The following is a 72089-nucleotide window of genomic DNA, read 5'->3' as shown; positions in this document are numbered from 1 at the left end:
GGGCCCCCAAGGGCTCCACGACTCCCCTTTCCGCCAGCCTTTTCATGGCGGTTCCTACCACCATGAAAAGGCTGGCGGGAGGGGGACTTGTAATCCCTGGGGGATCACAACTGCTGGGACCAATGTGGCGGGAAACCGCCAGTCCCGGCAGTGGGACCGCGGCGCTTCCACCATGGTCGTAATCACCGAGTTTGTACCGCTAGCCTGTTGCCGGTACAAACTCCAGAACAGCCCTGGCGGTCTTTGACCGCCAGGTTTGTAATGAGGGCCATAGTACTCTAACATAGCCAAAATTCAGAGTGTGGCTTGGTCCCAGTTATTGAATATTTCCTCTCTGATATTAAGCAGTGCTATCTCTGTGCCCTTGAGTCATCCGACACCCAACTGAAAGAACCTGAGAAGAATGATTGGTTCCAGGTATGATGGACATTGATAAATTACTACTGTTTTAAACACCTTTGAAATTCAGGATAAGTCTGAGATAGGTTGATTTTTGAAAGATTGTCTAGGTCCATCACAGATTTCTGTTCAATTCAATTTCATGTTTGAGGCTTGATCCAATAGAGAGGGAGGCAGTGTAAGGTAAGTGTCAAAGGTCCCAGATCAACTACTTTTACATTACAAACATCCCATGACAGTGAGGATTTTTTGAGAGACCTCAAGATTTTTCTGGTGTCGTCATTGCCAGGATAAGCTTCCAGATCAGGCAGGTCTGTTGACTAAAGTCCTAGAACTGGCTTATCACGCCAAAGATTCCCAATCTCCTGTGGATCCTGATATCTTGGTAGGCTGGGCACAGAGAGCTATCTGTGAACTTGGGAACACTAATTGTGCCATATCTACAGAGCAGAGGAGATCCATCCTTATGCGAATTGATCCTAAACTCAATGACCTAGCAACCTCGGAAGCTGCTCCAGTGGCCGAGGGTCCGTTATTTCAAGGACCTTTTGTTAAGGAACGACCCACTACCTTTCTAGTCCCATTTTTTCTCCTCTTTGAAGATTTCTTTAATTCCACTGGCAGGACCACTATATGGAATTCCTATTTCTCCCCTTTGGACTGTCCTCAGCCCCATGGTGTTTCACCAAATTGATGAAGCCAGTGGTAGAATCCCTCAGAGCAAGAGGAGTCCACCTGATTCTATACCTGGCAGATCTGCTCAAAATCTTCAGACTCTCCTATTTCACCTCTCTTTGACTATCCAACTTCTTCAGAGTTTGTGCTTCATAGTAAACTCCCTTTTGACTCTGTCACAACAACTAGAATTTCTGGGCTTCCAGATAGATTCAGTCCACACTCAGTTGATTTTAACCCCTCTCAAAAAATACACAACATCAAGAGAGAGTTAAGGTCTGTGTTATCCAAACAGACTGTGTCATTGAAATTGATTGCCAGGTTAGTGGGGCTTCTAGTATCCTCAATTAAGTGCATTTTCTCTGTGTCCTCTCCATTACAGGGCTCTTCAGAGACAAAAGATCCACCATCTCTGAAATGGCCTTTCTTACTCAGAACATGTTCCTCTATCAGTGGAAGCAGGAACGGAAATTCATTGGTTTGCTGATTCACATGGAGGCTTGGAAGTGCAAGACCATTTTCAGCAAGTCTCTGGAAATAGTGACAGAGTCTGATGACAGTCAGTGGGGCAAGATGTAGGTCTCTCTTCATGGGGGGACTGTGTTCAGAAGCAGAGCTAGGTCTCCATATCAATTGCTTGAAACTTCTGATGGGAACTTTTGCCATCCAAAATCCCAAACACCAAAAGAGCGGTTGTTGCCATATCCCAGAGTCCTATCACAACCTAGATGTCAGAAGTCAGAGATCATTCTTGTTGGACCTGGCTTTTTGACAGGGTCATCCCCAAACTTTTTTTTGCCTCCTATTTTCTTCTGACCTGTTGTTGTTGGCTTTTGACCTCTGGGCACTTTACCACTGCTAACCAGTGCTAAAGTGCATATGCTCTCTGTGTAAATTGTACTATTGATTGGTTTATCCATGATTGGCAATTTAATTTACTTATAAATCCCTAGTAGAGTGCACCATAGGTGCCTAGGGCCTGTAGATTAAATGCTACTAGTGGGCCTGCAGCACTGGTTGTGCCACCCACTTCAGTAGCCCCTTAACCTTGTCTCAGGCCTGCCATTGCAAGGCCTGTGTGTGCAGTTTCACTGCCACTTCGACTTGGCATTTAAAAATACTTGCCAAGACTAGAACTCCCCTTCTTCTACATAAAAGTCACCCCTAATGTGTGCCCTAGGTAACCCCTAGAGCAGGGTGCTGTGTGGGTAAAAGGCAGGACATGTACCTGTGTAGTTATATGTCCTGGTAGTGTAAAACTCCTAAATTTGTTTTTACACTACTGTGAGGCCTGCTCCCTTCATAGGCTAACATTGAGGCTGCCCCCATACATTGTTGAAGTGGCAGCTGCTGATCTGAAAGGAGCAGGAAGGTCATATTTAGTATGGCCAGAATGGTCATACAAAATCCTGCTGACTGGTGAAGTCGGATTTAATATTACTATTCTAGAAATGCCACTTTTAGAAAGTGGGCATTTCTTTGCACTTAAATCTTTCTGTGCCCTTCAATCCACGTCTGGCTAGGTTTAGTTGACAGCTCCTTGTGCATTCACTCAGACACACCCCAAACACAGGGTACTCAGCCTCATTTGCATACATCTGCATTTTGAATGGGTCTTCCTGGGCTGGGAGTGTGGAGGGCCTGCCCTCACACAAAGGACTGCCACACCCCCTACTGGGACCCTGGCAGACAGGATTGAACTGAAAGGGGACCTGGTGCATTTCTTAGACACTCTTTGAAGTCACCCCCACTTCAAAGGCACAATTAAGTATAAAACAGGGGCTCTGACCTACCTCATCAGACACTTACTGGAGAAGAAACCTGAACCAGAAACTACATCCTGCCAAGAAGAACTGCCTGGCAGCTCAAAGGACTCATATGTCTGCTTTCTCCAAAGGACTACTACCTTGCTGTTGGCCTGCTGCCTTGCTGAACTCTTGTCTGGCTGTAAAAGTGCTCTCCAAGGGCTTGGATAGAGCTTGCCTCCTGTTCCCTGAAGTCTCAGGACCAAAAAGACTTCTCTTTTTCATTTGGACTCTTTGTGTGACGAAAATTTCGACGCACAGCTTGTTCCGCAGCGAGAAAAACGCCGCACACCGACGCTGATCGACGCGACACCTTCGGGGCGACCGGAACTTCGACGCACGGCCTCGAAAGGACAACGCCACCCGACTTCCGGAGGGGAAGCGAAACTTCGACGCACAGCCCCGCGGAACGACGCGCAGCCGGAAAACAAGCAGGAGAATCCACGCACAGACCCCGGGACATCTGGTAATCCCCGCGACCCACAGAAAGAGACTGTCCGCGCGCCGGAAAATGACGCACGACTTCCCCTCGTGAAAAATAACGACGCAAGTCCGTGTGTGCTGGGGAGAAATCGACGCACACACCATTTTTCCACGTATCTCTTCTTCTGCGGCCCTTTGCGGAGATTTTCCTCTCCAAACCAGGTACTTTGTGCTTGAAAGAGGCTTTGTTTGCTTTTTAAAGACTTAAGACACTTTATATCACTTTTCAGTGATATCTTTACAAATTCATATTGCATCTTTGATCGTTTTGACCTGCAAATACCCAGATAAATATTATATATTTTTCTAAACACTGTGTGGTGTATTTTTGTGCTGCTATATTATGGTATTGTGTGATTTATTGCACAAATGCTTTACACATTGCCTTCTAAGTTAAGCCTGACTGCTCGTGCCAAGCTACCAGAGGGTGGGCACAGGCTAATTTTGGATTGTGTGTGACTTACCCTGACTAGAGTGAGGGTTCTTGCTTGGACAGAGGGTAACCTGACTGCCAACCAAAAACCCAATTTCTAACAATTCTTATACCACCAATCTGGCGAGCTCAACCATGGTTCCCAGTAGTGCTATTTCTGACCTGTGCTCCCCTGATCCTTTTTTCTGTCCGTCAACATCTCCTCCTGCATCTGGACGGCCTTCCTCATCCCCTGATCATCTCAGCTCAGCTTTGGTTGATGTCTTGGATGCTTTTAGGGAAAGACGGCATTCCCTGGGTATTTTGCAACAAGTTGCAACTTTCATCAGACAGGAATGGGCAGTTGGTACCCACAGACGCTATGGGGGTTATTACAACTTTGGAGGAGGTGTTAATCCGTCCCAAAAGTGACGGTAAAGTGACGGATATACCACCAGCCGTATTACGAGTCCATTATATCCTATGGAACTCGTAATACGGCTGGTGGTATATCCGTCACTTTACCGTCACTTTTGGGATGGATTAACACCTACTCCAAAGTTGTAATAACGCCCTAAGTCGCTGCTTGGAAGAGAAGGTGTAAAGAACTGAATGTTGATCTTATGGGATCACTCTTTTGTACGGTATCAATTTTTTATCAGAACTTTCTTCTTCATGCTTAGCCTATAGGACAGTGAATAATTTCAGTTCTGCAACTTTAGCTGGGCACCTTCCTATAGAGGATAAACCGGTGGGTGAGCAGACGCTGGTTTCTGAATTGATGAGGGGCATTCGTATGGCCAACCCTCCCAAACCTAAGTATTCTTTTCTTTGGGATGTTAATATTGTACTTACATTTTGGAAACAATGGCCAGCAAATAAATATGTATCCCACAAACAGATTTCTGCTAAATTGACAATGTTATTATGTCTAATCTCATGTAGAAGGGTGTAGGTGTACGTGCTTTAGATCTAGCAGGTAGAATGTATTCACCTGAAGGCGTGATATTCAACATTACTAGACGTACTGAAACTTATTCCACGTCAGTAACCTATCCAAATTTTCCAGACAATCTCCAATTGTGTGTGGTTCAATGTTTAAGGGATTATGAAGCAATTACGTGATCTAAGACAAGATTCAGTTGGTCAACTTCTTATTGCTTTACAAAAACCCTTTAGACCTGGATCTGCTGCTACCTTGCCAGATGGATGAAATGGTTATTATCTGAGGCTGGTATTGGTGTTTCAAATTTTGGAGCTCATTCCTCCAGATGAGCAGTGGAGTCAAAATAATTTATTTAGGCTCTCATTTAGAAAACATTTTGAGAGCTGCAGATTGGTCTTCAGAATCTAAATTTCGTAATTTCTATTATAAATCTTTTGTTGATGTGGCGTCTGTGGTGGTAAAGCAACTTTGAACAAGCATAATCCAAGCCTCCAGTCCTGACATAGAATAAAAAATGTTCTAGTTTACGCAACAAGAATTTTCAATTATATTAAGGACACAGAGGCGAGATTTATCCCACCCTAGATCATTATTGTTATCATATTTGTCAATACTTTGTTTATAGAATTGTGTGATTATCCTCCAAGCCATATTGGAATGTGTTATGCAATTTGTTTGGGACTATTTTTTTCTATAGATTTTACAATTCATTTTTCTTTCAGGTAACAACCAATAAAGTGGTTGAAAATGATGCTCCACCTTAATCTGAAGTTAAAAGGGAATGAAGTCCGGTTGGCTGATTCCTTCTAAGCCTCGAGAGCGCTCTTTGATGTCCTGTAGTGACCTGTTGACCCTGTTGGTCTTCCGTTGGAGGCAGTGTTTCAATATTTCAGATCCATGTTGGCGTCCATTGGAATTGTTGGTGACTATATTTTTCAGACTGGATTGTACAGCACTTATGAGACTTTATTTACAAACAAAGAGGACTCAATATGGTGGTTTGATACTCTTGGAAAGGTTATTCTCCTGTGATTGGGGCATGTGTCGTGCTTACTATGACTGATGGTCATTGTGCTTTGTTTTTACTTCAATGTGATTGACTGTTGAATTTTTCAACTAAAGAAAAGAGAAGCATAATCCTTGCCTCTGTGTCCTTAATAGAATTGAAAATTCTTGTTTAGTAAGCTAGATTTTTTTTTAATTTTGGAAGATAGTTCCTCTGCAGACAGAAGTTTGTTCTGGGAACATTCGGATCCACATCTGCTGGAACAGTGGTGTCTGCTTTATTTACACAAATTCTTATTCAGACACTGACTAGTGCCATCCCAGAATTTCAAAACATCATAAAACAGCTAATCTTTTTCTGAAGGACAGGTACTAGACCTAACACAAAGGTCGCCATATTGTCACTTGAATATTTTTTACCAATCTGGCCTCTACTTTTAAGTCCAGGCTTGTAAAAATATTGGGAAAAGTAGTGAAGACCACGATTGTTCCTTTCTAAAACATAAACCTTAAAAAAACACATTAAATGTCAATTAAAAAGTATATGAGAGTTGCCTTGTTTCCGAAACATTATTAGAGCAAACGTGGATTACTATTACTTGGAAATTCTGATAATTTTACGAGCTCCTATCCACCTACCAGTTCTCATTTTTTCAGAACAGCAAAATGTAAACAAATTGCCTGTATGTTTTTCTAAGTAAGGTGGCAAACCTACCTAGCACAAAAGATAAGTCGAGTTTTGGCACAGCAAGGTAGGTGTAGTCCGCACTATTTTACAAGAAGTGTATGAGCGTTGCCAGGCGGCAAATTTTGCCACTTTGAAATCCCGATGGTGGCAGATGACTTCCGCTTCCAAGCTACTCCCACCACCTGTATCCTAGTCTAGACACTCCCCCAACAGCCGGGAAACCCAACCCTGAGGGCTGAGGAATGGGCGCGTCTGGGTTCTCCATAACTGGGGGGTCCGATTAGTGCCCCACGTCACAGGCGCGTGGGAAGGAAGGGTGGAGAGGATCTAAGGCGGAGGGCGTGGCTCCATTCAGAAGGGCGTGGCCTAAACATCACAGTTACCTGGCTCGCGCCTGCTTCAGCCTCTCGATGAAAGGTTCCAAGGGCAGCTGCAGGCGGTACTTCTGTGCAGCTGCTCCCAGAAACTCAGGCAACAAGTAAGACAGCAGGCAGGGGTGAGAAGATCGTGTATCTACCAGGGGTGAGTTTATCTTTCATTTCATTCTGTGTGGTTCTTGTGCGTGTAGTATGAATGTGCAGCTGTATTTCTGTTTTATTCAGAATTGTATATGTACAGCTTGATCAGTGCAATCAGTGGTGCCATGTAGAAATGTACGCACGTGCACAACTATATAGTACTTTAACAACCATACGTGTATTTGTGAATGTGCACATTTGTGTGGGTGTGTTATGTGTACGTAGGTCGACAACCAGAAATATGTATAGGCTACAGTTCAGTGATATTAGCTGTCCATCTCAGTGTTACTATGCACGTCCATTCTTGGTTATAGTTGTCCTGTCCACTTACTGTTACCATATCTGTATCCAGCTCACTGTTACCATATCTTCCCTGCTCACTGTCACCGTATATGCCTGCTCACTGTCACCGTATATGCCCTGCTCCCTGTCAACACATCTGCCTGCTCACTGTAAACATATATGCTCTGGTCACGGTCATCTATGCCCTACTCACTGTCAGCCCTGCTCACTGTCCCCATATATGCACTGGTCACGGTCACCCTATATGCCCTGCTCACTGTCCCCATATATGCACTGGTCACGGTCACTCTATATGCCCTGCTCACTGTCCCCATATATGCACTGGTCACTGTCACCATATATGCCCAACACTGTCAGCCCTGCTCGCTGTCACCATATATGCCCTGCTCACTGTCCCCATATATGCCCTGCTCATAGGCACTGTCACCATATATGCCATGGTCACGATCACCATATATGCCCCGTTCACAGTCACCATATATGCCATGCTCCCTGTCACATTGATGCCCTGGTCACAGTCACCATATATGCTCTGCTTACTGTCCCCATATATGCCATGCTCCCTGTCACCATTGATGCCCTGCTCACGGTCACCACATATGCCCTGCTCATATGCACTGTCAGCATATATGCCATGGTCACGATTACCATATATGCCCTGCTCATGGTCACCATATATGCCATGCTCATATGCACTGTCACCATATATATGCCCTGCTTACTGTCACCATACCTACCTGGGTTCATTGCTGCCCTGCCTGCCCCTTCCCAGTGTTACCATGTGATATCTGCCCTCTCACTGTCACCATATATGCCCTGCTCACTGTTATCGTGTCAGCTCCTGCTGTCTTTTACCTTACCTTCCCTGCTCATTGCTGCCCTGCCTGGCCCTCCCCAGGGTTACCATATCTGCCCCATATCTGCCCTGCTCGCTGTTGCAATAACTGGGCCTTCTCGCTGTTACCATACCTTCCGCTGCTCATTGTTACCATATCTGCCCTGACATATCATATCATATCCGCAGCTGCTCATTGTTAGACTGCCTACATGCTCACAGTGTTGTTCTATCTGACCTTTTCCAGTGTTACTCTAGCTGCCCCTCCTCAGTGTTCCTGAATGGGCTCTTCTCTGAGTTGCTTTATCCACCTGCAAGTTGTTACTTCCTCTGCCAATTATTAGTGTTACTCTATCTGCCCCTTCTCTGCTACTCTCTCCACCCCTTCTCTATGTTACTCTGTCTGCCCTCTATCTGCCCCTTCTCTATTTTACTCCAACTGCCCCTTCTCTTGTTACCCTTACTGTCCCTTCTGTATGTCACTCTAGCTGCCCCTTCTCATTCTTACTCTATGTGCTTTTCTCGGTGTTGCCCTGTTACTGCCTCTGCTAACTATTAGAGTTACTCTGTCTGCCCCTTCTCTACGTTACTCTCGCTCTTTTTCTTTATGTTACTTTATCTTCCCCGTCTCTATGTTACTCTACCTACACCTTTTCTATGTTACTCTATCTACCTGTACTTTGTTACTCTACCTGCCCTTTCTCTATGTTACTCTTTCTGCCCCTTCTCATTGCTCCTCTATCTGCCCTTTCTCTATGTTACTCTTTCTGCCCCTTGATGTATATCTATGCCTTCTCAGATTTCTGTGTGAAGTGGACCTATTTGCATCACGGCTTAATCGACAAGAGTCCATGCTTTTCAGATGGCGTTCACTCAGAAGCCCTGGCAACGGATGCTTTCCTACAGGACTGGTCTCAGTTCTGGGGTTATGTTTTTCCCCTGTTCCTGATGATTCCCAGAGTCCTATCACAACCTAGATGTCAGAAGTCAGAGATCATTCTTATACCGCCATTCTGAAGAGCTCAACTGTGGTTTCCAGTAGTGCTATCTCTGACCTGTGCTCCCCTGATCCTTCTTTCTGTCCGTCAAGATCTCCACCTGAATCTGGACGGCCTTCCCCATCCCCTGATCATCTCGGGTCAGCTTTGGTTGATGTCTTGGATGGTTTCAGGGAAAGATGGCATTCCCCGGCCTCTTCTCTGTGTTACTCTCCCAGCCAATCTCAGTGCTACTCTACCTGCCTTTTCCCAGTGTTACTGTATTTTCTCTCCTCGTTGTTCCCTCCCTCGGTGCCCCTGGTGTACCTGGAGTGTACAATGTAGTGCCGATGGGTCCAGGTACATTCTGCTTGATAGCGCCCAAGGTTGAACATTAAAAGTTGCCCAAACGTTTAGCGCCCAAGGTTGAACATTAAAAGTTGCCCAAACGTTTGCTCACCTCGGTGCGAAGTGCCCCTTGGCATGTTTACTCCTTGCACAACGCACCTGGAACGTGGCCCAAAGAGAAGCCATGAACATATCTCTTTTCGAGGGTGTTGCTTCAAACAAGGCTGCCTGTCTCTACTGGCTTCTCCCGCCTATTTTCCCAAATACGATCCCATTGTTAGTGCAAAATCTTAGATGGGCGTTTCGGTGGCACCCCGACTGGATTATGTTTCAAGGCTATATAGCTGATGGGAAGTGATATACAATTGATTGTGTATATGATGGTAACATCATATCCCTAGTCTGACTGGCATGTCGTCTCGTGACTATTTTGGCACAGGGGCAGACGATTTCACATTTGTTGTGTTTGATGGGCATTTCATGGGACAATGTCTGATGAACAGACTTATCCTGGTAGAGTGTCAAACTGGCATTTCATAACCCACTTGTTTATTAGCACACATTGTCCCATCATCTGTGCCTGACATGGTGTTTGATGGTCAAATGTGAAATAACAGCTTTTTCATTAAGTATTTCATACTGCGCGCCTGCCGTTTCTAAGCACTACAAATAACATGTTACTTTTACTCAAGGTGCTGTTACTCAAAGCAACACCCCGGTGGGCATGTTATGACTCAGTCAGGCCCTCTTCAGGCGACCATGACCTAACCACACTTGACAGTGCAGCTGTTGCATGTATGACAGGGGCGCGCGCGCATTCCACTTGGAGTCCAGGATAATCCGCCCTGCGGCTGGGTTCCACGACGCAAGCTAGACAATGCTAAGCGCTTGAACCATGTTAGACATGACTCGCCCATTGTTTTGAAAATTAACAAATAGTTTTTCAAAGCATCTCCAAAATCTGCCTTTTTACCCACAGGAGTATGTGAGAAATGCTTCACCAGTGCGATAGATCTGTGCTGTGATCTTATCGGGGAAGCGCAGCTCCCCTTTTTTGACGTCACACTTGCGTGTGTAACTCCCTCCCAGGCTTCTATGCCAGCCTTAGGACCCGCCCCAGTTGATGTCGGTTGTCCTATTGGCACAGCGGCAGCTCAGTTGTTGCTGTGATATCTCAGACACCATCTCACGTTGTGATTTCGAGCACCACACACAGCTTCCCTATGTTGGCATTCCCGTGGAAAGGCCTATCACGTTCATCTCGTGTGAGGCTATTGTGCGCTCAGTTCCCCGTGTGTGATGTGAGGAGGGCAGCTCTACGTGTGAGGTGCCACACGACGGGGTGAGCCCGATGTTTGTGTCACTGCCATAAGAGCCTCTCCCCACTGTCAACTCTGTAAGGAAAGTAGCACCACCAGTGTGATGTCACTGCAATAAGTGCAGCTCCACTGTCTGACGTCACTTCTGCTCTCACGTGAGCTCTCGCCAAGCTTTCTGGTGACATCACGCTCAGAACAGTCCTTACTGCAGTGCAGTGACAGACAGGGATTGCCTTTGGGTGAGGGTGGTGAAACGTGGTTGCCAGTAAAACTACGAAACCCAAGAACGTCACAAAAACTGGAACACAAACAAAAATGCAAAAGAAAGTTGTCGTGGTTCGTGTACCTCATAGGATTTTTACAGTTCCTGCTTGTACAGTGGGTCGCTAGCATGACCCAAAGAACCTTTAGAGCATGATTTAAGTTTCAGCAAGTAATAGCTGGAGGTGTTTTGTAGTGTGATACATATTTTAGATGACGTGGGGGCGGGAGAGTGACACTGCAGGTAAGAAGGTGCAGTTAACAGCTTAATGTTACTGTTTTTATAGGGTGTAGACTTCAAGTACAGCTGCAGCACTCTCACTTTTTTTTCCTGCCAGGCCTCCACCCTCATTCCATTCAGTTTAGTTGCAGATGTCTGTTCTGTACTTTTTAATGACCTGTTCTTTTTGTCAATGCTGTGTCTTGCTTTGAGTGTTTTTTTTTTATTAAGGTTATCATAGCAACCGTTTGTTGTTTTTAGCTTGCACCATGCCTGTTACTCCTGGGGGCAATTCCATAGGCGCGGAGGATGTTCTGTTCTTGGAGCTTCTCGCTCATGTGTTCACCATGGGTTGATTCATTTACGTATCAGGGGTGACGTTAGGGAGACACCATAAAGATAATGACGATGTAGCCACATTAGAGCGAATCAGTTGTCCATATTTATATAGTGCTTCACTGTGAAACGAACTACCTCTGGGCACTGTTTGGTGGAAGATAAGTTCCATGTAGCTGACTGAGAAGGAGTATGAGACCATTTGTTTTCAGAATCCAGTGGATCCGCTCTTTCCACAATTTGATAGGAGTATGTCTTCAGTTTAGTATGTCTTTAAACTCAGGAAGACACACTCTTGCCTCACGTTAGAAGGAGTGCGACTAAAGTAATCTTTAGAACCAGCGAGCTCTAGTGTTGGCTCCACTTGGAGTATATCTTCGGTTGTATTTACAAACAGGAAGATCCACTCTTGCCTCATCTTAGAAGGTGTATGTCTTCTGTAGTCATTATAATCCAGCAGATTAGCTCTCGCCTAACATTAAAAAGGAGTTTGTCTTCTGTTGTTGTTTAGAACGTGGATGATCCACTTTTTCTTCACCTTAGTTTAATATGTTTTCAGTTGTCTTTAGAATGCAGATGATCCCCTTTTAGCTAAATTTGAAAGGAGTATGTCTTCAGTTGTCTTTAGAATGTGGATGATCCACTCTTGCCTCTCCTTGGAAGGAGTATGTCTTCAGTTGTCTTTGGAATGTGGATGATCCATTCTTGCCTCACCTTGGAAGAGGTATGGCTTCCGTTGTTTTTACAATCAGGAAGATCCGCTCACATAATCACTTCCGCTCATACAACAGAACACTCATCACCATGCTGTTACTCTGCAGACCATGGCATTGTGGCAGCCTGCTCATTGCGTTCCCAGGATATTCAGGTAGACCCAAAAAGGTCTTAACCTGTGCCTCCAGCAGCATCTTCAGCCTCGGAAGACCACACTCATTAGCTCACACAGGACCCAGGCTGGCTGGCTAACAGGTTCTCCATCCTGATTCAAAAATGGCAGTCATCACATTTCCTCATCAAACCTTTCACAAACCTCCTCCCATTCCACCAACCGCCTGTGCACTGAAGCCCAAAGCTGCCTTCCTAAAACAAAACCACTGGGCAAAGTTTTGGTTATGGAGTTCTGTCACCTGACTCTTATCCACTGAAACGCCCATCTCTGGATCTCTGAGGTCTCCTTCATGCACATCTTCTAATGCGCTGAAACCCACCTCCTACAATTTGAGCTGACCTTATAAAACTTTATTTTCCCTTCACTCCCTGTTTGAGAAAAATAAGCCATCAACATACTATTCTCTTGTGAAGTACTGTCTTAACGTATCCACCAGCTTCCTTCAATTCTAACACCCTCCCTGCTCGATGTCTACAATAACTGTGTTGGATGCTTCTGGACCATGACCCCACTAGGCCTTCTTCTCGGATGTTGATTATCAGAGAGGTTATTACAGATACGGGCCTAAGCCATGACTTGAAGACCTGGTCAGAAGTTCCAGAACCTGGGACCCTGGCATGAGAAGGTGCAGCCTCTTTTGTGACACAACCTAGATTAGGGCTACCCTAGAGGTCACCCCACAGCAAGTGCTGAGAGATTAACCATTTCAGGTCTCTTAAGAGAAATAGTTAAATGACAAACACAGTAGACTCAAGTAATTGTGGCATGATACCAAATGCAGCGCTGGGGACCAATTAGAGTGTACAGTGTTACAGCAATTTCTGCAAAACTGAGGAGCATATTTAAGAAAAGTGGTGCTGTGCAGCGCCACTTTTCTTGCGCCCTTTAGCGCTCCCCTACAGCCGCAATGTGTGTGCCGTATTTTAAATACATTACACCATGGCGTAGGGTAGGGGCAATAGCATCATTTGTTTTGTTCTATTGATGTACTCTGCAGGAGTGGTACCAAAACTTTGGCCGCTACTCCTGCAGAGTACATAGGGGCCCATTGTATTCAATGGCATTCCCCTTTTTAACAACTGCTCTGAGCAGGCGTTAAAATTGCAAAAAAAATGAAGCAAGGAAATCTGTTAGATTTGCTTGCATCTCCCCCCCCCCCCCCACCAGGGGAATGCCTCCCTTGCATACATTATGCCTAGCGCAGGCATAATGTAGCGCAAAGGTTTACAAAGTTGCGCCATTTTGAAAGTATGGTGCAGCATTTTTGGCCTTCTAACGCCACATTAGACAAAAAAAATTACACTATTGTGGCGTTCGAATGGTGCTAGGGGCTCTTAAATATGTCTCTGAGTCTGTAGCTGCTGCTGTTATCTGAGTAGCGTGCTGTGTTCCTACACCCTAAAGGGCTGCGCCTCGCCTCTTCTGCAGCTGTCGCCTCCAGCTCACAGAGAGCCACATCTTTCAGTACCCTTTAGTGAGGCCCATCCCACAGGTGTGTGAGTCAATCATTTCTAGACATGATTTAATTAACCAGCCCCACCCCAGTCTTTCACTCTCCCTTTCTCCACTCCGCTCCTTTGGATGTGCACGATGCCCATGTTAGAGTGGCGACCTTCCCTTCCTAGAGCAGACATCTCTCTAGCACCTCCTATGTGCATTGCCTGTTTCTAAGCACTGCTCATTGTTGGGAGTGGAACATTTTGACAGTAATAGTGTTCTATACAAGATCACTCAGTGTGGTAAAGTGGGGATTAGGACTCTTGTCGTTCAATCGAAAATCGATAGTTTATGCAACAGACCACACCTCGTTTTTGTTTGTGTATGAGTCACTGCTTGAAATGGAAATATAAAAGTGAAGGTACCCCTTGTTTCAGAGTACCTGCTTGCTAATGCGAAGCGCCGGTATTCTCCCATTAAAAGCATCGCACCTCTGCTAAAAAGTAATGGCACTTTCCCTTTCGAATGAAAGAAATGCTCTTAAACATTACCTGAGTATCCGCAAAATTAAAGCACTGGTGTGATTGTGTGTTTGGGCGGAGGCGCTTAGAAAGTGAAACATTTGCCGCTGAGATATGGAGTGATCCTGGCAAGCTGACGCTGCACTGGTGTTTTTTGTAAATCATTCATGTCCATGCACCCACTGAGCCAGTGCTTCTGTTCCTTAGAAATAACTAGGAGTGGGCGATAAATTCCGCTCAGCCAGTGGAGTTGCTGAAAGTTTGGCCTATCCACGTTATATGTGTAGCGCAGAGTTCGGCCAAATTCCACCAACTGCTGTGTCGCAGAGTTTTTTCTTGTGTGCGGCTCGCCAACAGGAAGTTGGTGAGTGGAAGTGAAAATTGGGGTCCCCCAATGCGATTTTTGGGTGCTACAAGGGCACAGTGGCGGTTCCTCCTTCAGGGCGGAGGAGCGTCGCCTCACTAAAAATGTCGTAGAGCTGAAAAATAAAATGCAATAAAGTTAATTTATTTTAATTTTAATTTTCTCTACTGCAGAGCCGAGTGTAAGAGTGGGATGGGGCCATTGCTACTGAGTGGCAGCAACAGGGTGGGGTGGTGGGCAGTTAAATTTAAAGTGCACATATTGCTTTGGCTGGTTGTTTTGCAACAGCCAGCCTGACATGCGCATTTTAATCCTCTCCAACCCAGCTGTCTTAGATAGCTAAGTGGAGAGCAGGCACAGACCTCCAGTACCTTAGAAAACATCGAGGCAGCCCACTCCAGCCAATTCTGGTGCTTCTCTCATGCTGGGTAATATTAGCAACAGCTTGAGAGCAGCATCAGGATTAGTTATGGGAGTGGCTCTGAAACTCCTCTGTCCCTTGAAGCCTCAGACCTGCAGCAGGACCGAAGAGAAACATAAGGACGAGGTAGTGGGTAAGTCTGCTATTTTATTTTTTATTAAAACTACTTTTATACCCACTTGCAGGCAATGTGAGAAACCTGCACTCTGTGCTTATTTCTCACAGTGCCTGTAAGTGGGTCAAAAGTTTTGCCTCACCATTTTAGAATGTAAGCGGCTGCTACTGGGAGGGCACCAGGTGAGATTTTCCCATCGTGGGCAGCTGGGACCCCAGCGAGAAAGCTGCTGCTCAAATAGAAAATCTACTTGAGATGCAGCCAAACCAATTCGAGAAGCAGTGCCCTCTGGGACACCGTATGGTGTTGTTTGCACTGATTTTTCAGTGCGGAACGAGCTCCCAGGCAGAGGTGATTCCTCCACTAGGGCGGAAGAGCGTCCCACCCCCCGCCAGCAGCAGGAGCTGCAAAACGTTTAAAGAAACAACATAATAAACTCACTTTATCATGTTGGTTCTATAAAAGTGGGTGGGGCCACGGGGTGTGACGTGGACAGAGGGGGGAGTGCAAAGCACTCCCCCTCAGTGCACAAGTATGTTTGGCCAGCTGTCTCGGGCTGGCCAAACATACATGTGCACTATGGTCTCTCCAGCCCAGCACTATGTTGCCAGGCTGGAGAGAGCAGGAACAGGCTCCCAGTCTGCGTGGGAGCACCCTGGCTGGGTGCTCCCAGCCAGTCTTAACACTGCTCTGAGCAGTGTCAGAATTAGATGCAGAGCAGGCTTGGGAGCCTGTGCCTGCAGCCTACAAAGATGGAGCAGAGCGGATGGAGCGGAAAAAAAGGTACGTTTTATTTACTCTTTTTTTTGGGTCGCTGTCCCCCCTTTTTCCTCACACGAGCCACGACTGCTCTCAGGGCTAAAAATCAGCATAAGCAGGTCAATGTACCGACCTCCACGCATTTGCGGAACTCCGCGGAATCACAACAGGGTTTTCATGCAATTTCACAGAGTTCCGTGGAGTGAAACTCCATGAGTTCCACCCACCCCTAGAAATAACATCAATCAGTAAACACATTCAGAGGATTAAAAATAATCAGTGCAAAGCCCCCAGGAGCATTAGACACAGTGGGTCAAATCTGAGATCATTTATTCTGTACCTTTCACTTAGTTGACAAATAGGGGCTTGTAAAAAAACAAACTTGAATTCTATGTATGGAATTTTACAGTCATTTAAGATGGCAGAAAAAAAACACCAATGATACATTTTTCACAAGTTTAACATGGTAAGACGCAAGAAGGGAGGACTCAGAGGCAGGGGCATAGCTTGGTCAGTGAGATTAGGGGAGGATGAACCTCAGATTTCCCAACAAAAAAGCAAGGCATGAGGGGGGCTTAAGGGGTAGCGCGTATTGTTAGACACGATATTTTTCAAACTAATCAACATTTTTTAAGACCTTCAAAACAGACGAGATAGTAAGAGCGTGAGTATGTAAAAATCTCAGGTGAAATCGGACAGACACCTCACTATATCTGACTGAATGCACTTGTACCCAACTATTCACAACAACATTTTTTTTTAAGTGGGTGTAACACCCCAAACCGCCGCTCCCCCCAAAGCCACAACCATGCTCACAGTCTCTGTTACAAAAAGTAGGTGCCCACGAACCTGATTTGGATACTGTCTTTGTTGATCATATCATGTTTTTCTCTAAAGTGAATGCATAGCACTGCCATGCAAGCCCATCGAATTCACACTTACTTCCGGTATCTGTAGCGCTCATTTCCTGTTTTGTTTTCAATCTGGGTTTCTGCACGTGTAATGGAAATGCATGTGGCTTGGAAATGTGTTCTCTGTCCAGGATGTCGAGTTCCCTGAAAGCAAAGGCTCAAAGGTTGTGTACTCAACACTGCTGATCCAGGGCGGCCTAGAGGTTAGGGGAAAGGTTCTTCCAGAGAAACAGGAGCTGTTTTTCACAAGAAGAAAAGCCGAGCCTTTGGCATTGCTGAGTGACTTAGGGGCAGATTTACGATTTTGTTGTTACACTCAGCTTGTGCAGTATTGCTCAAGGTGGAAAAATTAGTGTAGAGACATATTTATTAAAAATCGTCTGCTGCTGTCATCAGCTGCTCTGGCACACTATAAAGAATACTTGGTGCCAGACCCAATCCCCCATCCCATGGTACAGAGGTGTGTGCATGCTGGGCAAGAAAAGCATACCCTTCCAGTACAACATCCAATACCGAGATAGAGTCTGAAACATTCCACACATTGTGTGTGTGCTGTACATTGCACTTCAGTTGAAATGTGTGGAATGCTTGCAGAAATTATAACATTACTCTTTATTAGTGACTGCTTCAAGGAAGCGTGTCTTTTTGATGGAAAGACTGGTGTAACTTGTGCAGATCTGCCCCAGTAACACCCAAGCCATCCATCCTTGATGGAAAGTGGCGCAAACAAGCACAATAAACTAGTTGCACTGAGAAAAAGGATTTCTTTCAGCACAAATACTTTCTGCTTTGGAAAGTAAATATCCGTGCACGACTTTGAGTTGCTTTGCGTAACTGTGTCCCATTGCAAAGTCATTGTAAATCTGGGCCTTAATGTGTAAAGCATCACTTTTAATTCAATGTCTTCTGATCTTGTCTTTTGCAGAGCATCCTTCAGAAATCGATTGTTGACAGCAGTCAGTAGTTGAATCAATTGCCTGAAATCTCCACGTGGTCTACAGGAAAAAAATAAAATACACCACAAATACTACAAACTACTCTGACAAGGGACATAAACAATGTCCAGGGTTATACCAAATCATGTACTTCATGTTGGGCAGTCAATCCGCATCACATCTCAGGATGAACATGTGGGCGTACACCCGTCGGGATGCTCAAGCAACCTTTCGAGTTCTCCAAAATGCACATACTTCACAACAGAGAGATGGGTTGACCAGCCATTGAAGGGGCACCCCAATGGAACCAGCCATGTGACACAGCATGTAGGGCTGCGTAGTCCACGCACAACCCAACCCCCATCCAGTCCCAATGTGGTTTTCCAAGAAACTGGCAATTCGTCATATGTCCAAGAGAGCGGACACCCCTACTTGGCAATGGAGAAGATCAGGCTGTCCAGTCAGCCAGCCAAAAATCCCGAACCTGAAGCCAATCAGAGCACATCCCCTACGTTGGATATATCCATAGATTATTTGAATCAGTTGATTCGAGAACTGGATCCCACTTTTCAGCCATTACCTGTCAAGACCCACCAGGCAAATGCTTCTGGCTGGGCAGCCGAGCCAAGCAGACAAGCTCACGATGAAACAGGTGAGGGAAAAAAATCAATGATTCATTTTTTGTTTGTTGTTTTAGTCTTTGAGCAAATTAATATTGATAAGAATATTCCATTTTGGAAACATTTTGTCAATGTGAATGTGTATTTTGACAAAATGATGGGGTTATGATAGACTGACAGGAAGTAGAACTCATCACTGCTAATACAGCCTGATGGCCTGTAGTCACAAACTTGATCATGTTTTCCTCATTCCAAGGGTTATAAATAAGGCGCCCAGTTTTCTGTTTTTACTGATTTTCAAAGATAAATACCGAATGAAAACCATCCACGTTCCTGTCTGTATTTATGTTTAAACATGAATACACATGGAAATCAGTTTATTTTTCATTATCTTTTAATGCTGCTAGTTATGACTGAAAGTCCAGTATCTGTGTGAATTGCAGGATAAGGGAGTCAATCGAGAAAGTTTCTGAATAAGGCTTAAGCTGTAGTACATGTGTACAAGGTTGATACTAAACTATACATTTTCATACCAGGGTATCAATAATTTATTTAGCTTTGGTTTTTAATTGAAACCTTCATGAGTTCAAGTATGAGTTTGCATTTTTTGGTTAAAAACTATGGAAATATACTAATTTCAGCTTACACTTCTCATGAAGCCCAAAATAAATATGAATAAATACAGATGGAAATGTAAAAAAAATAAATACCATAAAACTGTAAGTCCTAGTTGTAAAATGAGCAACAAAAAGCTTTTTGACAGCGTCATTTTGGGCCCCTTTTAAAATGGTATTTGTGCTCGAAAGTTCAACATACATGTTTAAATGAACATGTTTGTGTAGAGAAGCACAGTATCCGGTGTTCACTTAGGTAGCTTATTTATTATGTTGTAAGGCACGGATGATGCCCCTCCAGGAGCTCAGCTGTCTCTTCAAGGAGATCTAACTCATCCACAAGAGAAAGGATGACGTGCAGGGCATTCTCTGTAGAACTGGCTACCATGATTACCTGTACCACATTGTCTTCACAGAGGGAATTAAACATCCTCTGAAGACAAGGCTCAACAAGCATTGGCAAAGCCAGTAGGTCTCCCTTTTGGGACATATTGACTTTGCCAATGGTTTTAACCATGCTGCGTAGCATATGAAATACAGAGTAGTGGTGCCAAAGTTTTTCAAAAAAAGATCTTGATGTGGGATGAGTATAACTTGATCCATCCACTGATTATCAGAACCAGGCTCTTCCCTAGACCCACTACGTAGCTGAGGTACCGTGTTTGCTATGTTAAGATTACACCATATACCATACAAAGACCCGTGTCTGCCTGGGACTATTCTGCTGATAACCACGCCTAACGATGGCCACCCTTACCAGCTTGCGCCTCTGTGTGGATTTATGTAAAACATAAATAATATTTTTTTTAAATGGTAATCAGGAAACCTAAAGGGTTTTATTTTGACAAAAAGTTTCAATTTGTATCTACGCCACAAACCACAAGAGTGCCACAGTACATCACCTCTCTCATTCTCTATGCATAAATGTGCGCTACAAGTGGGCTACTCACTTTCACCATCGCAGAAATAATACAACAGAATTTTGTAGCACTAATAGAATCTATGATGTAATATTATTCACCACCTTGAAAAAGTCCTACGCCTATGTGCCATCAAGGGGCGAAGCACGTGTTGGATGTCCAGCTGATATTGATGGTGTCTGTTTCAACATGAATGAAGACATCATCAAGAAGCATAAACATTTAATTTCAACTATTTCACTCTAAAACAGCATGTGATGTATTTGCATGAGTAAATATGGAAGTGACTTTCCAGTACCATGATGTATATGGCTGTGAAAATTGAATCTTGGGTGAAAGCATTCTTACCAATCAGCAGTAGTAACTAGGTAGGTATCCCACTTGTCCACAAACTCCCAAAACTCCCAATGGAAAATATTTACCCCTCCAAACAATTCCTGTGAATGCCATGGATTGAAAGCATTAAATCACACTTTATATTGTAGGTAGCCTTTTCTTAATTCTGAATTATGTAGTGCCACTTCACAACATTTCAGCTCCCAGAATACTATAGGATATTTGTTTATCAGGATTGACCACATCTGTGATCTGCTTCCTGAGACTTTTTAATCATAGAGACAAGCAGTCGGATGTAGTGACTCAAAATGACCTGGTAGGCTATGAATCACCTTGTTTTTAGCTCTTGCCTATTAGGTCAAATACCTATTGTGGAGAATACCAATACAATTGGTGAACTTCGGGCCAGTGCAGTGCTTACCACTGGTTGGCGTTACTGGTGATTTCATTTGCTTGCTTGTCATTCGATAGCTTTCCTTCCTCTTTTTGTGTTTGTCGCTCCTCTACAACATAACTTCTTTTCCATCTTTTTGGGCAGATGATTTGTATCCTTCCACTGCTCACATTCAGGTAACTACTTTTTCCTTCTCCTTTATAGCAACCCATGGCAGTGGATGTGTTTTCTTGCTCTCTCCCCGTGCCGCTTTCCCTTTCAAATACACGCCCACCTGCATGCTTCAAGTTGCTCCATTGTGTCTTTCCAGCTTAGTTGTTGCTTCCCCCACTCAGCTTTCTTTTTGCTTTTTTTTTTTTATACGTCCCCTGGTGTCAGTCTCCTCCATTACTTTCCCACTACCTCTACCTTTCGCTGGTCAACAGCGCATTTATTTCTCCCCCCACTCTCTCCTTAGTTGCTTTCCACCTCTTACTTTTTCGCCCCTCCTGTCGCAGTCATTTTTCTAAAAATATTTTTGTTACATTTTTTGGAGGGATATGCAGATGCAGTTTGCTGCCAGGCTTCTCCTTTACAAAATATATGTTTGCACACATTGTAAATTAGTTGTAAATGGAGGTTATCTAGCTTGGAATGGCAAGTAAAAAATAAACAAATTGTAACTGCAGTGTGTGTAGGTTATCACGCTGGGCCGCCATAATATCGTGACACATGTACGCTCACGTGTTGACATGCCATCATACTCTTTTTATGGTGCTTGTCACGCCTCGTAGAAGTTCCTGTAACTTTTTTAAAACTTGAGCATGTAAATGCTGTTCTTGTAGGAACTTCAGAACTTACTCAGTTCAAACCTGAAACTACACATGGTTCACGAAAGGACTGAAAACTGAACTGTTGCATATTGCCTTTGCTTGATCTGTTCACAGACAGTAAGAAGACACTGTAGAACATTTGACCATGACTCCCTATCCAAAAGTAGGACTGGGCGGAACTTGGGAATTTGACTCAGCTGAATTCTGTGATGTTCCATAAAACCTCTGCGAGATTGTGCGGAGTTCCACCAATGGGTGAAAAACATGTAGGTCAAACTGCTTGCAATGCAATTTATTGTTGGTAGTCCGAGCAGCACTGAAAAATCAGCATGAAAGGTATCATGCACTGTGCAAGAGCGCACTGCCATTCGAGGAGATTTTGCTGTAGCTTGAGGAGAAAGTCTAGTTGAGCGGCAGCTAATCTACTTGAGAAGCAGCTCTCTTACCATGACCGCCATTGACTGCCTGCGGCTGCCTGCTTTAGAAAATTGTGCTTAGGGACACTAAAATCTTGCTTGTACTTGCCCGCTCGCATTTCCAGAGACTTGCAGGGAAAAAATGTCGCCAGGTTGTGACTGGTGGAATTTGACTGGAGCGCCATGTTACAAGACTAACGTGGAGTTGCCAAATTCTGCCAATTTCGCAGACGGAATGAAATTCTACCCACCCCTATCCAAAGGACGACACACCATACAGAGGTCTTTCAAATAAATAAATATCAATTAGCATGACTTAGGCGTGTTAAAATGTTTTCAGCCTTTAAAGCATAGGTCTTCAAACTGGGGGGCCTCAAGTGATCCCAGGGGGGGGGCAGACATTGGCCAAAAGAAGTATTATACAGATAACATGCCTTTGTTGTAAGCAGAAGCTTGTTATTGCATTTTTTAAAAATACAATGTTTAAATGGGAAACATCCTTTTTTACGACTTTTTTTTTACGAAGGTCGTGGTTAACGAAAGCGCAACAATGCTTTTTTTAACCACGACTTCGGTTTTTTGTGCCTTAACTACGTATGTTCTGAACAACGAACATGCGGTGTTAAGATACAAAGAAGGGACTTGGCGAAGGTAAGTGGTGGGTTTAGGTTTTGGGGAGGGGGTGGGGGGTCAGGGGGTTTTAGGTTTTGGGGTGGGGTTGGGGGGGTGGGGCGTTTTTGGTTTTGGGGAGTGGGTGGGGGTCAGGGGGTTTTAGGTTTTGGGGTGGGGTTGGGGGGGTGGGACGTTTTTGGTTTTGGGGAGTGGGTGGGGGTCAGGGGGTTTTAGGTTTTGGGGTGGGGTTGGGGGGGTGGGGCGTTTTTGGTTTTGGGGAGTGAGTGGGGTATCAGGGGGTTTTAGGTTTTAGGGTGGGGTTGGGGGGTGGGGCGTTTTTGGTTTTGGGGAGTGGGTGGGGGGTCACGGGGTTTTCGGTTTTGGGGTGGGTTTGGGGGGTGGGGCGTTTTTGTTTTTGGGGAGTGGGTGGGGGGTCAGGGGGTTTTAGGTTTTGGGGTGGGGTTGGGGGGGTGGGGTGAGGGATGTAGGGTGAATGGTGCCTATTGCTAATGATTTAATCAGGAATGCCTTTACAACGAAATATCGTTGTTAAGGCATTTGTGGTAAAATCATTATTAGTAGCAACGAGGTCGGTGTTCCGACCTCGTTGTTAAGGCAGTAGTTTTTTTTGCAGTCGTTGTTTCGTCGTACATTCTGTTTAAATAGGCCTAGACATATTTAAACATTGCCATTTTTATAAAACAATTGTGAACAATTCTGAAGGGGGCTCAATGATTTTTATTTTTCAACTCGGGGTGCGGCATTAAAAAGTTTGGAGACCACTGCTTTAAAGTGATAGAGGGTCCTCCATTGAGCACAGCTGTGCACAGGTTGTTGGTTAAATCAAAGTTGGTCTTCAAGATTACAACCCTACCTCACAACTGACTACATGAATCTGGGCCAGACATCTTTCCTACAGCATCACTTGCCACTGCCCCAGCCATGCCCTGTGATCAGACCAGTCTAATTTGTAGAACTCCAGACCTAAGTGTAAGAGAAGGCCGTCACTTTTCGATGTTGAACACTAGTCTATGAAATAGTCTCCCAGTCCACCTAGGAGAAAATCGTTCTCTGATTCTTTTCGGAAATCATTTATATGCTATAATTTCTTCTAATTGTGCCAGTTTTGTGTCGGCTATTTAACTCCTTTGTAGCTATGTAATGTGTGGTGGAGTGCTCATTACAAATTCATAAAAAGTAGAAAAAAGAATAAATATGATAATGCACATTTGTATCAAATTTCCATATGCAGAAATTCCTACTTGTTGGAAATTCAGTTTACATAAATAGTTTGATTATCTCAGAAATTTACGGATGTGCAGTTATTTAGGAATACTCCTGAAATTATGCAGGAGTCCAAAAAGTCAGAAAATGTTTCCTTTTCAAATGTCAGAGGAATCAGATAGTAGAAATTCCCTAAGTCATTTTCATTGACTTTTGCGAATCAGTCCCCTCTATTAAATTACCAAACAAATGTTTGGGTGAGCTGCCAGGTTAATGATCAATATTCAATATTCCAGTGAGCGCAAAGATATCCATCAAGAAATGCTAACAGTTTCAGCCACAACTACTTTAGGTAACCACAGACAATCCCTGTAGGGCCATATACACGAACCAACCACATCTCCTTTGGGGGTAGGTCTCCTAAAATACCTAGGGGCACATTTACAAGCCCCTTGCGCAACCTTAACACATCTTTATAGTCATTTTTATGATGCTAAGGTGGCGTTAAGAAGGCCATTTTCCCGCGCCATACTTACAAAGTGGTGCAATGCATGCATTGCGCCACTTTGCAACCCTTTGGGCCACATTATGCCTGCACCTGGCATAATGTATGCAAGGGGGGGAATTCTCACGCAGGGAAGCCCGAAAACATGGTGCGGTGAAAGACACTAGATGTCACTGCCACATTTTTTCTATCATTTTAACGCCTGCTCAATGCAGGCGTTAAAATGACGCACCCATTGAAATCAGTGGGCCTCCCTGTGCTTTGCTGCACTAGCGCAACATTTTTTGTCGATAGTGCAGCAAAGCGCCACAGCAGCATCAAAAATTCTGGCGCTGTTGTGGTAACGACCGGCATGGTGCCCCATATTGTAAATACAGCGCAACCGTGGTATCGTCAGGTGGGGCAAGGGCGACTCAAAAGAAGTGGCGCATTGGGATTAATGCGCCACTTTCTTGTAAATATGTCCCCAGGTATTCTCAATAAATCTACCGATAAATACGCGTGATAGTGTGCATGATTTCCAACAAATTTCATCACAAGTTTCTTGATCTACTGAAATTCTAAGGTAGTGTTCGGAAACTGAGAGTAGTTAAACTGCTGACTTACATTCCCCAGGATGTGGATAAAAACACATATTCAGAATTAGCAATAAAAAAAAACTATCATGCTAATAAATTTTTATGCGTGACAGTGTCTGCCATCTCCTGACATAAAAGAGAAATATCTGTAATAGGGATTGGGGCGCTGTAATTACATACCGGATAGAAAACTCCATGCACCTGGCAGGTAGGCTTAAATTACACTCCAAACTGAGCTACTAGTAATCCGGGCGCACATAAAACTACTCAGTGCTCAAGATTAACTACGCATAACCTTAAAAAAACACTAGTCAGAGGAGGTAAGGAAGACACCTACCTACCTACCTGCCAGGGAGCATCATTCAAAAGCGGAAGACAATTGGTAGGAATGCGACCTAGACAGGAGTAAAGTACTGGAGTTGAAGATCTATTTGTTTGTAAGCTCTGTTCTTTAAAGGTGTTGCTGAGGTGAGCCATAGTAAAGAGTTCTGCATAATGCTAGCCTCCGGCCTTGCCACAGAGTGAACAAGTAGCGCTTTCTACCCTGGTCCCTTTCAATTGAATGCGCCTCAAAAAACTCCTGGAAAGTGACTTACTAAGACTCTCATTGCATATGAGCCTAGTGTGAGAGGCTGCGAACACCAGCTACGGCCCCTGACCCTTCCTAATCAGACGGGTCCCCTGGCTGCAGTGCCTTTCATTCAGATTCTACAGTGTTAACACCACCTTCTGCGATCTGAAGTAGCCAAAGGGATGCACGTAGCATACTGGCACCAAGGAACCGGTTTAGGTGATCGCTGCACTTGTTAAATATACTTGAATGATTCAATCAATCAATCATTGAATTTATAAAGCGCTCTACGTACCTGTGAGGGTTTCAAGGCGCTGGGGGGGGGGGAGCTGCTGATCGAAGAGCCAGGACTTGTAGGTCTTGGGTCTGTCGCAGGTTGGTAGGGAGGGTGTTCCAGGTCTTGGCAGCGAGGTATGAGAAATGATTGAGTGAATGATACCGAAAAAAACCTCCAAAGAACATAAAAATATGAGTGAAGTAGTTTTCTGTTCAGTACATCCCCACCCACGAGACATCACACATTCAAAATTCGCCCGAAGAGCAAAGTGCTTTTAGGGCAGCTTAATAGGAGCTGTGGTGGAGCCCACTCATGTAGCGAAGTTATGTGTAATACCTATTGTCCTGAAGGTGAGACAGCCTTGACTCACTACCTGGCACACGGGTGTGTGCCTGCAAGGGATGCCTAGGCACCTGGCACGCCCATCATGCCACTCCTTGGCGGTGAGCATGAGACGCAATGCATTGGCAGGATTAGAGGGAGCAGGCCTAGGCTCGCCGCAGACAGTCGCCCGCAGACATGGGCAGAGCGCAGGATTTGGGATTAATACGCTGCACCCTGTGCCCTAATGTTTGAAATGTTCTGCCATTTTACAGCTTTAGTCTGTTTCCTGTGTATTTCTCGAACACTATAAACTTCCAGGCGGGCCTAGTTATGCAGACAGGAAGGAACCGCTCTCTAGAAACAAAAACAAAATCACAGCTGGAAAGGAACACAAACGCTAATCAAGCGTTGGCAAAGCTAATAGTTCTGGCAAAGGCAAACATACAATGTGTTCTTATCTATTTTTACAAGCGTATGCAATAGAAGTAAAACGTTTAAAAGTAATAAAAATAGAACATACAAAAAAGAGAAGAAAGGGGAGATCATCTATCTATCTATCTATCTATTTATCTGTCTGTGTGTGTGTGTGCTATATATACATTTCTTTGACTACATGATGCTAGTGGGACAGCTACATCTCTGTCTAGGCCAAACTTTAAAAGCCCATTGTGCAGGGCCACTTGGAGTAATTTGACAGCACTCCCAGGTGGCACCAGGCTGCTGACTTTGGGGTGGAAATCATGTCAGCCATTAAGAAAAGTGCAGTTCTTGATGACCTGGTGCTTGGGAGCCGAGTGGGCAAGCTGTGCACCACTAAACCTACAGTTCTAACTCTATCAGTGTAAAGTGAAGACTATTTTTGCATGGTGTTGTAATCAGTGAATGATTTAAAAAATGAAAATGTGGCTTAGGTCTCATTCTCTTCACTAAACACTTATGTTCTAGTTGCTAACCTCTGGTGAGAAGCCAAGCATTGGTAGAACCAGCTCCTGGAATGGTGGGCTTGTCCTTGTACAGTACATTTCCCCTAGCAGAATTGGACGTAGAATAAGGTGACCTAGGCACATTCCTAGAGTATTCTGAATTATGCAATTTTGCAGCTGCAGTGTTTTCCACATAGTTATGGATTTGCTGCATTTGCCACACAATCGAGCATCTGCTGCATTTTCTTCAAATTTCAGCAAAATTGCTTCTAGATCAAACGGATCAAAAGTTTTCTACAATGCCAAAACACGTATTGCCATGCAGTGGAAGACCCTGCTCCAAGGGTCAACTTTCTGTGGCTTTTTCTGTAAATGGGTGTCAAAGTGGCACTAATGAGGTGAAACCTTTCTCACGCTAGTGGTATGGTGTGTAAAAATGCCAAAATAATGAGGTAACTGCCGCCTTTAAGCGCACACTTTGCATTTTCTTGATACATGATTTAGCCAACTGTGCTATAATATCTGGTCCTCCTCTGCTGTATATCTCCAGTCATGCAACACGGTACAGTGGAAATTCGAACACTGAAAGCCTAAAAGAATAAATGAAAATAATGCAGTTCTGAAAAGGCAAAGGAAGCTAGCCAAGGCAGCGTGTTAGTGAGCATGCGTGAGTTTTTTTAAGGCGCTCTACCTTTCAACGGGTCTCTGTAATTACCAGAAGTTCTCAGGGTTCATTGGCATGTGGTGCGCAGCTCCACCTCCAAGCCTGCACAAGGCCCTGAAACGCTTGAGTCATGCTAGGACCTGCACCTCTTCCTGGGAACTGATATCTTCAAAGCCCCTTTGTTCGCCCTGATAAATATTCTTGCCACTGTTGGCTAAAGCTGTGTTTATTCATTTCCACATGGTTGGTGAACTGGGAGGGTGTGAAATATCAGGGCGGAGGTAAGGCACAGCAGGGTGGAGGAGGGGCGAGGCTTTCAGTGGGGAGAATCTTGACTGAGGGTGGTGGCAAACACTGTAAGTCAGAAACTGGTTTGTTTGAGGGTGGCTGTGTGGCTTGGTTTTGGATGAGGACATTATTTGGCTGGTGTTGGTAAGGTCTGACCAGTGGTAGAATGGTGTTTGAAACTGGCTGGTGTGATAAGTGGCTCCTCCCTGATTGGTTGAGCATTTGTATAATAAGTATGGCTTGGTCCAGGCTATAGATTGTGAGTAGAAGACGGATGGTGGGGGGGGGTGGGAGGATGGATGGAGATGCTTGGTAGGTTGAACGTGTGACCATGTGAAGTATGAAATGCAGCTTTATTTAGGGTGGTGGTTGGATGTTGAGGTACTGTAGGAAGGTGCTCGGGATGGTGGAGATCTAGGGTCAGTATGTTTGAGGTGGGGCATCAGGGTGGAAGTGCACCATCATAGCAGAAGTGGACCACCATACTAGTCATGACAGCAAAGTTGGGGCAACTGAGTGGTGTTGAGGTATAAGAGTGGAAGTGGGAACTCAGTGTGGAAGTGAGGCACATCAGAGATTAGGTGGGATAGACCGATGGAAGTGGGATAGACCACGAGGGTAGGGGTGAGAAATAAAATTAAAGTTGCAAGCATCAGAGCGTAACTGGAAAATCAGACTGAGGCTGGAAAATGAGAGTGAAGATGGATTATCACAGTAGAGTTGGGAGCATCAGTGGAGGTGGGATGATGCATGGAACCTGGGGCATCAGCAGGATGGATGAGGACAGGGTAAAGTCGCCTGTTTTGTAGCTGGGGGCTAGACGATTCGCCTCAGTAGAGAGTATGTGGTGCTTCAAAAAAGGTGCAGTTTGGTCTCAGCAGGGTGAGAACTCGGATATGTTGTCATGCGGTTTTAGGATAGAAATGACGTCATAGACAGAGTTAAAAGTGTAATGCAAACAGTTGGACGGTGGAAGGCAGGTTGGGGAAGGAAATAGGAGGCTACTGGCAGGTGGGTGGCCGGGACAAGACAGATTCTAGTTTACATGCTGCCTGCGTCATCATTAGGCATACAAGTGGAACCATTAGCTTCAAAGACTTTTAGGTACCAACATAACTAAAGTTGGCACAACGTAAATGCAAAAAAGAAACAATCTGACAGTAGGTATAACAGTAATGGTACTCGGTTCCTGTTACTTTCCGATATCTTCAATCTCTAGGCTAAGCAGCGTGAAAGTGTAGTCACCACTGTCTGTCTGACATGACTGATCTGAGACCCAGCAGTATTTAGGCCGTCTGGCGCTTACCCCTTTTAGACATCAGTGCAGTTGGAAATCATTTTTTTGATGGCAAGCTTGGGCTGATTCCTTTGTCTTGTTATCCTTACTCATTACATCCTTTCGATCACTGCAGCCACCATCCTCATGAGCAACATGATTCGTGGTACTTGAGCTTTCTGTGTAGTTGGGATGCACTAAGGCCAACTACGTCCGTAATTCATGCATTAACAGTCCCAGCCTGAAGAACTGTGTATCTGTGTGATTCTCATTAAGTTACAGAGGTAAATGGTTTATGATGTCACAGTACATCCCAAAGCCCCAGAAGAGGTCACTGAACAAAGCAGCATTGCAGAACGCCTGGTGTTGGTGATTGGTCCTGATGCAGGAGGGGCAGAGAGCGGCTTTGTTCTCCACACTGAATGAGTTATGTGCGCAGGGCTGGCTTTACGCATGGGTCTAGTTTCATCGGAGAGAACTAGCCTTGCCTGGAAAACTGATTTCATTCACTTATTTTTATTATAGGCCTATGTGCTTGCATATATCTCCCCTACCACACCGTTGCTTTCTCGCTCTCTAATTTAGCATCTGAATAGTGAATCGGTGATTCAGATGAGGGGACCTAACCGCTGAACACAAAAGCCCCCCCACTTCAACCTCCCACTAAAATCACGAGCAGCAGGGAGGAGGCGGATTAGGTCAGTGGCATTTAACTATCACCCACCAACTGCATCGCCCTTTGAACATCCCCCATCCACTGCTCTTCACTTCGGACAGACTCGAGCCAGGCAGCAGCATTTCTCAAGCCTTGGCGGGAGTCGCACTTCTGTGTTTTCCTCGCTCTTCCAAGCGCCACACACTCGCGTCACTGGAGGCTGTTGAAATATGTGGGCTTGGCCGGGCAGGCACGGGCTGGTAGGAGGCAAAGCCCTCCCGTGCCACAGGCGCTAACTGTCCCTGCGCGAGCATCGCGTCCACACGCTGCTTCGTCAAAGCACGAAGGTTATAGCGAGTTGTTCTTTGCTGTTTACCAAAGTGGGCGAAGCCCGTGCGCAAAGTAAGACATTACACCAGAACAACACTGCGGTGTTTTTTTAAGCGTAATTATATAATGCTGATGTTTTTAGGGAACATAAGGATTTTCTCCATCTTTCCTTCTACTTTCTCACAATCTAGTGCGACTGTTACTAGCTGCTGCACCTTTATTTAGCATTTCTCTTGCAGCTTTTTCTTTAATTTCCCAAGTTTTCTTGCATTTACTTTGTTAGCTAATTGGCATTGTTATTTACCTCTTTTCCTGCCCTTTTCCTTATTTTTATGCAAATTCACCCTGTCCTTCTGTTCTTTTTATTTTCTAAATGTCCACTCTGAGCTTCCCTTGGATGGCGATAAGAGGACACCGTCTAAGACTTTTGAAATGCCTTTTACAGTAACACCCTGTACTTCCAGCTAAGGTTACCTGCGAGGCTTACAAAATATGGCCCATATTGAAGAAAAAGTACCACTTCAGCTTTGATGCATCACTTTTTTTGTGCTCCCCTTACCGGCACCTACCAACACTATGGTTGCAGTCTATAATACAGTGCACCATGGCGGTCGTTAGCACAATAGCGTCAATGTTTTTTACACTATTGTGGTGCTTTGCTACACTAGCATCAAACATTTTGAGTGCAGAGTGCAAGGAGGCCCATAGGTTCCTATGGGAGCGTCATTTTAATGCTTGCTCTGAGCAGGCGTTAAAAATGACGCAAAAAATGGCACAGTGAAATCTTTTACATTTCACGGCACCATATTTTCGGGTCTCCTATCACCAGAATGCCCTCCTTGCATACATTATGCCTGGCGCAGGCATAATGTTGCACAAAAGGGTTACAATGGTTGCATTGCGACACTTTGCAAATATGGTGCGTCAGAAAAGCCACTTTAGTGCTGCCACAGCATAAAAAAACAATTACACTACAGCGGCGCAAAGGTGCTCTTAAATATGCCCTTATGTTTGGAAACTGAGAGCAAATGATTCCCAAATGCTCCTGAGCTGATGATGTTACTAGCAGGCTTCTGTGTGTTAAAGAAACATAGACGAAAATTAGAAAAATGCTGTATGTTCATATGCAGTTGATTAAATAGGAAGGCATTCTCTGTTACAGATAAAAGCAAGCTGCTAGTCACACTCTTGTTTTTGTATTTAAAAATATTTTTCATTGAGTAGGAGGCTTGAAGGTGACATCATCAGAACCCGGGTTTTTGGGATGTTCCTGCAAAACAGTATCCTCTAAATCCGCTTGAAATTTAATTTACTCTGCGTAATCTCGCAAAATTTCCAGCATTTCACATTACGATTGTTATGCAAAATGTTAGAGATTATACCATGTAAAAATCCTGTGGCAGGAGCATCTGAGCAAGGCATGCAAACTGATTGTGAACTGCTGTTGTTTGTGTCAAGGGCGATTTTAACTTACTTTTTTGGAAATTAGTACTTGTTTCAAAATAAGGACACATTTTGCACTAACAAATAGCGCAAAATGCAAGACCAATATTTTGCGTGATAAAATATAATTACGTATACTCTGAGCATTTTGCAATTTCTGCAACGGCAATAGCATGAGTTTTACCTAGAGTTGGTATGCTCCCAACAAGAATGTGACAGGAGAAAACCTGCTGAAGCACTAAGTAACTGAAAAATGCATAAAGGATGGGTAGAAAGAAGATGGGGATCGATGATCTGATAGAGATGCCCTCATGTTGGTTTCATCAATAACCTTCCAAGTTTGAAGAAATGTTTTTTTTTCAAAAATAATGTGAAGGTCGAGAATAGCTTAGTCATTTGATAAAGCCTTCTATCTAGCAGTGCTTGTGGAATGATGTATCGTCAGCCCCCAGTCCTGGAGTCTCAATACCCTTTTCGAAGAAAAATATTTGGTCATTAAGTATAACAGTAGCTCACATCATGCAGGGTCAACCTGTTGATGGTCCAGCCTCATTTTTTCACTTTGGGTGCAGTCCCGAAGACTTTTCAGTGGATAAATGACCCTCAATGGGTGGAAAACGGACGTTTTATACCTGGTAGTCTTTCTCCGCTGACATTGTACCATTGGCGTTATGCAGTTGCTATTATGCCATTGTCATTATACCATTGCCATGGTACCTTTGCTATAATTCCACTGCAATTACATAATTGCCATAATACCATTGTTTCCTTCCTTTTCGTGGCCAGATATGTTTGGTGTAACTTCACTCATGAGTGTACTGTTAAGCACCTGGGTGCTTACCTGGATCACCACCATCAGATAACACTTGCAGTGAAAGTTGTATTTTCTAGCTCCAAAGAACAAAGAATGTCCTCTGGTTTCTAGATTCACCAATCAGCGCTACTGTAATTCGAAACAATTTATCTGTCTGCGATGGGGTACGCAATTGCTCTTTTTGCTTCTTTTAACACCACTCTGTAGCCTGAGAGCAGTGCAACTGGAGCTGCGTAAGTCATCCCTAGAAGGAAGAAGAAGGTATTGAGAACTCTTGTAAACTTATTTACATCAAGTTCAATAACACACATGGTGATATTATAGTCTGTCTTCCCCATAAGTCACCAAGATAAGCCAGAGGTTAAACCTCTAAATACTAATCTAACAGGCCTATTACCCCCTAGTGAATCAAAGCGCGATCTGTTGGCGTTACGCTCTCCTCTCAGTCGGTCCCCTTCTGGAACTCCCTACCCTCTTCGATCCAGTAGGTTGAAGTCCGTCTGCAGTTTAGAAAAGCCCTGAAGTCCTCCTACCAGTTCATGAACGATTCTGGACAGCCCAATTATCCAATAATCAACTCACTATAGGAGCCATGGGGCTGTGGTAAGAATAGCTTAACATTTAATGTAACAATATCGTAAGTGACTGAGGAGCAAGTGAGTGTATGCTCTTTAAATTGGACCTCAAGCTCTCTTGAATGGGGAGTCTTGTCCAGCAAAATATTACAAAGCCCTTGCAGGCTTGCTGGCCCTGGCATTTATTATCAGTCAAACACTGGTGATCAGTGCTTAATTTGTAAATAAAAAGGTGCCGGTGCTCAAAGCCCTCCTCTTAAACATGCGGCTGCTGCAATTAAATGTGAGAACACCGAATACTGAGGCAGCCTAATCCTGAAGCCATCACGGGCCTCTTCAATCCATTTAAAGCCGTTCCCTGCCCCTTCTGCTCACTCTTGAATTGAAGCTTTCTACTTTCTTCCTTTGTCACACTTTTTCATTTTTCCCTTCATCCGTCTTTCCCATATGTGTCTTTTGCTCGCAGCAAATGCTTGAGGCCGAAGAATAAGCCCCGGCCCTCAAAAATAAGTGCCGGTGCTCAGCACCGATAACAACAAGCACAAATTAAGCACTGCTGGGGATGTCCCAGCATCCATGAATTAACTGTTGTGAAACCCCGTCTAAAGCAGTGGCCGGAATGGCCGGGATCAGAAGGGCACTATGTGCCCCTACTTTTTTAATGTATGAAAAACTGTTCCCCAAAGTCTTATTAAAAGACAACAGTCCCAGGATGGTAAACTCCGATTGTGCAAATGCTTTAGCTTAAGTTTCATTCAGGGAGTTTCCTGTCCTGTGAAGATGAGGGAGGGCCAGGCAGCTTAACAATAAACCAGTCTTCTTGCCAGGGTGCCTCCTCGCCTAAAGAAATGCAAATGCGCACAACTGGTTAATCTGCAAATGTAAAGAGGGCTTGGGAGCAGGTACTGGTTTAATTGATCGAATCACATTCTTTTTGACTGGTAGTGCAAGGGGGTTACCAGCTGAGCTGTGCAGTAAGTGCTTTTCAGGGCAGTTTAATACAAATAAATCATTACCTGCAGTCTGGGTATTACTCAAACCTATATTTTGGAGGCATCGTTTTATCTGAAACCTTTTTGCACATTTTGGTAGCAGTCTGTCTTATCCTGCGTGTAATGCAAGTTTAACATAATGACGTACATTTTCTCAGTGCTTCCTGTCACACACTGGGCCACACAAGCCACAATTCTTCATTGCACCAACCAAGATTTAATTCTTTGGCTTTCTAGTTACACACAGACCTCTCAGTGCATTAAGTAACAGAGGTTTCATAATACACAATAGCGCACATACCACTGATTAACTTAACTTTTTATTTTTTTTCCATTTAATCCGCAAGTTATATATGTAGCTATCTGAAGGACACTATTTTGTTTTTTTAAGCCACACCTTTGACCCAGCCCCCACACTCATTGACCCTGCCCCCATTGCATGCAGCATCACAGTTCCCATACTTTTTTTTAATGCACTTCAACCGCTGGTCTAAAGAGGTCTCACTTTCCCATTTTGACTCTTACAGCTACCAGACTATTTCTAACCTTCCTCTTATTAGTAGATCATGGAGGTTATTAGTTGTGAGCAATTGCAGACCCACCTTGAAATTAACTGGACTCTAGACTGTTAACGTTCTTGATTCTGATGTTGTGAGTATGGGCTAGAGCGCCACCTCGTAGGTATCAAATGCTTTTATAAGAGCTTTGCCTTTTTTGCATTAACAAAGTTGTGATCCTGCGTCATGAGGAGGCTATGATATCAACATGTTGACCAGAGTCTATAAAAAGTGAATTATGTCATACAATGCAGTACTGCACAACAATCTTTAGATAAGTACATTTCTCTAAATTATTGAGTCTTTAAAAATTATTTTTCAGTACAAATCCTCGATATTTTCTTTTAAGCAGGCAGCTTTTTCTGTTATTTATTTCACTGTTTTAAGTGTGTTTTGTTTTTAGGTGTGAATGATGATAGTGAGAAGTCAGCCCGTGTCTGGTGTGAGGCCGCCAGTAGGCGTCCAGCCAGTCCAGCCGCTGTCCCACAGTTCATCACCTCCAGAAACGAGTGTATCCTTGTGTCCCGAGGAACTTCAGGCGGGAACTATGCGGCCAATGGCAAAGTCATCTTCTCTGACGGTTCCACTCATGGCAGCCATGAAGTCAGCAATAGACGACAAAGTACCCGCCACACCTCCTCCTCTCACAGCACTGCCCCTAGCTGCCAACCATCAACACAAGGCATGTCTACCAATCAGCAGGAGCATCAACCGCATCCCTTGCTCTTCTCCCTGAGACAGAAGGGGGCGTCAGTGCCTCTTCACATCCCCGGGAACCATGACAGATTCAGTGGTGTCTCAATTATGTCTAACAGTCCTGGTTCCGATACCAGTTATATACTTGGCAGGTAAGTCCAAACCTCATGTTGACATTCTGTCCATGCAATGACACAGTCATGTTCACTAATAAAAGAACCCTCTGGGTGCAAGATCCAGCACTGTGCAACCATGGACAGTCAACTATAAAGAAAAGGTGTCAAGTCACTGCAGCCTGAAGTGTGGAAGTTATAATACGCCCCCCCCCCATGCCTGCAGAATCCCTTCAATGAAACAGGAAGTTCATAGTAAATAAAATTACTAGCCTTTACATCTTTACTCAGTCCCGCTTTGCTCTGCCGTCTTGTGAAATTGTCCCTGTTTGTCTGAATGGCCCTCCAATATTGTCTTGCATAGAAATATATATATATATATATATATATATATATATATATATATATATATATATATATATATATATATATATATTGTGTATGGTCTGTTAGACCAATGGATCAGTGATGCTAGAAGATGAGCCTTACATGGGCACCCCACTGCTTCTGGGTCTAGAGTATCACAGTTGTCTGGAAGAAGGCTGCACAGTGTCACTGTTGGTGTCACAAAGTGCGGAACTCGTATAAGAAGCCTTCTGATAATTGTCCTTCGGCACCATGCTCTAACAAGCCCTTCTTCCCATCCAGCTGGTGCCACTATAATTTAACACCCATTTTCCTTTTGCTAGTTCCTGGTCTCAGGTTTATACTCTCGGCCCATTTGTCCCTGGCCGACACCAAAACCCAGCATGATTAGGTCTGGCATCTGGTGACACAGACTGCCATGACATTCTGAAGCTTCTTTTATGGTGAGTGATACCTAGCCACTGAGTAATCTATCAGTAATAAAGGAAAACAGGATGATGACTCATCCAACCCAAATCTGCTTCACCTCAGAAGGCCAAGCTGTAGCACAAAGGATGGATGTGCTTTCCAGTTCAAGTACCCACGGCGTTTTAGAGTCAATTTTATTACACATCTATATTGAGTTTTTGCGAAGTGGCTGCACTCTGCACTAGGCTTGGGTTAGGAGTATTTTGAGGTGGTCTCTTGTCACGTCTTAAGGTCCCTTAGAAAGCATTCCATAGCTTAACACCAAGGGTGATCTGCTTAGGTCCTCTCATTTATGCTAATCTTGACAGAGCCTAGTAGCCCCGTCATTTTACAGAGCCTGGCAGCCCCGTTGTTTACATAGCCTGACAGCCGCGTTGTTTACTGAGCCTGGCAGCCCTGTTGTTTACTGAGCCTGGCAGCCCTGTCATTTTAAGAGAGCCTGGCAGCCCTGATTTTTACAGAGCCTGACATGCCTGTTGTTTACAGCGCCTGGCAGCCATGTTGTTTACAGCACTCTGTAGTCCCGTTGTTTAAACAGCCTGGCAGCCTCACTGTTTACAGTGCTTGGTAGTCCCATTGCATACAGCGCCTGACAACCCCGTTGTCTATCCAATTAACTGAATGTCACTTTGGTCCCATACAGCAAAGTTTTAGACTCTATGGGCCCTTTGGCATCCTCGCTCCTCACTAGCATCATTTATTTTATGCTAAGATGGCGTTAAGGAGGCCATTTCGCAGCACCATATTTACAAAGTGGCGCAATTATTGCATTGCGCCACTTTGTAACCCCTTGCACCACATTATACCTGCTCCAGTTATAACATATGCAAGGGAGGCGTTCCCATGCAGTGAGGCCGCAAATATGACGCATTGAAACTACAAGATTTCACTGCAACATTTTTTCTGTCATTTATAATGCCTACTCAGCGGACCCATAGTAACCTATGGGTCTCCCTAGTGCTTTGCTACACTAGAGCCATCATTTATGGTGCTAATCCAGCAATGCACCACAATAGCATCATAAATTATGATGCTATTGTGGAAACTAGCACTATGGTACACTGTATGTAAATACAGCACAACCATGGTGTCTCTAGGTGGGGCAGGAGCGGCGCAAGAAAAGTGGCACATCAGGACCGATGCACCACTTTCTTGTAGATCTGGCCCTATATAACTAAGTGCAAATTTAAATCAGAACAAACCTGCAGATTTGGTTATTTGCTTTGTAGTGATTGTAGCCCTAGGACTTTTAGGCGATCATTTAAGCCTGTTGCGCCACTGTAGTGTAATTTGCTTTTACACTACGGTGGTGCAAAACAGTCCCCCAACCTGTGCCATATTTACAAACTGGCGCGATGTCACCATTGGGCCAGTTAGTAAACCCTTGCGCCACATTATACCTACACTAGGTATAATGTATGCAAGGGAGGCTTTCCCCCACAGGGAGGCACAAAAAAGGTGCAGTGAAATCTACAAGATGTCACTGTGCCATTATATCATCATTTTTTAACACCTGCCCAGGGCAGGAGTTAAACTGATGCTAGGCTCTTAAATAGGCCTCCCAGAGCTTTGTTGGACTAGCATCAACATTTTCCAGCAAAGCGCCACAACTGCATCAAACATTTTGACACAGTTGTGCTAACAAGTGCCATGGTGCGCTGTATTATAAATACAAAGCTACCATGGTGTTGTTAGGGGGGCACAGGGCGACGCAAGAAAACTGATGCATTGGAACCAGTGTGCCAGTTCCTTTGAAATGAGACCCTTATTTTTTAGCACCGGGCCATTCCTAGGAGCAGCCGTGTGCTCTATAAAACTCCTTGTTCATTCATTAATCTTTCTCCTATTATGATCCAATGGAAAGGCTTCATAGCATCAGCGGCATGGTCTTATTACCTCAAATCTTTCTCTTGCCTTACCCTGTGCCTTGGGCTTTAGAGGTTTCTTGGCAGAATTTCTCAGTTCTCTAGATAGAGACTGTTAGACCAGTGGAGTGTACAGCGGCTCCAAAAAATGGTAAAATGGAACTTGGCCAGTATGTTTACTGCACCACTGATACCTGCTGTGTTTACTGCACCACTGGTACCTGCCGTGTTTACTGCACCACTGATCCATGCGGTGTTTAGTATTTACTGCACCACTGATCCCTGCGGTGTTTACTGCACCACTGTTACCTGCGGTGTTTACTGCACCACTGATCCCTGCGGTGTTTACTGCACCACTGATCCCTGCCGTGTTTACTGCACCACTGATACCTGCCTGTTAGGAAAATATTCTTCACCACTGAGTCGACTTGAGTGCCTAGTGGGAGCTCTTCTTCAAACTCAAATCCCAACATGATTTGCCAGGTTCGTAAAACCATCTCTTGGTTGAAGGTTTTAGATTCTAGAATAAGGTCTGTAGTCAAAAGAGTATGCAGTGATTTTAATAACTAAGGGCCAGATGTAGCAATGTGAAATTTTGCGAGTTGCAAATTGCGAGTCAGACCGACTCGCAATTTGCAACTCGCAAAATTGTATGCAGAAAGGTGTCTCAGACACCTTCTGTGACTCGCTATGGGGTCGCAAAGACCGACCTCATGAATATTAATGATTTGGGTCGCATTTGGCGACCCCATAGCGAGTCCCTGCACTCACAGGGATGGTGGCCTGCTGGAGACAGCAGACCTCCATGTCTGTAGCTGCTTTTTTTAATAAAGCAGTTTTTTTTTCTTTTTGCAGCCCGTTTTCCTTAAAGGAAAACGAGTTGCAAAAAGAAAAAACTTCCGAAACCATTTGTTTTTGTTTTTTTCAGAGTAGGCAGTGGTCCATAAGACCACTGCCTGCTCTGAAAAAATATTTTTTTCGGCATTCACAAAGGGGAAGGGGTCCCATAGGGACCCCTTCCCTTTTGCGAATGAGCTACCACCAGTGTGACACTGGTGGTAACTGCGTGTTGGTTTGCGACCGCATTCGCGGTCACAAAGCAACTCAGCATGGCGATGCGGTCGCAAATAGGAAGGGAACACCCCTTGCGAGTCGCATCTTCAAATTGCGAGTCGGTTCCGACTCGCAATTTGAGGATGAGCATCGCGTTTGGCCTTTTGAATGCCGCAAACTGCGTTTTTCGCAGTTTGCGACATGCAAAAGGCTTCCTACATCTGGCCCTAGGTTCTGATACAAACAACAATATTTCAACCAACTTTCATTATCACCAAACTATTTGCCCTTCGGGGAAAAGTTGATATAGGGTCTCCACTTACTCCATACTTCCTTCAGTTCAATCACAAGGATCCTACAGATGGGTCAGTGTTTAGCGAGCGCTATAATACTCACCTCAATAAGAAGAGCAGAGGTAGATAACTAAGTCGGTTAAAAGATCTTTTTACAATCGGAAAGTCAAAGATTCATATCCTAGCAGGTCCAGTCCGCCCTCTCATCATTCCGATGTTGAAGAAATGTATTCCATTCTGTAGAGAAATATCACCAAAGGTCAGCACTGAAACAGAATGTGATATGTGTACACGTATATTAAGTTTTAAGTGGATACATGTAAACTATGCTACATCACTAATGGAAGTCTCTCTAGTGACCAGTTGACTGGAAGATATTGGAGGAGGCTAAGATGACCAGATGGCCATAGGTCTGAATCCCAGTCTGTACACTCTATATGAGATTATTATAATACTATGTCATTGATCTTTCTCTAGCGCTCAACGCTCGTTAGAATTGCCTCATGGCTCTGTGTACTGTTCCGAATATGAGTTTAGTTTGATAATGTTAAAACCTGTATCTAGAGAAGATTGAGCTTGTAGGGCGTTATTTATAAGCACCTATTTGGACACTTAAAGGCCATTCAGGTAAAAAGGAAAACTTTAACCTAATCCGTCAATACCAACAATTATTATATTTGTTGAGTAAACACCTAAGTGGGGATCGTACATTAATGAGGGAGTTTGGAAACCATACAAAACTGTGTACATCAAGTGGTGATTGTATAAATTACAGTACATATCACATATTTGCAGTTGCTTTATATTTCAGATATGCACAAATTTTAGGCACAACTAGATTAACTGATTTTCTGTTAGTCACATGAATTTCAGTCAAGTTTCAAAGCTGAGATTGGAACCCAGGTGTCTAATCTTGCCACTAGACCACGCCTCCTAAATAATTATCAGTATAAATATTCCAGAATAGTCCTTCGATGACGTCTGCTTGGGTTTTGAGAAACAATGTGATGCCATTCACTGAATGGCTCCTTTATGTTGGCTGGTGTTGGTGTTTCACTACATGTAGTCCCTAGTGCCCAGTTTCCCTACAGCTCTGCTCCTGGTTACTTCATGAATTTAGGAATGACATATGACAGAAACAAAACAAACACCGACCCGTGTTTTATGGAGAAAGCACTGCATGAGCAATAAATGGCTTTAGTCCAGTAAAGTTTCAATTACTCGTTTCTTGATATTTTTTTTGTCCCATTTTTTTCACAGCACCCACTCACTGCTCAGCGATAGCCCCGATCAGTCTGCCAGCAGGTTTGCAGAAAGTCCTTTCGGAACAGTGGGAACCTTTTCCAACCTGAATAGCCCATACATGTCCTCCCCGACAGTGCAGAAGACCTTCTTCAGTGACCAGGCAAATGGAGCACATGGCTCTGGACAGCAGCTTCCAAACTGCCCTCCCAAAACCAACCTCCTGCTCTCCAAGAAGGGCCATGCTAGCAGCTGCCCCCCTTCAATCGCCAGCTCCACCGTGGACATCCCCATTCTGCTGGTCAACGGTTGTTCGGAGCACAGTGATGGGTACCCTACCTCGTCCAGGAGCAGCCGCAGTACAATCCAGAGGAGAGTTTCCTCCAGCTCCAGCTCGGGGATAGGGTCCTTAAGCAAGACCTCTTTAGACTCCTTGCTCTTCTCCGCAGACAGTAAGATTTTTTCGTATACATTTTTAGATGCAAATATTCGATATTTTTGTTTTTTTTGTGCCCGCTATGGTTATGACAAGTTCTATTTCCAATACCACATTTAATGAAATTGTAAAGTTTATCTTCTTTTACTTCCGCTGTGGAATTCTTTTACAGAAAATGTTTGTACTTGCAGAATTTCACACCAATTGGGTTTGCAGACCATGCTGTTTCTGAAATAGATTTTGCATGATTTTTTTCTTAATACCATTTTTGCAAGCCAAATATACTGTTAAATATACTGCCAATATTTTACACACAATAAGATGTATTCTTATTTTACTTATAACTTAGGGCACAATCCGTGATTTTGTGGAGTTTTAATTTCGGATGTTTCATGAGCAGAGTTTTCAATCCGATCCACAATTCCTGTATGCAAAGCCCCATACTTTCACAAACCGCTTGTGTCTCAAAATTGTGTGGGTGATCATTGATCGTGTTTCAGAGGGAATAACTGATACTTGGGGCCTTATCACGACCCTGGCAGTCTGTTGACTGCCATGGTCACGGTGGTAGTCTGACCTCCGCCAAAGTGGTGGTCCAACCACTTTGGCAGCGGTCTGACCACCACATTATGACCGCGGCGGTTGTGCCCAAGAGGGTCTGGCGGTCCTGGCGGTCCTAATCTACCAGGGCAGCACTGCAAGCAGCGCCGCCCTGGGGATTACAACCCCCTCCTCTCCGCCAGCATTTACATGGCAGTAGCACCACCATGTAAAGGTTGGCAGAGACAGGGTGCAGGGCCCCCCACCCCGGCCAGTCCCGTTGCAAAGTTCACTGTCTGCTGTGCAGACAGTGATCTTTGCGACGGGTGCTCTTGCACCCTATGCACTACAGCATTGCCGTCGGCTCAGTTACAAGCCGGCGACAATGCAGTAGGCCGTTTCCCGCTGGGCCAGTGGATGGAAACTCTGTTTTCACCCACTGACCCTGCGGGAAACTAGTAATGGGGCCTGCTGGAAGGCATCCGCACTGTTGACAACCTGCCCGTCGGGACTTTGGCAAATGGTGTAAACCTTCCACTGAAGTCATAATGACCTCCTTGGTGTCATCCAGAGAAAGTAGTCCTTGCTAGAAGAATGTGCCTTGGTATAATGATTTAAACATTTTGCTGTATCTGCGGCATGATGGATATACATTAAATGATAAGCGATGCATTGTGGAAGTCTGTCTCTTTCTGGAGGAAAAGGGCCCAAGGCTAAAGTTTGATTGGTGTTGATGGACTTCCTTGAGACCTTTTGCTCCTTAAGAGTTTTCCTATATTCTGCTCACTATACTCTGGAAAAAGTAATATGATTTGAATTCAAAGAACCTTCTAGCCTGGTTTTCTGTCTTACTGGTGCCTTCTACTTCCTACTCCTATATATCTCTTCTGTAAAGAGGTTTGCCATTGTGTGATAAATACCCAAGTTGAAAAAAACACTACAGGATTCATAGTTCACTTGAAAAAGTTCGAATAAGTAAAAAATTAGTATATTGACATTATCACTAGAACATGGAAAACTGTATGTAGATGCTTTGTCTCCAGAAGAGACATCTTATTGTTTCACCGTAGCTAAGTCCACACTGCTCACCTTCTATTTAGAGGTCCAATGCACCTTTAATGTATGGTTTCCTTAAGGCAGAAAAATTTAAGAGCTGTTCTGATTGTTACAGATACTCAATCAAAGGGTGACCCAACAATGAAGTTTGTGACCGACACTTCAAAATATTGGTTCAAGCCCCACCTCAACCGTGAGCAAGGTAAAGTATGGTGTGGCTCGTGCCTTTTCATATCGGGATCCCACCTTCATCCTGAGTTTCTCCTGAGTCACTGTCTTTTGCAGAAGGTTTATAAAAGTGTCTGGTATTTTCACATGGCAAAATGGTCCTTTCATATGACAGTACCCCTCATCAGTGGATGGCGTGGGCAAAAATAATCTGCATCCATCACAAAAAAATGATTCCAGTGTAAAAGTTAACATGTAGGATTACTAGGCATCCCAGCTTTGCTGGTATAGTTGTGGGTTTCCGCCAGTGGTCCCTACAAATTTCAGTAAGCTTAGCACATGTTCACATTTTCAGAGAGGATTGGCTGAATGCTAAAAGAGGGATGTGATCTTGTTTTTTTTAGTGCAAAATGTGTTAGCAGCCTCTAGCAGAAAGCCCTTGGTGCCTCACTACCTCTGTCCTGATTGCTATCATTTAAATAATTCTTGTTTCCCCCTGTGATCTAAAATTGTAGTGCTCCATATATGCTTACAGAATGTCCTGTTTTTTTGTTTTTAAAATCTGATCACCCTGGCTATGAGTTGAATACCAAATAAAGTAATTGCTGCTGAATGGACAGAAATGTGCACACGTTTAGTTCTGGCATTCCTTGTATGCTGTCACTACACATGAGCCAATATTCTGTGTTTTATTTACAGGCCTGTCAGAAGCTTTGGCGCTAAAACGTTTGGGCAGCTTCTCTTACAGCATCCGTTTAGGACATCCTCATTTCTCACTCCTCATTGCATCCTTCATACCTACTTCTTATCCATCTTCACTAAATGTCATGCCTGCTTCTCATCCATCATGCCTACTTCTCATCTATCATCTCCACTTCTCATCTATCATCCCTGCTTCTCACCCCTACATCTTATTTATCATCTCTCCTTCCAATCCATCATCCCTATTTCTCACCCCCTGCTTCTCATCTCTATTTCTTACCCATCATCCCTACTTCTCATCCATCATCCCACTTCTCGTCCCTGCTTCTCGTCCCTCATCCCTGCTTCCTATCCCTACTTCTCATCCACCATCCCTACTTCTGACTTCTACTTCTCATCCATCTCACTTACTTATCATCCATCATCAGTACTTCTCATCCCTACTTCTCATCCATCATTGATCATCCTTATTCCTTATCCATATTTCTTGTGAATCATCCATCATCCCTACTTCTCATTCATTATCCTCATCCCTACGTCTCATACCTCATCCATCATCCCTTCTTCTCATTCCCCATTTCTTAGTCATATCAACACACTTTCAATGTTGTGAAACGCACCTCACACTGATTGGTTGGCAACAGCCAATCAGAATTAAGAGAATAGGCTGCATTTTGTTGGTCTAGCCACTGGAAAAACAGCCTTCTGATTGCACACTTTGCAGTTTGATTCCAGTAAATCAAGGCTGTACAGCATTTTATTTAAGTGCTTTTCTATTTACGCAGGCCTATGCAGAAAGCTCTGATGGTTTGGGGAAGAAAAAGGCCTTCCAGCTTGGGCCACATATCCGCACTTGGAGACAGGGATGCACAGGTCATCAGAAATCTTGTTTGGTTTGAGTTTAATACTGTAACAAAGAAAATGTTCAAAATCAACTCTTGGAGACAGGGTAATACATTAATCAGAAACCTTTTCTGGTTTCAGTTTTATTTATATCAAAGAAAATGTTTTAGTCTGAAGCTGCCTTTAGCTCTGAGAGCTGCATTTTGTTATTTTCTTGCAGCATGCAGGATTTAGGTACTGGGCTTCAGTTATCTAGGAAACTAGAGAGAGCAAGGCCTGGACAGAGATGTTGCATATGAAACTGAAACCAGAAAAGGTTGATGCAATTTATAGCTCTGTATCCAAGTGTGGATTTAGTGCCCAGGCAGTGAGGCATCTTCTCTTCCCCTAAGTGAAAGAGCTTTCCACAGAGGCCTGTGTTAAAAGAAAAGTACTTACTTAAATAAAATGAAATGTGGGATTCATTGGAAGCAAATACCAGCTGTATTTTCTCTCCTTGGTCCTTAACCAGCCAATGAGAAGGCTGATTTTTCAGTGGTTGGACCAATCGGTGAGAAGGTGTGTTTCACAGCATTAAAAGTGTATTAGTATACTTGAAGGATGAGGACTGAGAAGTAGGGATTGAATGATGGATGAGAAGTAGGGATGAAAAGTAGGGATGCTGAATGTGAAGTAAGGATGATGGATGAGAAGTAGGGATGATGAATGAGAAATAAGGGTGAGAAATAGGGGTGATGGATCAGAAGTAGGGATAAGAAGTAAGGAAGATGGGTGAGAAGTAGGGATTATGAATGAGAAGAAGGGATGAGAAGTGGGGATGATGGATGAGAAGTAGGGGTAATGGATGAGAAATAGGGGATGAGAAGCAGAGATGAGGAATGGGAAGCATGGATGATGGGTGAAAATTAGGGATGGTGGATGAGAAGTAGGGATGAGAAGCAGGGATGAGAAGTATGGATGATGTATAAGAAGTAGGGAAGATGGATGAGATGTATGGATGATGGATGAGAGGTAGGGATGAGAAGCAGGGATGAGAAATAGAGGTGATGGAAGAGACGTAGGAATAATGGATGAGAAGTAGGGATGATGTAAGATAAGTGAGGATGATGCATGAGAAATAGGGATGAGAATTAGGGAAGATGGATGAGAAGTAGGGATGATGGAAGAGAACTAAAGAAGAGAAGTAAGGGTAATGGATGAGAAGTAGGGATGATGTATGAGAAATAGGGGTGAGAAGTAGGGATGAGGAGTGAGTTATGAGAATGTCCTAAATGAATGCTGTACTCTCTAAGGTTTGTGATCCAAGAGACAGCTGGCAATTAGAAAGATATATATTCAAGGGGAAGACAAATTCAGTACTTGGTGCTACCTTGTAGTGTTTCTGCTTCAGCTGCATTAAGAAAGAACAGGCCAGGACTTCTGTTTTATTACTTAAAGCATGTTATAACAGGAGAGCTGGCTCCCACAATGTGTGGGCATAGGGCAAGGCTCCTGAGATGCCCTCCATTTCCGAAGGCCCTATTTATTTATGACACTGATCACTATTGCCTTGCAGTCGTGGAGCTCTTGACAAACAAGGAACCAGGTGCTTTTATCATCCGTGACAGCACATCCTACCGGGGCTCCTTTGGATTGGCCATGAGGGTTCCACTGCTGCCCGCAGCAACAAACAACAAATCAGGTACTAGGCTGCATAGCAAGTTCATTTTCCTTAATTATATTTTCTTTCTAGTGTCTGTTAAGTAACAGTAGAGGTCAACAATGATGTTCTGCACAAATTTCAAATATTATCACCACACACAGTTATCTGACATGATTATTTTGTTCCTAAAGGCGAGGAGTCCAGTGACCACATCCGGCATTTTCTGATTGAGTCGTCGCCAAAAGGTGTGCACCTGAAAGGCGCCTCCGAGGAGCCCTATTTCGGTGAGAGGATGGTCATTACATGGCAGAGCTCTGTCTGTACCACTATTAGTTTATGCTGAAGACAAAGCCTAACTCAACCATAAGGCTTTTCTCGAATGCTTGTTAGTAATTCATCTCCCATATGGCAAGAGTGTGTCTGTGGATCGGTGGTACTTGGGATTTCAGACTTTAAATAGATCCCTCACATGTTAAATAGATCCCTCACATTTCTTGTTGAAATTATTTAGAAGCTCGTCCTAGACCCAGGCCGTGAAGGTGAAATTACATAGAGGCTTCTCCTAGACCCAGACCATGCACATTAACAGGCTTAGAGGCTTGTCCTAGACCCAGGCCATGTAGGTGACAGCGCTTAGAGGCTTGTCCTAGACCCAGGCCATGTAGGTGAAAATACTTAGAGGCTTGTCCTAGGCTCAAGCCATGTAGTTGAAAGTACTTAGAAACTCGTCTAAGACTTGAGCCATGTACGTGAAAATGCTTAGAGGCTTGTGCTAGACCCACGCCATGTAGGTTAAATTACTTAGAGGCTTGTCCTAGACCCAGGCCATGTAGGTTAAATTACTTAGAGGCTTGTCCTAGACCCAGGTCATGTATGTGAAATTGCTTAGGATGGTGTCCTAGACCCAGGCTTTGTAGGTGAAATTACTTAGAGGCTTGTCCTAGACCCAGGTCATGTATGTGAAATTGCTTAGGATGGTGTCCTAGACCCAGGCTTTGTAGGTGAAATTACTTAGGGGCTTATCCTAGCCCCAGGCCCTGTAGATGAAATTGCTTAGAGGCTTGTCCTAGACCCAGGTCATGTATGTGTAACTGCTTAGGAGCTTGTCCTAGACCCAGGTCATGTAGGTGAAACTACTTAGGGGCTTATCCTAGACCCACGTCATGTAGATGAAATTGCTCAGAGTCTTGTCCTAGACCCAGGCCATGCAGGTGAAATTACTTAGGAGGTTACCCTAGACCCAGGTCATGTAGGTGGAAATGCATAGAGGCTTGTCCTAGACCCGTGCCATATAAGTGAAATTACTTAGGGGCTTGTCTTAGACACAAACCATGTAGGCAAAATTAATTCAAGGCTTGTCCTAGACCCAGGCCTTGTAGGTGAAAATACATAGAGGCTTGTGCTACACCGAGGCCCCTAAGATGATGATATAATTTAGATGCCTGTCCTAGACCTAGGCCATGATTACATTTTCATCAGTTGCTGCTGTATGTTTGCTGAATTATTTTTTTGGGATTTCTGATATGTTTGCCAATATATCTTAATCAGGTGCACAGATGAAGGGGTTTCTTCACATTCAATTGCATGTTGTTCTGTAGTCAACAATGTCACTTTAAACCACCAAAAAGACAACATATGGTAGGGCAACACATACAAATTTCACCTGTGAAGGTTGCTAAGTTTACATACTTTACATGACAAGACGTTGTGTAAACGCAGCAACACTTTCTCTGTGGATGTGAATTCTTACAACAGCGATTTAAGTGCAAAAATATTCTTGCAAAACTTTTTTGTGATTGAATTCATCAACATAAATACGAGTTTTTGACAAGGCCAGCGGAAGATACAAGGGTAGAATTGTAGAGGAGAGGAAAACAAAGCTGGCGACTTGATGTATTGTCCAGTGTTGCAGCTGGCAGACACATTGATAGAATAAATGATGCAAGGAGTCCTATGTGCTCTCAGTACCCACCTGTAGGCAGAATGAAAGCAGTGATATAGATATCTTGAGCATAGAAGCATCCTGCCAAACCATCATAACATCATATAGTGCCACTGATTGCCATAGTGTAACGTCATTTCTTGTCCTAGGGAGCCTGTCTGCATTGGTGTACCAGCATGCCATGATGCCTCTGTCCTTGCCCTGCAAACTGTCCATCCCCACAAAGGGTAAGTGTCCAAGCCCTAGGAATATTGACCTGTTCATCTGACCCAGTCTCTCCAGAAATACCCTAATCCAGTTGCCTTTTTTACACGTTGTCTACACAGATTTTTGTGAAGGTGAAAGCAGTCCTGAATCCTCCCCAGAATCCTCAGTACATGAGCTGAAAAGAGTGGCGGGTGAGTAGAGGGTCCAGATCTCACACATTTCTGGGACTCGGCATGGCGGGGTGTGTCAGGGGCTGCAGAAGAACCTCAGCGGGGTAGATGTGCTGCATCTTGGTGAGAGAGCCAGAGGAAGGAGAAGACATAGCAAGACATGGCAGGGATAGGACACCAGGTGCTAACAAGAGATTTATATCTTCCTCTATTGTTTATGAAACATGGCACCAATAAGACCTTAGGATTTACTCCTATAGAAAAGACTGAAGTTAGTTTTAACGTTTTGGCAGGTGATCAGAGTGAACTGGATGGCCTAAGGCTAATGTCCCTAAAAGGCTTGTTGGCTTTGGGTTCGATCAGGATCAGTTTAATTTCTGGTGTTGACTGATCTGACCCCTCATTTTGACTAGCCCTTTGCATGTAGATCAGCAGATTTTACTACTCTGGCTCCTGGTTGACTAAAGGGAGACTTCGAAGCTTGATGGGTTTCTTCTCATTGGTTTCTGCTTGCAGCCTGCAATGTTTTATACCTGACCTCTGTCTGCACGGAGACCCTGACGGGCAGCCTGGCCATACAGAAAGCTGTCTCCACCACCTTAAAGATGGAGCCACTGCCCATACCGACCATCGTCCACTTCAAAGCCACAGAGCAAGGGATAACGCTGACCGACGTACAGAGAAAGTAAGTGGGTGACAACATTAATTGGTAAAAAGGGGCAAGAACCTCTGAAAACTTTATAAATAAGAGATAAAAGTGATTGACTCTACAAGTAGGGGCTTAAATGTCTGTTGACGTTGTAGAAACATGTGGCTGCAATAAAACAACCAGCAGGCAACAGACATGGAGAAACAAGTTCAGAAGCATTTGGAATAGGCAGTGATAAATACATGGAGACCTTCAGTCTTACTCAGTGTTTACATCAACTGTCCTACTTCTCTAGCTTCACTCCTGCTCCACGATTTTCACTCTGCAACATGCACACTTTCATCCTGAAATATATTATGTTTTTATTTATTTATGGATGGGATCTCTATTGCAACTACATTTTTGGGTCCTCTTTCATAAAACTCAAACCAAAGCATCATCTGTCAAAAATATGAAGTCAATAATGGTGAGTCCTGAATCATTTAAAATGTGCACGAGAATGCATAAAATACTAAGTTCCATAAGAAAGAACCTCAAAAGTTCTAAATTCTTGTAATAATGGAATCTCCCCCCCTTTAGCCTTTATGATTGAAATAGTATCGTCCTACCGCTAGTAATATTACATTGGGGAGAACTCTCTCATGACATGGTTCCTCTGCCATGAGACAACTGGAATTGACTGGTGCCTGCTGGGCCCAGTGGCATAATTAAACTTGAGCCCTACCACCTCTGCATGGTACATGGAGGACCCTCCTCCGAACTCAGTCAGGAACACTCAGGGCGGGATACTGTGTTGAGGGGGCCCCCTGGAGATCGGGCATCCGCCTGCACTGCAATAGCTTTTGTTATGCCTCTGGCTGGGCCCGAGCATACCAGCAGGGCATTGACGGAGACGACTTGGGCACACAGGGGCCCAATTTACAGAATATGGGTTTTCTTCGGGCAGTTTCTATAACTATAACCGAAGAATTGGAGCAGTTACATGAACAACGGTTACATTACACAAGGGTACATTTAATTTTTTGTATTCTTTTTAGGCGAGGAAACATGAAGGACCATATTTATAGGCTTTTGGCACAGGGCAGCACAGCAGGTCACATTGCTGCGCTGCCCTGCATCAAAGGGAAAGGGCAGGAATTCATGTTATCTTGGCATATGGACCATTCCTGTCCTTTCCCACTGCACTGGCACCGGTGTAGCAGCCTAGAGCCAGTGCAGCACTCTTGCACCATGGTGCAGGGGCGTCTGTGTTGTAGGCAGGATTGTTTTTGTGCAGGAAGGGGCATCTTCCTACACTTCTGCAGCACACATAGATAGAGGAAAAATTGAGGAGAAATGAAGATATTACTCCTTGTTGCACCTACAAGGTCTTGTAAATTTGTGATGCATCAAAATCCATGGGTGTTGCGTGGGAACACCCACCACAATGCCCATGGAATGCAGAGGCAGCTGCTGGGAAAGAAAAGTGGTGGCTTCGCGCAGGGAAGGGCGCAGCACAGTGAAAAATAATTAAAATCGAACTTGCCTGCCAGTCCTCTTGATACTCATGTGCTCCTCTCGAGTCCTGGCAGTCCAAGAACAGGCTCCCATACTGCCCTACCAGAGGCTACTGTCATGGTGGTAATACCCAGCATGACCGAAGTGCCCAGGATTTGTCTGAGCGGGCTGCTTTGGTGCTCAGACAGGGCCTAGGAGCCTGTGCTTGTTCTCCACCCAGCTGTACAGCACAGCTCAGGTGGAGAGATGTAAGTGCGCATGTTGGTTTGGCCATCCTAAGGTGCTGCCTTGCTTCATAGATATGAGTTCAAGGTTTGCACTGCTGTGTCCCAAAAAGTGACGCAAAGGCAGCTCAAAGAGCTCGTACACATGCCCCTAAGTGATTGGCCCAGAATCACAGGATGTTGAGCCGATGCCGAGACTCGTACCTATCTCCTCAGTTGGCCACTCTGGCTGTTACTCCACATTCCCTCCCCTGTTATTCCCACCACACATTGGCACAAAACAGTGATTCTTCATTTCTCAATGAAAAATCCAGTTTCTAAGTATGGGCGTTTCTATGTGGGTATTGTGTTTTTTTCTTTTTATTTACAAAAAAGTGAAATCTGGTAATACACTTTACGTTGCGTGACTTAAGACTAGAACTCCCAAAACACTCTAGGTCCCAGATTTACTAGATTCCTACACAGTGCAGCAGTTAAACAAATCTGCGCTGCAATGCGGCAGGAGGGAGCAGGAGAGTGCCATATTTACAGAAATATGTCTCTCCCCTCTCCCTAGCGCCTGCGCTGATTTTAGCTGCCGAGACCCACGCACACCCCTTAGTGCCATAGTGCTAGGGTGTGTGCATGAGATTAGCATAGGGTTTGTACTGGAAGGGTATTGTTCCAGTTCAAAATAGTGTGCGTAGACACACTTTAAAGCTTTTCCTGCGCTGTATGTGTGCTGCATAGTGCAGCACACATGCAAAGTCGGAAAAGAACGGAGAAAGGAAAACATTTCTCCTTTTAACAGCTGTTTTTCAGTGGTGTTAATTTTTGGCACTAAACCCTGTCTACCAATGTTAGTTGATGGGGTTTAGCATCAAAAAGCATGGGTGGTTGCCTGGGAACGCCCATATACCAACCACATAATGCCCCCTTTGCGCTACGCAACACAAAGCAGTGCTTTTTGTTACTTTTAGGGTACTTTTCATCGCAAAACAGGGTTTTGCACTGGAAAGTAAATAGGTAAAACATATTTTGTGTCGATTTGCGTCACTTGTTTGACACAAACACGGCGTAAAATATTAGTAAATATACCCCTAGCTTAGTAGATGGAAGACTAGGAGCGGTACCACCTCGGGGGTATGGAGGTGGGGCTTTTAAAAACTCCATCGGAGTTATTTGTAAACTAGGCTTTTTTAAGGTGTAGTAAAAGCACATCCATGCAATTGCACAGTAAACAGTTACCTAAAATACGTATTATAACATCACACATTATTTGTACTTTGTCAGGAAATCAACATGATTAAATAACAGTGACTTACCATGCAGTAAGTAATTATTTTAGTGGCAATTATATTAAACAAAGTTGCTGAATGAGTAGTTTACGTGGCCCCGCGTCAGTTATGTTTTTTCCGAAGCGTTTTTCAGCACCCGACCACATTTGTACCGCGCGTACCTTGTAGTGAAAATGCCTTATGAGAGGCAAATTGGAAATACACCACAAGACCACTGGATGGCAGTGTTACACTGGTAATAGTTCAACCATGACCCGAGCTTTGGGGGCTGCTGCAGAGTTTCGTTCATAGTGAAGTTAATGGGCCAGCTCGAGCTTCCTTGTGCTTCCACCCAAACTCACCAATCTGTTTGCACCTCTTCAGCACAGAAAAGTTTACCCCAGATGTGCAAGTTCAATGTAGTCAAAAAGACCAAGGCCAGATTTATGTGCACCTGGCGCCATTCCAACACCACCTTAGCATCATTATTTTGACGCTAAGGTGGCATTGGAAGGCAAAAACGCAGCGCCATATTTACAAAGTGGCACAATGCTTACATTGTGCCACTTTGTAACCCCTTGCGACACAATATGCCTGGGCCAGTCATAATGTATGCAAGGGGTGCGTTCTGGCACTAGGGGGGCCGAAAAAATGGCACAAAGAAATCTAAGAGATTTCTTTGCGTCATTTTTATCGGCATTTTTAACACCTCCTAAAAGCTGTGTTCAATGGGCCTCTGGGTGCTTTGCAGGATTAGCTTCATCATTTTTTACGTTAATCCTGAAAGCGCCGGACTAGTGTCAAAAAGTATGACGCTAGTCCCCCTGACTACCACCATGGTGCATTGTATTTTAAATAGGGAGCACACATGGTGGTGTGAGGGGGGCGCTAAGGTGCACAAGAAAAGTGGCGCTGCACTAAGTGCAGTACCATTTTTCATAATTCTACCCCTAAGGACCTGGTTACGAGTATAGGCGCTATCGCACCTGATAACGATACTACGGTGTACGATATTTATCAGGTGTGATAAATAGGGCCTATTATGGGTTTGTGTGGAATAGTATGCTAATTTTGGTGTTTAATGCACAAAAATCCACATGATACGCAGTAGCATAACAAAGACTCCCGCAGCCCCTGTGGTGAGGGGGGGAGTCTGAGCTTTAGGGGAGCCCCTCAGCACAGTACCCTGGCCCCTCCATATACTTTCCAGGGTGGCCCTTCAAGTTTCCTTACACCTTTGAGGATTCGGTAAATAGGGTATGCCCCCCTTGGTTTAGAGGCAAAGAATCAACTTGGTATGTCCAAAGCAGCAGCCATTGCTATTATCTGTGATCCCTGACATTGCTGCAAACTGAGAGCAGGAGCTCATTTGAGCTACAGCCCACTCCCACATCATATCTCGAAATGCCAGAATAAAGGCTGCATATCCTTACCTGTCCAATGCCTATTTCTAGGTGACCTTCTCACAGGCAAGCTAATCGTGAAGCTTGATAGGTACTCAGAAGTATCACCAGCTGCATGCACTAGTTTATTGACCTTTCCAAAGCATCATGCGGTGTGTCAGTCATTCTGACAGTCCTGGTTGTTTGTTGATCAATATGTTACATTCTACAGATTGTAGTTTATTTTTTAACATTGCAAGTATGGATTAAACATCAAAGCATGCAGAGTTCTGTTGGCTAAAAATCTAGCTCTGGCAGCACCATGAACATGGAACTAGTTGGCAAGTAGTCCTATCACGACCCTTCCCCATCCCACATAGTCCCTGAGCATTCCTAAGTGTGTAATGGCCAGATTTACAAGGCTCTCGCACCTCTTATCACCACACTAGCATCATTGTTTTTTACATGAATGTGCTGTTAAGGAGGCCATTCTCTTTCGCCACATTTACAAAGTGGTGCAGTGCTTGCATTGCGCCACTTTGCGACCCCTTGCGCTACATTATGGCTGCACCAGGCATAATGTAGGCAAGGGGGCGTTCTGGCAGCAGGAGGCCTGTAAAGATGGCGCAGTGAAATTTACAACATTTCATTGCACCATTTTTAGTGTGGTTTTTAGTGCCTGCTCAGAGCAGGCATTAAAATGACATGCCCATTACTTTCAATGGACTCGCTTTACTTTGCAGGATTAGCGGCATTATTTATGCCACTTATCCTGCAAAGTACCACAATAGCGTCATCAATTATGACACTTTTTTCCTAATGTGTGCCATGGTGCGCCGTATTGTAAATACGGCGCTACCACGGTGTCATTAGGTGGCGGTAGGGGGGCGCATGTAAAGAAACGCATCGGAGCTAATGCGCCACTTTCTTGTAAATCTGGCCCTAAGCGTAACTTTACTAGTCCTTTTGGGACATAGTTACAAGGAACTGGTGCATTGGCTCCAATGCACCAGTTTCTTTACTTCTCCCTGTGCCCCCCTAAAGACACCATGGTAACACTGTATTTACAATACAGTGCACAATGGCACACGTTAGCAAAATAGGCTCAACATTTTTGATGCTATTGTGGCGCTGTGCTGGACTAGAGCCAAAACTTTTGGTGCTTGTCCAGCAAAGCTCAGGGAGGCCCATACGATATAACACTAGCTTCAGTTTAATGCCTGCCCGAAGCAGGCAATAAAAAATGACACTAGAATGGCGCAGTGAAATCTTGTAAATGTCACTGCGCCATTTTTTGGGCCTCCATGCGGGGGAACGCCTCCTTTGCATACATTATACCTGGTGCAGGTATAATGTGGCACAAGGGTTTACAAAGCGGCACAGTGGTACTATTGCACCACTTTGTAACTACGGCACAGGGTGAGGGCCGGTTTAGCACTTTTGGGACCATAGTTATAGCCCTGTGCCTTTCAGTTAATCTTGTCTATGCACTTGCTCGACTTCAGGGCTGTTTAAGAGATCCCCGGTGTCCCATTATAATTTTACCTCTGCTACGGGCTCGCAGTGTCCGCTCAGTCATCACCCATCGCCTCTAGTGACTGTTTATGTAATTTGGCTCTTTTCGTAAGCTGTACCTCACTGTTACTGCATACCTGCTACTGACTCCTTGTGTGAACAGAAGCTGAACGCTGCAGACCTTGTGCCTTAGTTTATCTTTTCTTTAGTCTATTGATGAAATCAAGTTTGTATCCGTTGCCAGATCCCTCTGTGGTGCAATGCATTCCTGCTGGTCTCGAAATATATATATTATTATTATATACATGTGTCTGACTCATGTTTCCTTGTTTATTTCCCATAGGGTGTTTTTCCGCCGACACTACCCCCTGGGTACAGTAAGCTTCTGCTGCCTGGATCCACAGAACAGACAGTGAGTGCTGTGCTGATGTTAATATGTTCAGGTCAAGCCTTGTTGTAAAGGAAAAGTTCTCTTTAAAGATGGGATTGTCCAGTATTGTCCATTTCCACGAGGGTGTCTGAGCTGTAACCCACTACCTCCCCCATAGATGGAAAAAGAAGGCTGTCAACCCTCCCACATTCAGGATTTTGGGTCTGTGATGGGTATGTTTACTGTGACAAGGGCAGCGCCTTTGTCAAGTGGAATATGTCTCCTAGGTACATATGATATGCATTCTACAGGCTTTCGACAATAACCACCTAGATCACAATAAATGCATCGAAACCTCTTTACGACCTTGCATTTCAGCGTTCAAAATGTGACCTGAAGAATGATCAGTGCCTCAACCCTGATGTTTCCCACATGTTAAGGGGCTGTTGTTTTATGACGGGTGCCTATGTTTGAGTATTTAACCTTTGCATCCCAGTGAGGCTTTTGTTGTTTCAGAAGGTGGCATGAGGCTGCTTAATACACATAAACAGCTTAGAGGCCTAGTGTTTCACCAATTAAGGCTAGATTTGTGAAAGTATATTCGGAAATGGTGCACTGGGGCTGCATATCAGACTCCCCATGTCCTCGCTCATCTTGTCTACCAAATGAAGCCTGGGGCTGCTTAATGTCTGTACCTCTGGGGTCTACTCTAACATTATTGAGCAGAGTCAATACAAAACGCTAGTTATGGGGCCTCTTTAGACATTCGCAGCAGAAGGTACAAAAGAAGTGTCACAGTTAATAACTAGAATTACTGAGTGGATTAGAGGTATATCATAGCAAATGAAACAACCAGCTTTACCACTAGCCCCCTTTGCAGTGCATCTGAAATGTAACTTGCCTTTTGTGAGGGTCGCAGTTGAGGTACTGCCAACAATAAAAATAGCCAACAAAATATTTAAATTTATATATATAGTTAAAATATCAATGTCTCTCTATACCTAAATCAAAGTGACAAAAGTGCATCCTGCAAACATATTGACAGTAAAATATATGGTACATTTAAAAATTTCTCCTACCAGATTATACACTGCAAAACTATTGACTACAATACAGTAATTTAAAATTAGCAGTAGACTTAATGAAACCCATAAAAGTATATATAGATAAAATATTGAAAATTTATTTTCAATCCTAACATTTAACATAAATATATATATATATATATATATATATATATTTTTTTTAAATGGTAGAAAATTACTACAAATGTTTGTAATAAGTTTGAATTTACATTAATTATTTTAGAATAATTTACACTATATTAAAATTAACAAAAACAAATGTAATCAAGTTATTTTGTAAAAAATCACAGACAATACAGACATACCTAATTGGTAATAGCTACAACATTTAAAAATAAATGCATATACATAAAAACAAATATTGAATAGCTAACCTCTTGTTAGATTGTTTAATAAATATCATAATCTATGCTCATCCTGGTCCCATAAACACTGGAAAGCACTTTTAGGGGGTCAAAGTTACCATTCTAACACCAGGCTTACACACATTGACAAAAGTGCTTATATTTGGAACGTCTGGTGAGTCAGATTAAGTATTCTAATACAGTATCACAAACATTGGAAAGAGCTCATATAATTGGGGATAGGGAAAGGCTTACTATTCTAACTCCAATCCAACAATCACCAGGTGAAGAGCATACATACGGAGCTGAGATTTCCTCTTTTAACTCCAATCCCACAAACATATGGGAAAGGACATACGTTTGGGGAATGTTGGTTGTGCTGGGGCCAGATTTACTATTCTAACTCCAGTCACATAAAGATTGGGAAACATTCATATATTTGAGGGAAGGAGATGTTTAATATTTTAACCTTATACCAACCCCAAAAATTAGGAAATTTATTATTTTAACTCCAGTCCCACAAACATTGGGGAAAGTACATATGTGTGTGTGTGTTCTATGGTCTACATATACTTGATATTGCGCACCACTCACTCCGGTAGGAGTATCTCGGCACTGCGCTGTATGGGCAGAAGAAAAACCGAACAGAACAGCCATATTTCCAGCAATTTCTTAAAGTTCCTAAAATTGAAGCAGGTGCAAATGTGAAGAGAGCGAGCATTCCAAATGGTGGGGGCTAAGTAAGAGATAGCTGTGCCACCAAATGTGATGGTACGCATACGGGGGATCTGCAGAAGAGCTTTGCTAGAAGATCTCAGCTATCTGAGAGGCAGATACAAATCTTCAATTTTTGATGCAGATAAACAGGCTGGGCCTGATACAAGGCCTTGTCTGTCAAACAGTAAAGTTTGAAAGTTGCTCGTTTTTTTATAGGCAACCAGTGCAGTGCTTTTAAAACAGGGGAAAGGACTGACCGGGCTGACAGGTTTCAAATCAGTCTGGCAACATTATTTTGAACAACCTGTAATTTAGCCAGCAAGGTGACATTAGCTGCAGCCACCCCTGCATTGTCATAATCCAGGCGACTGGTTATCGGCGTCTGGACCAGGGTTTTCTGGAGGTGGATGGTAGCTAAGGGAAGACTTTTTTTTAACAGTTTCAATGTGGCAAAGCAAGAGCCACATGTAGCAATGACATGATCTCTCACAGACAAATCCCGGTCGAATTTGACCCCTAAATTTCTCACCGCCTGCTTTGGAAGCGGGGGTACATCCAAGATCGGAGGGCCACCAATCAGGTGACCAAAGTTCATGTGCCTTGCCAAACAGTACCTCTCGGATTTATCGCTGTTAAGCTTGAGACCATTAGTAATCATCCAACTTTGGATTTCTCTCATGCAATGTTTAAATTGATTTTCTGCCCTATCTGGCCCAGGGGAAATAAGCAGCTGAATGTCATCTGCGCATGACACAATTTCCACACTGCAGGGTCTTACAACATGAGCCAGGGAGGCAACATAGAGGTTAAATAGTGTTGGGCACAAACAGGAAGGTACTCCTTTATTAACCGGTATCTTTCAAGGTTTAAATGGTCCCAAGTGAACTTGTTGGGGGCGATTATTGAGGAAGTCATGACGGCCATAGATACCTGCTTCATGTAGTGTGTGGATTAGAGAGGAATGGGAGACTGTGTCATATGCCACAGACGGGTCCAGTAGCTCCCATTGCTGTCTCCTCACTTAGTAATGCTCGAAGTCCGATTGCGAAGGGTGTAAGATCTTGTTCTCCTCTACAAAGGATGTTAGTTGTGTATTAATATGACTTTCTAAGGTTTAAGAGGTAGTAGCAAGATAGGTCTTCAGTTCGCATGTTCCTCAGGATTAGCAGAAGGCTTTTTTAAGAAGTGGCATTATTTGTGCACACTTCCAATCTGCTGGTACTGTGACAGAGGTGAACGAGAGATCAACCCAAGTTTTAACTGAAGGAGCCAGACAATTAGCTAAACTGGACATTATTCTGGGGGGGCAGGGGTCCAACGGGAAGCCTGATTTTGTCAAGGTTAGCATCTTCTGCACCTGTTCCCTAGACAAACTTCAACTGCTTCCAGTGTAGTTTTTGCAGCCGAGTGTGGTTGAGTCAGGTCCAATACCATTTCTTAACGTGTAGGGCAGACCAGAAAACTCTTATATATACAGGTGATTTTATTTTCAAAAAGTTAGCAATGGAGTCACAGAGATTCTGAGATGCTAGCGTAGAGGTTGCACAAGCACAAGGTTTCATAAAGATGTTTAATGCTTTATATAACTCCTTTGTGTAATTACCAGCTCGGTTAGTTGTAGAAGTAATATAGGTTTTCCAGGCTATTTTAATCAGATTATGGTAGATCAGGAGCATATCCCTGTACGCCACTTTATCAGTAGGTGATTTAGTGGCCCACCAGCACCGCTATACATGTTTGCACTTTAGTTTTTCCCGGCATTGCTCTCCAGAATACCAGGGTGCCGGATTCCAACGAGACGAAGAGGGTAAAGATTCTTTAAAAGGGGCTATTTGGTCAAAAGTGGCTGTTATGGACTTGTGGCAAGATTCTAAAGCAGCATTGATATCCAAAAAGGATGTCAGTGAAACCGCCTGGAAGGATTGTACGTGTGTGTGATATTTGTGCTTGTTGAGGTTTCATATACACGTTTCTAGCATTAGTCCCACAAACACTGGGGAAAATGTATATATTTTTGATAGTAGGTGGTGCAAACAGGAGAGGGGTGTGATCTACTGTGCTAGCTCCAGGTGAATATAAAACTTGGGTAGGTGGAATTAAGTGCATGGGTCATAACAGCTAACAAATATGATTAAACTACTGTGAACCTCAATATAATACTTTTATTTTATTTTTAAAAAGTGCATGCATATATTTAAATACTTAATGCAAATTTATTTAATATTTAAAAAGCCAATATACCTTTTAATAAATCACTAGCATCCCAAATAATTTTGGTAATAATAATAAATTGCAAGTCAACAAACCCCAATAATTAGAAAATATTTTAAACAAGACTCTGGGCCTGATTAAGAGTTTGGTGGATGGGAAAGCCTGTCTGCCAAACTCCAGACAGTGTGGCCACCGCCTTCATGGCAACCACCCCGACTAGTAGGAGTTTCCGTCCCACCGGCTTAGCAGGGAAACAGACTACAGCACTGTCTCTGGCTCGTAATTAAGCCGGCAGCAATGCTGTAGCCCAAAAGGGGGGCACCAGCACCCTCACAATGAACAGTGCCAAGTGCATGGGCAGTGCAGGGCTTCTTCTGTGTCCCTGTGCACTTGTTCTCTGCCTGCCTTTTCATGGCGGTGAAACCGCCATGAAAAGGCCGGCGGAGAACGAGGATGTAACCTGCATGGCAGCGCAGCATGCAGCGCTGCCGTGGCGGATCACGATCTCCACCACCGCCAGGCCATCAGGATCATGGATCCTGGCAGTGCTGGTGGAACCCTGACCTTCTAATTGCCAGGGTCTATATGTGGCGGTCGGTCTTCCACAACAGCGACAGTACTGACCGCCATCCTGAGAATGGAGGTCTGAAGACCACCAGCCTCATACTGAGGGCCTATGTTTGTAAATATTGATAGTATTAACTACATATTTAAAATTAATGGTACACCACCCACCAAAACAACCAAAATACACAATAACCTGAATATATAAAAAAATAAGCATAAATGAACATTACCCACCCAACCCATGAAGAAACTCCCAATAATGAAAATTATTTAAAGAAATCATTAAATGTTATTTAATACAGCTTTTTAATAAAATACTATAATCTAATATTGTAATAAACACAAGAACCTGGTATTACATATATTACAAATATAAATCATTTAATATAATCAAACATTAATTTAATTTATACTGCTCAATGAGTTGTACAATACATAATAATAATAATAATAAAAAAAAAAAAATCAGCATTAAATGGCACAATAATTCTATCCCCAATATCTTCTCAATATTTTCTTGCTCGAGATTTTAGTAGTCCTGGTACTTTGAACACCATATTAAGATCAAACGATATTTTAGAGATGATATTCAGAAGTCATACAAATGAACCTGATTGTCTGGGCCACTCACAGTATTCCAACAAATGTGTAACTGTATTTTTGTGTTGTAAGAGAGAGCATCAGGATTGTTCTGTGCACGTGTTTTCGTAATCAGACAGTTCCTTTTAAATTCTGTCCCTCCACTTGTGCATCAGCAAACCTAAAAGCAGGTTCAAATCAAGTGAAATTTACCATAATACATACCTGCCAATGGAGTGCACATGCAAGGCGACTAGGACGCCAATGTCTTTACTGAATATTGAAATTAAAATGGAATTGAAGACCAGAATGACCGAGGACCCTGAGATGTATAAAGATTAAAAAACGTATTCAGCAGGACAAAGAAATAACAAATTAAACCCTATTCAACTTCTCAAATGTAAATGTTATGTATGGCTCTCACTGATCGAGAATACCAAATTCTGGTTATTCTCTGCTACAAAAGTTGTTTCCCCACTGTTGCCGTGACATGAAGGAATGTCAGCTGCTCTGACAGGGCTCTCCGAGGGTCTGTTGTGCAGCGCTGGGGGAGAGAGAGAGCAGGGAAGGCAGTGGCGCAGAGGATGGTGGGGGTGTGGCAGCCTGCAAAGTATTTTTTTTTACATTTAGGCCAGGCACGCGAGCCCATGTTATACATGGCTCCCCCAGTCTCTGCCTACCAGTTGCACATAGATGGATGAATTTTGGTGTGGGCTGGCATGCATGACGGCTGAACAGTGAATGCTCTAGATGTTTTTCATTTCGGGGTTCTGAGTGACATCATAGGCAACTCGAGCTTCACTCTGCTTGTCTGTTTCATTATATTCCGAGCTCGTCGGTGAAAAGTTAAACACCTTTGAGAGCTATGTTCTTCAGAAATAATCCTTCAGAATTGTGAAGGAATATTTCTGAAGAAGCACATCATGCTGAAACATATTGGCTTTTCCTTTTTTTTTTTTTCTACACCTACATTATTACTTACATAAAGGTGCTGAGCATTGATTTACACTGGAAATGTACTTGTTCTTTAAATGATGCTCTGGGTTTAGGTTTCCTTCCACTGTTGTGATGTGTTTCCTAATACAATGGATATTCTTAAAATTATTTTTTGTCTCTTTTTCAGGTGGCAAAAGCAGTGTCGATCTTCAAGGTAAGCTGCCTGAGGTGAAACACCTTGTATATATGTGTCCCCTCATGATAAGATAATTTCAGACTTCAAAATAAAGGGCCACACATGTAGACCCACTCCTACACCCAGGTTTAAATCTCCACTTTTTTGCAATTAACTATTTCTGAGTGGGGATTTGCACCTATATGTATACTAAGTTGAAGGGGTGGAGACTTTTACAACCACATTTAGAAATGTAAATTTACTGTTAATAACTTTCCACCTGTTTTCGGATATATCTGCCTCCATATAGGACAACATGTAAACTTTTTTTCTTAAAAGAAATACAGTTAATTGAATGAAAATGGAATTTTGATACAAATAATATTAACAATGGAGTATTTAAAGTAAACATACAACACACTATCTGCTAAAATTAATTTTGATAGCTTGCAAAATCATTTAAGTAAATTACTGTTTTTTAAATTTAATTTTTTGAACTGCACTTTAAAAGCAAATCACTCACCCTAAAGAACACTTATATTTTGAGCTAATTTGCAACACACTTGGTTATAAGACATGAGTGTAATTAATTGTAATACATTTTAGACTTTTTAAACTAAGTTAAACATTTTAGTTATTGTAAGAAGTATATCATTAAATTAAATAGGTTTTTTAACACACACACATGCACAGTGTGTGTGTGCATGTGTGTGATTTTAGTACAAGTTCTCCAAATCAGCCAATCAGAACAGGACCTTATGCTGCCTATACTGATCTCAAGAGCAATGATAGCACCATTGTTAAAATATGAGAGAAAATCCATAGTCAGAAAGAAGAAAAAATGTTAAAACAATGGCAAAAACAGTGATCACCTAATGAGAGTGAAACCAAGAGGGTCTCTGTCATAAATAAACGACCACATGTACTTCTCATCATCGGTGTTCACTTAAAAGACATGTATGTAAAGATATACGCACAGGAGAAGGAGATGAGAAACATAGGGCCTGATTCTAACTTTGGAGGACGGTGTTAAACCGTCCCAAAAGTGGCGGATATACCACCTACCGTATTACGAGTCCATTATATCCTATGGAACTCGTAATACGGTAGGTGGTATATCCGCCACTTTTGGGACGGTTTAACACCGTCCTCCAAAGTTAGAATCAGGCCCATAGTCCTCACCTAACCTGCCGTGTTTCTACTCTCACCCTCACTTCTCACTCCTGTTTCTGTCTGTTAGACTGCCAGGTCTAACACTGTCCCTGCCTTATGCCACCCTATACTCTATGCAGTGTACTGTTCTAAGTGAGGTGCTTATAAAGGTCCCAAGGAAACATTTTCAATATCACTAAAAAAACTGGTGCCAGACTTTTAGCTTATTTTAAACTTTATTATTGATGTGTCTGCACTCAAATCTGCGGCCAGAATTTTGGTTGCCAGCTTTCTGTGGGCAGATCCATAAGAACATAATCATTTCGGGACCCAACAATTTGATATTCCATTTACTCGAATAGTTGTGCAATCTGGTATCTTCAGGAATATTAGTGCTATTTGATACCTTCAAAACTTATGAAATGTGTGAATTGATATGACTGTACACAGTGTCAACTGATGCTTGGTGTGTGTGTGTGTCTATATATTTATATATATATATATATATATAAATATATATATATATATATATATATATATATATACACATATATATATATATATATACATACATATACATGTATAGTGTACAGTGCCAGATCAATGTCTGTCTCTCGTATAGCAAGTACATTATCGAATGTTCAGTGGACAAAGAAGGTCATAGCCTCATTAGAGGCTAACCACAGGTGGCCTTGTATGATTACATTCAACCTCCTGTCAACCGTACGCGAACCCGCAGGTACAGTTAGGCCTAATTTGGCACTATTAGGGATGTTGTAGAATTACAAGTCTATTTTGTGAAAATCAATTACCTTACTCTTACGTGGGTCTGCGTTTGATATTGCCATGACCCTCTGTAACCCTCTTGTTAAATTAAATGTTACTGAACCTCACCCATCTGTAGTGATTATTGCCCATTTTCCTATCATCCCCCCTTAACCCTCCCACATTTACTACTTTCCACTATATGTGTGTGAAGATTTCTAACACCGAGAGAGAGGTCTCCATAGTTAAAAACAGATGGACCTTAGGTCGAGACTTCCTGTTCTGTTTGTGAATTGCTTTTTGAAATATGTGTTGTAATATGTGAAGCACTAGTATTAGCGGACTACTTTATATAGTCCAAAATGTTTTTTGTGGATCGATCCAAAAGTGTTTATTAGAACACCGCAGTATTGGGAGCTCGACTCCAGGCAGTGGAGACCAGTAATGGCTGGTATTGACTTCCTGTACCAACGTCCCATGGCTTCTTTTTTTTGGTTCTCTCCTTTTAATTTAGAACATGCAATGTTTCATGAGTGGGGTGTTTTAACGTAAATAAAGACCTTTTGCCCTGTGCTGACTGTTATAAACTCTCTCCTTTGTTATAGTACCTCACCTGCAGCTGAGGCCCAAAGCTTGGATTTTAGTCTAAGAACCATTATATCCTCTCTTAGCAGTCTAAGATGCTATAATAAATGTTTTTCTTTTTAAATGTCAATGACCCGAATCTTGTACGATCCAATTTTGAGTCATTCTTTAGTATATTTATTTGTACTGTTGACCATACATTGTATCCACCCCACCTACATTTATGCACTTTTACAGCGAACAAGTAAACCACAATACAGATTACAGGAGGGTGTTCTGCAGTGAGAAGACTGATGGAGAGAGATCTATCTATGGGAAGGTGGGAAACGTGGGTGGTCTAGGCCAGGAGCAGCAGGTTCATGTGGTAGGTAGAGTGAACAAACATGCAGTAGAAGTTGGGGATCATGATGGAACAAGGAGTATGAAGAATGTAAGAGGATCAATTGGGCAGACATAGGCTTCACAGATGAACTATACAATGACTAATGAAACTGCGAGAGATGTGCTCCAGTCTCAGAGTGAGACCAGCAAGCATCCATAAAGGGAGTGGACATCAAGGAGTTATGAGAGGGCGTGCCACGGAGAACACATAACGGAGAATATGGGAGACAGAGACAGGAGGATCAAGTGGACAGAAAGCGAAGTCAGAGGTGATGTGAAAAGGATTAAGGCACCAGGGAACAGGTTAGATATGCTGGACAGAGACAAGAGGTTACATCTAATAAAAAGAAGGGGCAATGAGCATTGAAAGAGGGTTGAAGCAGTAGAGAAACAGTACTGGCTTAAGTAGAAGATCAAGATGGCAGGAAGGTTGGTATCATGGCACTCAGAAAATAGGTTTAAAACAAATTTAAGGAGCAAGAGCATTAAGGAAAATCAAGGATCAGTAGGTTAAAGAGAAGGAGTCAAGAGGAGATCTGATGGTAGCAGAGGGCAGATATAGTCAAACACAAAGGCAATGTAGTTCAGCATTGAACCTTCTTTCATTGCTTTGGTGAGCCTCATCACTAAGGCCCTCGCACCCACAGTTCCCGTTACTCTTACAAAGCGGACAGCCGTTCCTTAGAGGCACCATAAGACACTGTATTGGGTTCACATGCTGTTCAATATTCAGTAAGGAGTTTTGTTTCACATATTGTTTTGTTCTTGCAGACACCATGGTCCAGGCTCAGATAATTGACTCTTTTTATTTGACATTTTAGGATCTTTGGATTTGTGGCGAAGAGCCAGACCGATTCCAAGGACAACACCTGCCATCTCTTTGCGGAGTACGACATTGTGCAATCAGTGGCTCCAATCATCGGGCTGCTAGGCAGCCTGCTGCAAAGCCCATGAGAAAGCAAGATATGGTGCACTTACCAGCTGCTCGGACTCTCCGCTTAAAAGACAATGGTGGGCATTGAGCTGCCGGCAGCTCAGTATCTAAGGATGCGAGGCTGCATGAAAGGGGCAGGCCCTCTTTTATTCCTGTACTCAACCCTGTGTGAGTCAGAAACCTGCATGATTAAAACTGAAGGCCAGGCACTGCCAAAGCATGCCCTGCATCCTCAGTGAGACTCACTGGCTGATCATGGAGGACACTTTTTAGACCAACACAAGCAGGACGTCGAGGCTCTCAAGAGCCACAATGCACCCACTGCAAGATCACGACTTTGTCACTAGAGGTTTGTCAAATGAACCAAGGAATAGTAACCTCCTCTGGTATTTCAGTGTGACCAACAAGCATGAAAACAGTATCCACTAAAATCCAATATACGTACATTTTACTCTTCCAAATGCTATGCGGTAGTAACTATAACTTTACTGGGTTTTTCTCTCCTCTCACATTGCTTTTAAGTCTTTGTAGCCTCACACAAAAGTAAACACAAAGCACTTTTAATTTGCAATGTGATTGTTTCTGTGTGCTTTTGAGGCTGGTGTTGTTAGCCTTCATGAAGCACGTGTAATTCTGTACCTAAAGACATCTTCACAGATGCCCTCACAAAAGCCCTGTCATATCACGTTCTTTCTAGATGTGCTATTGTTAAGTGTCTGCCAAATCTGTTTAAAACTGCTGTAAAAGTTACATTCCTCCAAAAGAACTAATTGTCATAGTTCCTTGTCTACTGAAATGCACTTTAAATAAACAAGGGTCCAGCAGAGAGTGTTTTATTGGTAGAGGTCTCTAGTGGAAGGGGTCTGCTAGCTTTCTTTCTGCTTGGTAAGTATTATGCACTGGATAGTCCCCTGTCATGAACACTACATAATAATATAAATCAGTTGGCATGGAAAGTCAATGGTTAAATATGGTGAAAGGGGAGGAAAACCACAAACATGGAACTTATGCAAGGCACTGATTTGATGAAAGTTTTTTTAAGCATAGTGAAAATTAAATGTTGGTCTTTTGGCACTCCACTCTTCTAACAACACAGTCATTTTAGGCCATTTTTTCTAATGTAGTGCCCTCATGTGGCCGCACCGTGAGACAGAGGCCTACAATAGCCTTTTCATAACAATCCACTCTAAAAGCTCTTCACCTTTGCATCCTTGACCCTGAGTAGCCTTTTACCACAGGATAGCAGCACATTCTGCATCAAACTTGATAGTTTTCTGTGACCCTCACAGCTACAGTGCTTCCCTTGCACTCAACAGTCTCAGACTGAGTCACATCTTTGGTGTATATTAAGACAGATTTGCATTTGTCATCCATTCGAACCTGTACATGCCACCAAAAGCAGGTAGGAGTGGTCCCAAATGCCGTCGATGGAACAGCTCTGTCTGTGCAGTGCTTTGTTTCCAAAAACAATACAGCAGTTTTGCAGCAGAAAGATGTACACAGCCAGTCTCTCTCCTCTCAGGTCCTTGCCAGCCCTACCCTGTCCTTGGCTTCTGACTGCAATTCACTAATCGTCCTCCGTTATCACTGATGTAAACCTCCATTGCCTCCCACAGTTCTACAGTTTAAAGTAATTTTATTGAAAACATTAGCACTCATTGTCTGTGTTTCCTGTACAGTAAAAATGTTCCACTGCGAAAATGGTCAATGTTTTGGTGATGACTTTGTCTACATTATTCTGAATTCTAAAAAAAACTATTATTGTGTATTTTCTTGTCGTGCACTTGGTGTTTTCTAGCTACAAGCAGATGGCAGAAAAAATAATGTGTATTTATATCAATAAAAACATTTTATTGTGTTCATAATAGGCTTGGATGGCCTAACATTTGGTGCAGTGTACATGGTGTTCACATCTCACTTCAATGGTTCTAAATGTATGTTTTTACTCCTGGGACTTTGACCTGTCGGCATTATCAAATCAATGTCATTCTATTTTCAAATAGGCCATTGCCCATGTTACAAAAAGCTTTCCTAGCTAGCAACAATCAGTACCCTTGCTGGTGGTCTCAGTTAAGAGACTATGGCCCTCATCACGACTTCGGTGGATGGAAACACCCGTCCGCCGAAGCCATGCGGTCAGAAAACCTCCAGTGCGGTGACCTGACCGCGACGGCTACTACGAGTTTGCTGCTGGGTCAGTGGTTGGCGGTCAGACTGTGGCGCAACCACCACTGTCACAATGTGGCTGTTGGACCGCCACATTGGCGGTGGTCCGACCGCCACCGCGGCCCTGGCAGTCTTAAGACCGCCAAGGTCATAAGGAGGGGCTAAGCAATGAATGGGAAAATAATCAGCACTATCCCAGTGGTGGTGAGTGCATCTTTCCCTTGCACGTTCTAATCGAAATCTTAAAAACAAAAACGTGACCAAAAGGTGAGTAATGTCTTTCTCTATGGCATAATGTAGTGGGTGTAGCCCAAACACACGCACCTTTTCCTTACTGCAAACACGATGCATATTGGAGGTATTTAATACAGTGTGATCTTGTCTTAAGTCTTCTCTTTTTGCTTATCTTTTTATTGGTATCTATTTTACATTTACGTATCAGTGTTCTCATCTCATTTTATTAAACATTATCACTTTTATTTTTCATTTAGTGATTCTAGGGAGCACATTTTTATGCCAACATACTGTATTGGTAATTTGTAATAGCTCAGCAGATATAATGTATGTTATTTTCTCAAATAAAGGTTCAACAAAGCACATATTTTGATTTCAGAATATTTATTGCCTCATGCTCTGTGATTTGTGTTGACTGCCATAAAACGTAAACTCCAATTGAGGGATACTCAGTATGTGCTATTAATAAAATTATTCAAAAATGTGTACTAAAAAACTTGCACGGAACATTCAGGGCCATATTTATACTTTTTGACTCAAACCAGCGCCGGCGCTGGTTTGCGTAATTTTTTTTACCACCGGCTAACACCATTCCTATGCGCCATGCAGGCGCCATATTTAAGGATTGGCGTTAGCAGGTCAGGTCTGAGGCAAAAATCATGGCTCAAACCGGACTTGCGCCATTTTTTGGCACACAACCCCCATTGAAATGACTCCTGTCTTAGCAAAGACAGGAGTCATGCCCCCTTGCCCAATGGCCATGCCCAGGGGACTTCTGTCCCCTAGGCATGGCCATTGGGCATAGTGGCATTGGGCATAGTGGCATGTAGAGGGGCCCAAATTAGGCCCACCCTATGCCACTTAAAAAAAAAAAAAATCATACTTACTTCAACTTACCTGTACTTACCTGGGATGGGTCCCCCCATCCATGGGTCTCCTCCAGGGGTGGGCGAGGGTGGCAGGGGGTGTCCCTGGGGGCAGGGAATGGCACCTCTGGACTGCTTCCATGGTCATAGACCATGGAAGTTAGCCCACAGGTCCCTTAACGCCTGCCCTCACCCAGCCGTTAAAAAACAGAGCACATCAGGCTGGGTGCCGTTTTTTAAGGCCCGCCTCCTCCTGTGCGTCAAAATGACGCAGGAGTATAAATAAGGCGCACAGGCCTTAAAGTCATTTTTTGGGCGGGAACGTCTACCTTGCATGTCATTAACGCGAGGCAGTTTCCCACATCCAAAAAATGACGCACACGGAGGAATTTTGACGTCCACGGGCTCGGGCGTCATAATATAAATATGGTGCATGTTTAGCGCCAAAGGTGCGTCAAAATTTTTGACGCACATTCGGCGCAAACGGAGTATAAATATGCCCCTCATTTTTAAACTGTGGTAAGAAGTGGTAATAAGGGAAGAAACATATTGTTTGTAACAAAGTAGCTCTAGGTCGTGCGAAAAATAAACTTTGTACAAGCCACAGGGGTGATTTACATAGTTTTGCCATGCAATAATTTGATCAAATGACTATCACACATCAAAAAAGAGATTCCCTTGTCATTCCTGAAGATTTTCCCCAAAATGTGCCATGATGCAGGATAAAACCTTGAAAATGATCTGTGATTTAAGCATGCTCTTTACGCATATATTTTCCTTAAGGCATTCAGAGCCCAGTGGGGGTTTCAGATTTTCAATGTTGTTCTATTAAGATTATCTTAGTATGCACGTTTACTAATGAACTGAAAATCTAAAACTAAAACTCACTTACAATAGGACACCACCACATCATATATTCACAACCCTGAGTAACAAGGGTATACATGTGGATATATTTACATCAAATGTATAGACAGGGGCGGCTTCTCCATTAGAAGCAGCTGCAAACCTCTGGATTGGCTGCAGGGCAGGCTGGGAGCCTGTGTGCCTGCCTGCAGCGGCGGAGGAGAGGAGCGGTGTCACAGAAGAGGTGTTTTTGTTTATTTATTTAATTTTTATTCCCACCTCCCCCCTCTCCGCACTGGCCGCGCCGCCCCACCCAGACCCGCAGCACGAGCCACGACTGTGTATAGAGACTTTTGGGAGATGGAGCTTTTTTGAGCTGGAGATGTTACAAAGAATAGGAATTGATATGCCCTAAAATAGAGGTTATGTGGTTATGCTACATATACCAATTAACCTAATGCCATAGTTAATTACACATAGAGCTTTTTCAGGCCAAATCTGACAAATTGTCTTGTTTGTATTATTCAGGTCTCTGTTTCACGGGCTATAGGCCTGCATATATATTTGTGCACAGACGCTCCCTTACAAACAGAACAAATATTCTTGTGCGGCCAGTGGGTGTCAGGTCCCAAAATTAGTAAAACAACCATGATTTTGGACACTAAACTAATGGGGTACCCCTAGGATTTGAAGAAATTTCCCAGAATAGGACAGCTGAAACAGCTCTGTAAACTCTGAGGGCCGGTTCACAAAGGTAAACAAATGTACACTTTTGTGTAAGTTTATCATATGTTTTTATGTGCAGAGGCTCCGAACTCGCAAAGTTAATAATCTTAAAACCCTTTGTGAATAGCAAACAATTGTAAGTTTCCACAAAGTATAAGTTTACCTTTGTGAATCAGGCCCTCAATATTCTTAATTTTAGTGCACAACCTCAGTAATTCCTCCTGAAACAAACAGTCATGAAACATACAAATTAAACCATGATGATCCAGCAAACCCATTATTCTCCCTGGCCTCTATCAAACTTTGCAAGAAAACACAATATAGACTTGAGAATTTAAAAGGCTTGATAAAAGGGTTTATTACTCCTGTATTTAGACACAATGATTTCTTTCATCCATTTTATTATACTAGAAGAAAACTGAAAGTCAACATTGGGAATATCCAACTACTGAATTACATATGAAAAAGGAGCCAGACAGTAGTTCTTGAAATCTGAGTCCAAAAACTATCTGCTAATGTATCACAGACTGTCTTATGATAGAAATAGGGTCTTTAGCTGGCAGTGGTTCACACCTTGTCCAAGTAGAGACCCACATTCTAGTCAGAGTAAGCGAGTCACACACCTAAGATAACCCCTACTAACCCCTTGGTAGCTTGGCTCAAGCAGTTTGGCTTACCTCAGAGGGAATGTGAATTTGTATACACACACACACAGCATCACAGTAAAAATACCACAAAAGTACTCCACACCAGTTTAGAAAAATAGGCAATATTTATTTGAGTAGAACAAGATGCAAAACAACAAAAATCAAATATACACAAGTAAAGATATCACTTTTTAAAGGTTTAAATGAGACTTAGGGCCTCGTTATGAGCCTTCCGGCCCAGTTATGATGTTTCCACTGAACTGACTGGCAGAAACCTCCATAATTGGAGTAGCAGACAGTGCGTACTCCTATGGTGCTGGCAGGGGGGGCCCTGCATTGCCCAAAACATTATCATGGGCAGAGTCACCCCTTTGGCCCACAGCACTGCCTTTCCGCCAGCCTTTTCATTGCAGGGGCCCCACCATGGAAAGGCTGGCAGAAAGAGGACTTGTGATCAGCACAGTGGTGCAGAACTCAGCACCGATGTGGCTGACCACGAGTCCAACCGCTGTCACTCTGTCGGGATCCAAGATCCTGGCAGTGGCGGCGGTCCCTTGACGGCCCGACTGCCAGCGTCATAATATGGCAGTAGGATCACCAGGAGTGCAGCAGTCCAATTTCCACCATGGCTTTGGCAGTCCTCAGACCATCAAAGTCGTAATAAGGACCTAAGTCCATAGGAATCAATGGTTGTATCTTTTTAGCACAAAGTAACTGGGATGCATCAAAAACAAGGATGATGCAGGTCACAGGGGAGGTAGCGGTGCCGAAAAGCAAAGTGATGTGTCAGTTCCTTACTGTGCAGGAGAGGTGATGCATCAATTCTTTCATCGTAGTGGAGGCGATGCGTCGGTTCGTTTTTGGCAGGGGAGGTGA

The 72089-nt window shown here is 43.5% G+C and overlaps 1 protein-coding gene across 1 annotated transcript; it reads left to right on the top strand.

The window, feature by feature from the left end:
- The first annotated feature begins 15780 nt into the window (after window positions 1–15780).
- On the top strand, window positions 15781–68493 carry TNS4 (tensin 4). The gene is made up of 13 exons (XM_069237600.1): window positions 15781–16060; window positions 17873–18534; window positions 35006–35450; window positions 40717–41150; window positions 42846–42932; window positions 45999–46124; window positions 46277–46369; window positions 48177–48254; window positions 48354–48425; window positions 48921–49089; window positions 55271–55339; window positions 61924–61950; window positions 65616–68493. The coding sequence occupies exons 2-13, from the start codon at window positions 18006–18008 to the stop codon at window positions 65746–65748; spliced, it is 2262 nt and encodes a 753-aa protein (XP_069093701.1). The 5' UTR covers window positions 15781–16060; window positions 17873–18005; the 3' UTR covers window positions 65749–68493.
- The last annotated feature ends 3596 nt before the right edge of the window (window positions 68494–72089 follow it).

This window comes from Pleurodeles waltl, chromosome 6, assembly GCF_031143425.1.
Source record: "Pleurodeles waltl isolate 20211129_DDA chromosome 6, aPleWal1.hap1.20221129, whole genome shotgun sequence".
In the NCBI taxonomy this organism is placed as follows: domain Eukaryota; kingdom Metazoa; phylum Chordata; class Amphibia; order Caudata; family Salamandridae; genus Pleurodeles; species Pleurodeles waltl.
This window is presented reverse-complemented; position numbering and strand designations above follow the sequence as displayed.

Coding starts and splice junctions, on each gene's coding strand:
- TNS4 (XM_069237600.1), top strand. CDS start 18,006: ATGTCCAGGGTTATACCAAATCATGTACTTCATGTTGGGCAGTCAATC. Junction 18,535..35,005: donor ACAAGCTCACGATGAAACAG/GTGAGGGAAAAA, acceptor TTTTGTTTTTAG/GTGTGAATGATGATAGTGAG. Junction 55,340..61,923: donor CTGGATCCACAGAACAGACA/GTGAGTGCTGTG, acceptor TCTCTTTTTCAG/GTGGCAAAAGCAGTGTCGAT.